This window comes from Amblyraja radiata, chromosome 16 (assembly GCF_010909765.2).
Source record: "Amblyraja radiata isolate CabotCenter1 chromosome 16, sAmbRad1.1.pri, whole genome shotgun sequence".
In the NCBI taxonomy this organism is placed as follows: Eukaryota; Metazoa; Chordata; class Chondrichthyes; order Rajiformes; family Rajidae; genus Amblyraja; species Amblyraja radiata.
Genome location: NC_045971.1, coordinates 4,990,832 through 5,062,920, shown reverse-complemented (window position 1 = coordinate 5,062,920; position 72,089 = coordinate 4,990,832). Strand labels below are relative to the sequence as shown.

At 46.3% G+C, this 72,089-nt stretch overlaps 1 protein-coding gene across 1 annotated transcript; it reads right to left on the bottom strand.

Moving 5' to 3' along the window:
- Positions 1–19,623: 19,623 nt before the first annotated feature.
- On the bottom strand, positions 19,624–70,812 carry ttll6 (tubulin tyrosine ligase like 6). Its single transcript, XM_033034775.1, has 14 exons — positions 70,635–70,812; positions 64,681–64,799; positions 63,504–63,634; positions 60,999–61,155; positions 58,576–58,719; positions 54,782–54,867; positions 50,217–50,442; positions 45,859–46,040; positions 40,507–40,695; positions 37,851–38,028; positions 32,503–34,116; positions 25,248–25,686; positions 20,699–20,945; positions 19,624–19,630 (listed from the first exon to the last, which is right to left on the bottom strand). The coding sequence occupies exons 1-14, from the start codon at positions 70,810–70,812 to the stop codon at positions 19,624–19,626; spliced, it is 3,897 nt and encodes a 1,298-aa protein (XP_032890666.1).
- Between the last annotated feature and the right edge of the window lie 1,277 nt (positions 70,813–72,089).

The following is a 72,089-nucleotide window of genomic DNA, read 5'->3' as shown; positions in this document are numbered from 1 at the left end:
ATTTGTGTGGCGTCCAGAAATCGCTGTGCAAACTATCCGACTGGAGCAACAGCACCCACTGTCAGACAAACGCACATTGTAGAAATGTCAAAGGAAAAGTGGCCATTTTGGAAAACCTCAAGCATTCGGCAGGAGGAGAGAATAGAATCAATTTTGCTTTAGTTGCTATTTCACTGATTGTTATTTTCATTTTGGTCTATTTTTTATTATTGTCACGTATGCCGAAGTACAGTGAAAAGCTTTGTTTTTGCATGCTCTCCAATTACATCAGATAACGCTATACATAAACACAATCAAGCTAAACTCCAGTGCCATAACATAGGGTCTCGACCCGAAACGTCACCCGTTCCTTCTCTCCAGAGATGCTGCCTGTCCCGCTGAGTTATTCCAGCTTTTTGTGTCGGCCCCATGATAGGAGACTCAATTCAAGTGGTTCCGTTTTATTGAAACTCTCTTTGATGGAGATCGCTAACCAGGGGTTTGAACGCTTCGGATGACGGGATGCGCTTCCATAGATATTACATTTATTCAAGTTCATACTATCCACCCGCCTCGTCAGTGCAATCTTTGAGCTGCTTCTCGGCGATGTCGAAGGACTTATAGTTGGGCATGTGATTCCCAATAGCATTCGAGAGAATGGATCATTTCAATTTTAAATGGAAATAAAATAAGTTAAGTCTTGGTAATGAATCCCCGGTGCTTTATTCGCCTCACTGACTACTACATGTGTAATTATTTCAGCCCTTAAATTAAACCGGGTTTACAATATACCAGAGAATCTCGGAAAGGTTTCCCAACTTAGTACATTTCCTGATCTTAACTTCGTGGCATCATTCTTTCTGTACTCGGTTCTAAGATTGTCACAATTGGAAGAGATTGCTAGATGAAATAAAGTTTTATTAAAAAATATATACATTATATGTATTTACTGGGAGGCAACGTTCTGATTTAAAAGGTAGACAAAAGTGCTGGAGAAACTCAGCGGGTGCGGCAGCATCTACGGAGCGAAGGAAATAGGCAACGTTTCGGGACGAAACCCGGAAGGGTTTCGACCCGAAACGTTGCCTATTTCCTATAGAGGAGATTGTTCAACTCTTTGCATGGAGCGAAGGAAATAGGCAACGTTTCGGGCCGAAACCCTTCCTGAGACCGCTGCCTCACCCGTTGAGTTTCTCCAGCACTTTTGTCTGCCTTCGATTTTCCAGCATCTGCAGTTCCTTCCTAAACGCGTTCTGTTTAAAAAAACTTAGAATACAAACATTTGGGAAAGTCTCCTGGAATGAACCTGTTATTGGCTGACATTTCATCTCTGAAGCAGTGTCAACACTGGCCAATAATTGTTACTGCCTGACAAGTAACTGTGGAATAACCCTCGGACTATCTTTGATCGGACTTTAATGGCTGTGTCTTGCACTTAACGCCATTCACGTTATTTCCTTTATCCTGTATCCTTACACTGAGAATGGCTCGATTGTAATCATGTGTTGACTTTCTGCTGTCGGGTTACCACGCAACAAAAGCCTTTCACTGTAGCTCAGTACACGTGACAGTAAACTAAACTAACCAACTAACTGGTATACATGTCTGGAGAAGGGTCTCGACCCGAAACGTCACCCATTCCTTCTCTCCAGAGATGCTGCCTGTCCCGCTGAGTAACTCCAGCATTCTGTGTCAATCATCTCATTGGAAGACCTTAATAAGGACAATGAACACTATTACTTCCGATCCCAGCAATAGATAGCCGTAGTTTAAAAGTACATCGAAAATTCGCAACATATTATTATCATTTTTTTTCCTAAAAATTGTGAACAGCGGCTTCGCTCTGAGAATAATTCTGTTTCTCACTCCATTGATGCCACGACCTGCTCAGTGTCTTTAGCATGTTGTATTCCCATTACAAAAAGGGCCCACTGCTGAATCATGCCGGCGTGAGTTACAACCAAAATTAAGGGTACGGTACAATTCAAGTCCTGCAAATATGTCCCAAGATTCGGGTTCCTGATCTTGAGTGAAAATTTGGTCGTGGTCAATATTCCTGTTTTGTTTCTGAGTTTTTGTAATCAAATATAAAATTTCAGTTGCACCTGACCGCTTCTTATTTTTTGCTGTTCAAATGTATGTCGCAGCGAACCACTCTAAACATCTTAGTTTCTTTTGACCTTTGTATTAAATCTATCAATGGTCTTTCAATTTAATATAGGGTGAAAATGAAAATGGTGACCTGTGAAATATATTAGAATATTATACAGAATATGTAATATATGCAGAATATATTAACATCCTATTAATAAATTATAATAGTATACTTATATGATATTTATGTAAAACATAAGATGACTCTTAAATCAAGATGCACTCAGTTTTGTATATTAAGAATATTTAGCCACTTTAGGCTACAAACAAAAGCATGGTATCCATGTACAATACAAATGTAGGTAATTCTACCAAAAATCCATATTGATCAGCTTCGTCTCATTTCTCTTAATTACACACCACTCTTCCTTGCTTTTCGCCCTGATGTGTTTATTAAACCTCTTCACAGACCAACGTGTTATTTGCCTCAACCCCTTCCCGTGGTAGTAAGTTTCGCTTTCGTATCATTGTCCAGGCCAGTACATTCTTCCACAATGCTCTTTTTTTAATTTATTAACACCAAGCACAAGCGTGTGCTCTGCTTTAGACCTGGCCTCCCTGTGTCCCTGCCTTCAACCTGTCAAATATTTCTGTAACATTAAAGATGGATCAAGCCAACTTCAGTCCGCTCAATCTCAAGGAAAGAGCCCCAAATATTTTCATCCTTTCCCCCATGTGCTAAACGTAGGCAATATCTCCTGTCGTCCTATGTTCGAATCCAAGGGTTTCCAACCTGGGGTACATTTGTTGATTCTGGATTTGTACATATTTTTTTCTCATTGTATTTGGTTCTGGTACACCGGTATCTGTTCATCATTAGTTGTTCATAAATAAGTGAAATAACATTATTTTGTGCTACTAAAGTTGCCTGGGGTAAACGGGCCGAAAAAGGTTGGGAAACCCCTGCTCTAACCTGAACAGAATAAAATTCAGAGACAAATTTGAATGTCTGGGTAACAGGAACCTCTAATCTCCAAGCGGTGTTGATATACCGCAAGCTGGCTTGGTTGAAAATGTGTCACAAGTTCATTGTTGTCGCTGTGTCCAAATGCTGGAACCTCTTCCCCTATAGAGGCATTCTATTTCCAGAAGGCAGCTCGCCAGCACCTTCTCAAGGACAATTAGGGAAGGACAATAAATGATGGTCTAGCCCAGACCCTGGTTAGTCAATGAAGAAAAAATGTATAACCAGCGAGTTGAGTAAATGCATGCATGCTGCCGTCAATCCGAAGTAAGTTGTACACTGTGAATGGCTCGATTGTAACCATATGATCCGCTGACTAGTTACCATGCACCAAACGCCTTTCACTGTATGTCCGGTACTTTATTTGTCAGATGTACCAAGGTGCAGTGAAATTAATTTTTGTACACAGTTCAGTACAAGTGCCACTATACATAACCATTTAGATAGGTATTAGATACACGGAGACAGTATTCAGTACATCGGTACACGTGATAATAGACTAAACACAAACTCAAGTAAGTACCTTTTTTTTCCAAAAAAATCCTTAGAATGGAGGGCCTTATAATACTCAAGTCTAAAAATTATTTAGTAGAGCGGGGAAGAAACATACTAATTATCAATATAAAAATCCTGAGAATCCCCAGGTGCATAATCTTCAGGGTTTTTGTGAAATTAAAATGTGAAAGATTGTTAAGCATATAAAATAGAACTTAGAACATAGAACAGAGAACAGTACAGGGAAAGATCCGCAGGCCCATTACATTTGTGCAAGTACTCGAATGCTCAGTTAAACTAATCTTCTCTACCTACGTGTGGTTCCTACTGATTTCTTCGCCGCAAATCCACTTGCCTGTCTAAATGCCTTTGACATGTTAGGTGTTCTTTTAATTTCGAAATAAGGAACGATAGCCCGGCGATAATTATCATTTCCCACCGACGTTTGGAGTAATATACGTGAAGTTGTAGACAACAGACAAGTTTTGCTAACATCCATCTGTAAACCTTATTTGATGCTTGGGATTTTTTTTTATGGACCAAAATGAAATGCAGTGAGATAAATCGTTTAAAATGAGGAAAGTTTTCTTGAATCATAAAGAGTTTGAAATGTGCACTCTTGATCACTTTCTCTGTGTTCATTCCTCCCTCTTTTGTGTCCAGCCCTCCGATAGCCCCGTATACACAGACAGACAGACAGACAGAGAGACACACGCACACGCACACACACACACACATGTATATATAAACACACACACACGCACGCACGCGCACACACACACACACATACACACACACACACAAACACACACACACACGCACACACACACACACACACACACACACACACACACACACACACACACACACACACACACACACACATATCCCCACACACACACACACACACACGCGCGCGCGCACACACATATCCCCACACGCAAACAAACACACACACACACACACACACACACACACACACACACACACACACACACACACACACACACACGTGCAAATGCCACCTTCGTGGCAAATCCCCGGGAAAGTAGTGCTGTCAAAGGGACCCTCAACCATAAATCGGATCTCAGATCCGTGCGACCAGGAGGTGATTGTTGTGTTGGGTCTTTAAGCGGGATTGTGAAACCTGCCCTCCGTCAATTAGGCGCTTTGGACGAATTACCTGCTTCCTCCATAATGCCCCCCTGAGCAACGAAAACACCTTCAGAATGACAACACTGACGTTTTATACATCACATAACCCATGCAGATAAATATCACGGATGTGCAGGCTCCAGATGACCTTTCAATCAGATAACCCGAACAGGTTTTATGGCATGAGATAGCAGCGCGTTTAACCAGACTCGACATCAAAGCGTCCATCAATGGCGAGGGGAATGGAACAGGCAGTGGAATCCGAGAAATGAGACCACTCGCACCCGCTTACCCCAACAATATCGCGGCGGTCTTTAATTCCAACTCGCTTTCTGATCTGTGACAATTAAATCGATTCACTCCTGGAGTGTAGATGTGGGGGTGGAGAGACATGGCTTCACTTGAAACAGGCAAACCTGCCTCGACAAAAACAAATACATCCCGGGTCACTCAAATCTTGAGGGCGTTTTCTTAGAAATTAAATTTTTTATGCAAGCATCATTTTTTTATCAAACATTCTCTGCCTCAGAAGGCAGTGGAGGCCGATTCTCTGGATGATTTCAAGAGAGAGTTAGATAAAGCATAGAAACATAGACATAGAAAATAGGTGCAGGAGTAGGCCATTCGGCCCTTCGAGCCTGCACCGCCATTCAATATGATCATGGCTGATCATCCAACTCAGTATCCCATCCCTGCCTTCTCTCCATACCCCCTGATCCCTTTAGCCACAAGGGCCACATCTAACTCCTTCTTAAATATAGCCAATGAACTGTGGCCTCAACTGCCTTCTGTGGCAGAGAATTCCACAGATTCACCACTCTCTGTGTAAAAAATGATTTTATCGTAAAAAATGAGCACTTAAAGATAGGGGAGTCAGGGGGATATGGGGAGAAGGCGGGAACGGGGTACTGATTGGGGATGATCAGCCATGATCACAGTGAATGGCGGTGCTGGCTCGAAGGGCCGAATGGCCTACTCCTGCACCTATTGTCTATTTAAAAAACATTCAACAATGGGTGCTCCTTCCTTTTCTCAGTTGTTCTTTCTGTCCTTCACCCCTTCACCCCCCCCCCTCTCTCTCGCTCTGTCTCCCTGTCTCTCCCCCCCCCCCACCTCCACCCCCACCCCCACCCACAATTTCTCTCTGTCTCTGTCTATCTGCCCCTCTCTCTCTCTCTCTACCTCTCTACGCTGTCCCCGCTTTTATCGTCCTTCATCTCATTGGCTTCAATCACTCTAATCTATGTTCAGACACACACTCTCCCTCTCTCCATCTATCTCATCTCTATTAAGGCCGTCTCCAATCTCCCACTAATCCCCATTTACTACCCAGCCACCTTTCAGCCACTCTCTCGTTACCCCTGACCCTCACCTCTCCCAGCCTTAAGTTTAAAGTATGCAATGATAAAAAAAATAATGTTCATATCCCAACCAATTCGTTTTTGTTTGCTAAATGTAATTGTTTAAAGGAGATTCTGCTCTGCTCTCGCTATGTAACTGAGGGACACTCGGGGTGGCGGCCAGAGTCTGGGAAATCGCGTAATAAATCTGCATCTGAGTGACTATATTAAGTACAATCTTTCTCGCGTTCAAAGAACAATCAGGTTAATGCAGTCTATTTTAGAATATTTCCACACGCGCAACCAGTTCCGTCCGCAATAACCACCAAGGAAACTAATGAATCGTAAATGTTTATATTTTCGGTTGTGATGCGCCGTTTATCTGCTGTTTTTTTGCTCGCCGAGATCAGACACGAGGATGCACAAGGAGGGGAATTTACGAGCAACGGAAATGGATGTCAGTGTCGTCGTTACCCCAGCACAGGCGGAGAGCGGGTGGATGTTACTCCGTGAGTGTGTGAAAAGCCGCATCGGCCATGTTTAATGATGTGTGTGTTAGCGATCGATGTGAATGAAGCCATGTTGCCATGCAATGCTCAAAGCCAGTTCTCCCAAGCAACAAGACTAACGAAACCTAGGGGAGTAAGTAACCGGGCGGAGGAGGGGTTTGAGAGTACAGATGGTCGATACATTTCAGTGCCATCGTGATATAAAAACAGCATGGGAGGGGCTAGTTCTTGCCGCATTGGCCACGAGTTCATTTACACAGACCGTGTTCTCTAAACCTTGTGCCATCTTTTCTTACTGCAGACGAATAACTTAATTGGAGATGGATTTGTTGGCAAATGACTTAGTCAGTAGCCCCCGACAGGTCAGAAAACATGTCGACAAGGCGTAGCTTCAGAGTGAAATTCAGTTTCAATGTAATGAGTTCAACAAAGGAAACGGGCAACGTTTCTTTCTACGCTGCTAACGAGTGGCGTTAAGAAGTGTCTCAAACTTTTTAACAGTTGAAGCCATTTTAAGACGTTGGGTAGGTAGGGCTCCCTGCAGTAACTGCGAGTTTTGACTGTACATCACTGGAAGCTCCACAAGTTTAAATCATCATCAGGGCCAGATTCCCAAATACTGTAATTGAGCTGGGAAACAGACCCTTCGGCCCAACTCGTCCATGCCCACCAAGATGTCCCATCCAAGTTAGTCCCATCTGCCCGCGATTGACCCACATCCCTCTAAACCTTCCCTCCACATGTATCTGTCTTTTTAAATGGTCAATCATATCAAATAATTCGACAGAATTACTGGAATAAATCCAACTGTACCTAACTACTTTATATTGATGCTGCCTCGCCCGCTGAGTTTCTCCAGCATATTTGTCTACCTTCGATTTTTCCAGCATCTGCAGTTCCTTCTTCAACACTCTATGTTGTTTGTTTGTTTTTTATGTGTACGTATATATGCGTGTGTGTATATATGTAACATGTTTTATATATATATAAATAAAATATATATAAACACATATATACATATATATAGAGAGAGGTATAGTCGGATATGTACATGTGTGTATATATGTAATATGTTTTATATATATATATATATATATATATATATATATATATATATATATATACATACTTATATATACATGTGATCTGTATATATGTGTTTGTGTAAGTGTATATATATACACACACTGATTTTTGTTTTCTCGTTTATTATATTGTTTACAGTGTACTATGTTTACATATACTGAAGATAGACACAAAAAGCTGGAGTAACTCAGCGGGACAGGCGGCATCTCTGGAGAGAGAGAATGGGTAACGTTTCGGGTCGAGACCCTTCTTCAGACTCATCGGGTCTCGACCCGAAAAGTCACTCAATCCTTCTGACCAGAGATGCTGCCTGTCCCGCTGAGTTACTCCAGCATTCTGTGTCTATCTTCGGTTTAAACCAGCATCTGCAGTTCCTTCCTACACATGTTTACATATTGTGTTGTGCTGCTGGAAGTAAGAATGTCATCGTTCTATCTGGGACATACGACAATAAAACACTCCTGACCCTTGACCCTTCTCTCAGTCATTGACTTCCAAACGCAAAAAAACAAAACATTGAATCCAATTGCACAATCCAATGCAGCAAATGATTTAATTCTAATTTGATTCACAGATTTCGCCCCTCGGGCTTTCGGACTGATTCCTAGCACAAAAGGTTGGACCACTAATCAGCTTGAAATATGGTTTACAGATGCCTTGGAACTGTCCACACAATTATAAATACATAGGAGCCTTGATGCGAACGGTTTCATCTCAATTACATTTGGAGCAATTTGTAGGTTAACTAATATTTATATATGCGTTGACCTTTATTAGATTCTATAATTATTCTTGACTATTATATATTTATTAACTATTTTTATATATTTTTGTAATATAAATCTTTTCGAGTATTGTCTTCAGTGAGCGAAAGCTGAACTTTAATGCAAGGCAGACCTGCGAAATGAACGAGTCTTCATGCTGGTCTGACCAACAAGGTTTAGGTTTATTGTTATTGCCACGTGTAGCGAGGTACAGTGAAAATCTTTGTTGTGTGTGCGAGGCAAACAGATGAGATATACCATATATAGATACAATTAGTTCAAACTCAAGCACTATAGACAGAGCATGGCCAATATTGTAACCTCGTTGCACCCGTGTTGGCCTCTCCTCAGAGACACGGTATCAGCATTGACTTACATAGAAACATGGAAAATAGGCCAACACCGCCATTCAATATGATCATGGCTGATCATCCAAAATCAGTACCCCGATCCTGCTTTCTCCTCCTATCCCTTGATTCGATTAGCCCTAAGAACTATACCTAACTCTCTCTTGAATACACACTTGGAGGGTGGCGGTACAGAGGGGAGGAAGTTTAACTGAACCCACTGTCTCCCAGAGTTCCTGTTCGTCTCCAGCGCATTCCCAGCTTTCAAATAAAATCGACAGACAAAGCTTTCCCATCAAGTCGGGAAAACTTCAACCCGTCCTGCTCTTGTCAGGAGTATGCACTTGTTTTGAAACTGGCTTTTACCGATTTTACAAATTGAATGTATGAAGGTTTTATACAATCAAAAATCTGTTTGCTGGAAAATCGAAGGTACACAAAAAAACTGGAGAAGCTCAGCGGGTGCAGCAGCAGCTACGGAGCGAAGGAAATAGGCAACGTTTCGGGCCGAAACCCTTCTTCAAGACATTGTACCTTCTGTTACAATCTAGCTCTGTAACGAAATGTTATAATGTGTGGTCGACGATTACTGAAAGAATATTTAATTTCAGTTTTCGCATTCCCATTTCACTTGCTTATAATGACCGGGATTTCTTTAAAGATTCTATTCAGGAATGTTGACTTCGGCGAAAAAGAGGAAGTCTCCAGCGAACTGAAGTTTAAATCGCAGTGGTTGATGTTTCGATCCCAAACTGGGAGTTGGAAGTGATGTGTTACTGGCACTGCCTTGAGGTCCGGATTTAAATTATTATAGGAGATATTCAATAAATGCAGCGGGGAAAAAAACATAATTGTGAATACCGTACCCTCGGACTTGCTGTGTAAACAATTCCATTCAGTCATTCGGCCAATTAGCTTATCTCTTTAACGTTGGTATCATCCCACACCCTTGCCTCGGCCGTCTCATTATTGGTTTCACAGGGAAACAAATGATACCACTTCTGTTAACTTGAGTGCCTCAGTAGCGATGGACAAGATTCTGGTGAGTTCAGGCAGACATATGGAGAGAAGAGGCTCAGGGGAAAAGACACACTGACTCCATGTGATGCGTTAACGATACAGAGGGGGCGGTAAGAAAATTGTTTTAATGCAGATCTGAAATTATGTATGATCTGTAATTCACTGCTTGTAAAAAGGATGCTCGATTTAAGGAGCCTCCATCTATTGGACTTGAGTTTGACTTTACTGCATTTATGTATATCTGTCTGGATAGCATGAAAAACAAGGCTTTTCGCTTTTACTCGTGACATTACCCACCCTAAATCTAAACCTAAACCTAAACCTTTCAAATAGGTCAGTGGACGGGCACCTAAAGGTTATTGGCCCACTCGAAGGTACCAATGAATATGTCGACAGCTAACACTGAAAGAATCTTCTGTGCAGTCCTTCTAACTTGACGTAAAAGTAAAAGGCCGCCGCGGAGAAATGTTCCCGACCTAATTATTTCAGGCGCTGAAACGTGTTAGCAGTTTCAATGAAACACCTTTGTGGGCAACGCTCGAACTGCAGTACTTTTCAGCCGGGAAAATGTCGAATAATTTGATTTATATCTGAAAAAAAAGAGAGGAACTAGGAGGGCGGGAAGACCAGAAAGAAAGTACAGACAGTCTTAATTGAGTTGGTTGAGGGGAGCGAGACCAAACATGTCGCATTTCCATTTTCCTTCCTACGAGGCTTTAAGTATTTCGGCATCGGTGTTTTTATTCGGCTGGGTCACGGCCACTGATGTCTTCATTAGAAGATTGAGGGGGGGATCTTATAGAAACTTACAAAATTCTTAAGGGGTTGGACAGACTAGATGCAGGAAGATTGTTCCCGATGTTGGGGAAGTCCAGAACTAGGGGTCACAGTTTAAGTATAAGGGGGAAGTCTTTTAGGACCGAGATGAGAAAAACATTTTTCACACACAGAGAGTGGTGAATCTGTGGAATTCTCTGCCACAGAAGGTAGTTGAGGCCAGTTCATTGGCTATATTTAAGAGGGAGTTAGATGTGGCCCTTGTGGCTAAAGGGATCAGAGGGTATGGAGAGAAGGCAGGTACGGGATACTGAGGTGGATGATCAGCCATGATCATATTGAATGGCGGTGCAGGCTCGAAGGGTCGAATGGCCTCTACTCCTGCACCTATGTTTCAGAAGGACAAACACTTCAGCTGTATGGGAGCACTGCCATCTGCAAACCCCTGTCCCTCTCATGCCTCATTCTGACTTGCCATCATCTCACCAATCCTCCCTCAAAAGAAAGTCTCAATTTTGGAACTCCCTCCTTAACAGTGCTGTGGGAGCACCTTCACTAGAAGGAATGCAGTCGTTCAAGAAGGCGCCCCCTCCCCCCCCCCCCCCCTCCCCCCCTTCCCTCAATCAGAAATCAATAATCAATTCTGGCTTTGCCGCAATGACGGATGGGTGGGTGGATGTGTGGATGAGTTGGGGATTGGATGGATGGGAGAAATAATAAGCACATTTTGTTTAGTCGCCAGGATTGTAATCAAATGTAACAATAATAAAATATAATTGTGGTTTTGCACCAATAATATAAATAATATTAATTGTGGTTTTGCCCTGTGTTGCCAGTCTTTTTCTTTTCACTGACGTGTAATTTATTATAAAATATATATATATACCTTATGTGTCATGTGTGTCTGTGATGCAGCGACAAGTAAGATTTGCACTGTACCTGTACCACACAATGCCTATACATCTGACACAGAAACATAGACAATAGGTGCAGGACTAGGCCATTCGGCCCTTCGAGCCTGCACCGCCATTCAATATGATCATGGCTGATCATCCAACTCAGTATCCTGTACCTGCCTTCTCTCCATACCCCCTGATCCCTTTAGCCACAAGGGCCACATCTAACTCCCTCTTAAATATAGCCAATGAACTGGCCTCAACTACCTTCTGTGGCAGAGAATTCCACAGATTCACCACTCTGTGTGAAATTTTTTTTTCTCATCTTGGTCCTAAAAGACTTCCCCCTTGGAAACAGTTGGACAGGTACATGGATAGGACAGGTTTGGAGGGATATGGACCAAACGCAGGCAGGTGGGACTAGTGTAGCTGGGACATTGTTGGCCGGTGTGGGCAAGTTGGGCTGAAGGGCCTGTTTCATAGAACAACAAACTCAACTCAACTTGACATTTTCTACTGGGGGCCAAACTGTATAATTTCACATTTCATCCTGACAATTTCAATTGGAAAAGCTTTTTGAGTGTTTTAGTTTTTGGTGAAGATAGTGTGGAAGTATTTCAATGTATTAAGTTCAATGTAAGCATCATCGAAGGAATGAACAATACTAAACCTATTTGTGGTATCTATCTGTTAAATGTTGACACCTGTATCAACACTGCAGAAAATTACAATGTTAATTTGACAGTTTTATAGTTGCTAACTCTTTAAATTTTAATTATTGAAATAGAATTTGTGGGAAACATTAACATGTCTACTCCAGTTTTTAGAATATTTATCACTGTGAAATATGCTGAATATGCCAATGATGAAGATGGGATAAAAATGAAAGTTGTATGTGTTATTGGCTAAAAAGGCAGAGTTTCCAGACTGTAGCAGGGGCATGTATAAATAATATACGTTTAATATACTTGTTCACAAGCAATCTCAGAAAAGAGTCTTCAAATTTTTGCTTGGGTTAATGGCCACAAATTTACACCAAACAAAAACACAGAGAAAGCAACCACAATCGCCAACTCTGCAGCAGCGAATATTTGGAATTATAAGATGGTAAAGTGTAAATCAATTAATTCCCCTTTTCCAATTGTCTTGGGTCCAAGTATGTCATGGAACGAGAAATTATTAATTTCTCCTAGTGAGAAATAATAGAGTTTCATCCTAGTGAGCAGACTTAACTCTGACAAACACCAGTCTCTTGTGACCAGTTTGGGTGATGATGGCCAAGGTATAATTATTAGCTTGGAGAAAGCTTCTCCCTGCTTTTCTTCACGATGGTGACCTTTTATACACCACTTGTGAGTATTGACAGGAGATGGGATTAACATCTCACCTGAAAGACTACCTACAACCAGGCAGCACTCCTTCACTAATATCCGTAGGAATGAACTGCAGATCTCGCTTTATACCAAAGATAAATACAAAATGCTGGAGTAAGTCAGTGGGTCAGGCAGTACCTTGGGAGAAAAATAATAGGTGACGTTTCGGGTTGGAACCCTTCTTCAATCGGAACCCCTGAGTTCTTCGGACTGAAGAAGGGTTCGACCTGAAACATCACCTAGTGTCTCTTCTCCACAGATGCTTCCTAACAATAGACAATAGATAATAGGTGCAGGAGTAGGTCATTTGGTCCTTCGAGCCAGCACTGCCATTCAATGTGATCATGGCTGATCATCCCCAATCAGTACCCTGTTCCTGCCTTCTCCTCATATCCCCTGACTCCGCTATTTTTAAGAGCCCTATCTAGCTCTCACTTGAAAGCTCAGTAACCACTGAGTTACTCCAGAATTGCTTCACCGATTCTGTACATTATCTGTACGGTGCGATTTCAACCCTCAACGAGAATGACTAACTGAACTACAACTAACAAAGCTGAAAATGCTGCTATTGTCAATTTAGTCCTTGGAGCTAATGCCTTGCTGAGAGGAATGATCTTCTAGTAGCTGTACATCTATCAATAAAACAGGGCATAATCAATTGTTTAGCACAGATTATTAAACCATCTCTCATTCTGCAATATGCATTTGTATGTGTGCAGTTAATTACATTCCATATATTCATAGTTAAGGTTCATGTTAATATGAATCAATTAATAGGTTAGCATAGAGCATATACATAGCCTTTCTTTCACAAGACATAAGCTGATTACATGTAATGAATAATTTTCATCATCAATCTTAACACTTAAAGAGATAGCCACATGTACTGTATTTACAGGACATTATGATACACCACATTCTCCAAAATTCAGCTCTATCTGCATTCAATAGTTATGTCCAATGTAATGTTTATCTCCACGTTATTTGTTTCTTTCAGATTTATAATCAGTTTGATGTCCAACTTGTGAAATCGCATATCTGGGATCATCGAACCCATTAACACAGCAAATAAACAAAACAATCTGTGCAATGGTTCATGTCAGGGTCTATGCACCACACAAGCCCTTTCACCTCTCTTTGCTGTACCTTAACTGAATACCGCTCCACATGCACTTGTGCATCTATGCTTTAAACATGTCTGTACCATTTGCCACAAGCACTACATATTGCAGTGAGCTTCACATCCTCGCCATTCCCTGGGGGAGCAATGGATCTGTGTTCTTATTGCACTTCCTGTGTGTGCCCAATTAAATAGACTTAGGCTTGGAGAGTACTTGGATACCGGACCACCAGGGAATATCAGGTGCCGTAGACTTGCTGACTGTGAAAACAGATTTGCCAGCTAGCAGACTGAATTCATATCTCAACAAGAATCTCAGTCACATTCCATACAAAAAAAAAAGTATCTTAGTAAAAATATGTGTCGGAAATAATTAGAAACCAGTGCAGCGATTGTTTTATGGAGGAATTTGTCTTTATGAGTATCAGTGTTTTCTAAGAACACTATCCTACCCTTACATCAAGAACCACGATCACCTACATACTGTTTTCCATGATCAGTAATTTAAATTCATGTCCCAATTAAGCAGCCACGAAAGCCCAATTAATCATCAGCTCCATAAATGCAAGTTGTAAATTATTGCCGTACCATAAAGTTCTGTCTCACTTCTTCCCTTATTAAATGGGTGAAATTTATATTTTGCTTGCAGTTAACTTGGCTGATGCCCAGTTTAGACATCCTATTGCAGAAAAAATTATGAAGCTCTTCTTAAGATTGCTTTGTGCAAATCTAAGTAACTGACGTGCTAAGATTTCCATTGGTTCCTCCCCTCAGAGGAACAACCTCAAATGAAAAACGTTTAAAAATCTGTAGTTGTTAGAAATTAGAAATGTTTTAAAAAGTATCTTTCTAAATTCTCAGCCGGTCAGGCAGCATTAATGGAGCGAGAAACAGATTGATAGGTATAGATCAATGACCTTACATCAAAAGTGAATTAATTAATTTCTAGTGAAAGGTTTTCAACCTGAAATGTTAAGCCTGTTTTTTTCTAGCCTGCTGGGACAGCCTAACCTCTAAGAATATCCAGCATTTTCTGCTTTTATTCCAAATTCCATATTAATGACTTGATGTTGTTAACATTGCACCGTATTTCAAAAAAGATTTTTAATACTCTAACCAAATTAGGTGTATGAGCAAAATCATGTCCAAACCTAATTAAAATCTTATACTTAAACAGATGGAAAGAAACAACTCATTTCCGATTCATGGTATGAAGAAAAGAAATTGTAGTGTGAACAGTAAATTAGAATCATGTCCTAATTAAGCAAGCATGAAAGCTTAATTAATCATCAGCTTCATAAATTTAAATTGATATCCTCTTTCATGAAAGAATATTACAATCTTTAAAGTTTTGCCCTAATTTTTTGCCATATTGCATGTATAAGTTTCATACCTATATAAAATGACAAAACATCTCATTTGAATTTTTTTTTTTTTTTAAAGTTATAAAGCTTTGTTATTGTTTCAGATCAATCTTATATGCTGTTATAAAAATGGTAAAAAATACATCCCAAATACAGCAAGATGATGTGAAGGGAGAAGAGGAACGGTACAGTGGTGCAGCGGCAGAGTTGCTGCCTTACCATTGCCAGAGACCCGGGTTCGTTCCTGACTATGGGTGCTGTCTGTGCACATTCTCCCTGTGGGTTTTCTCTGGGTGCTCTGGTTTCCTCCCACACTAAATCGGCCAATTGGCTTCTGTAAATGGTCCCTAAGGTGTGCGGGATAAAAACGAGTGTGCGGATGAACACCGGGTTGGCGTGCACTCGGTGGGCCGAAGGGCCTGTTTCCATGCCTTATCTCGAAGCTAAATGGAATTAAACTAAGAGGTTTACCAGATGAAACCAAGTTAATGCAACTGAAATGTAATATTTATTTTATTGTTGGGTAAAAATTAAAACGGCACTTTTTAAAAACTGGGCCAGGGTGGGGGAGGGAATAAACTAATTACTGGGTGGAGATCGAAGGATGGTCATATATGTAATTGAATCAAAGTTGGGGGGTTTGGCCTCACAATTAGATTAGTCTAGGGACTGTGGGATAGACAGCTGGCCTCTTGAGGGGGGGCACTCCCTGCGTCAGCAGTGTCTTGCTGGGGGGGGGGGGGGGGGGGGCGAGGGGTGGGGGTTGGGGATGTACTTGAGTATCTCATGAAAGAAACCATCAGGGATCATTGTTAGGGAGGCAACCACCTTCACTAAGCCAATGAGCCGGGTAAAGTTAGAGTTATAGAATTATATAGCGTAGAAATGGGCTCTTCGACCCGACCTTCCCATGCCGACCAATATGCCCCATCTCCACTAGTCTTACCTGCCTGCATTTAGCCCATGGTAGACAAAAGTGCTGGAGAAACTCAGCGGGTGCAGCAGCATCTATGGGGCGAAGGAAATGAGCAACGTTTCAGGCCGAAACCCTGAAGGAAATAGGCAACGTTTCGGGACGAAACCCGGAAGGGTTTCGGGCCGAAACGTTGCCTATTTCCTTCGCTCCATAGATGCTGCTGCACCCGCTGAGTTTCTCCAGCACTTTTGTCTACCTTCGATTTTCCAGCATCTGCAGTTCCTTCTTAAATGCATTTATCCCATATCCCTCCAGACCTATCCTATCCATGTACCCATCCAAATGTTTCTTAAATATTGTAATAATAACTGCCTCAACTACCTCCTCTGGCAGCTCGCATTCGTTGTATGTTCGTTGGGCTGAAGGGGCTTTTTCCATGCTCTACCTCCAAACTCTGGATGATCAGCCATGATCATATTGAATGGCGGTGCAGGCTCGAAGGGCCGAATGGCCTACTCCTGCACCTAATTTCTATGTTTCTATGTTTCTAACTCTAAGCTAAACACAATTTCATTTCTGGGGCACAGGTCCAATCACAGGGCTATGGCTTAACAAAGCAAAACACCTTCTGGCTAATGGTCTCAATGTCCATATGCAGGGAAAGTCCAACTGGCAAGTTTCAAGGTGGAAGATAATGTCTCGAGCAATGGACACCCGAGAAAGAAGAGAGAGAGAGAGAGAGAGAGAGAGAGAGAGAGAGAGAGAGGAGAATGAGGGAGAGAAAGAAGAGATAAATAAAGAACAGAAAAAGAGGCCGGGAGATGAAAACTATGGAAAAGAATAACCAAACACGTGACTCTGTAGAGTTCTCCAGAACAAGGGGGTCACAGTTTAAGGATCCAGAACAAGGGGAATGTTCTTTCATATGAAGATAGACTGGATAGACTCGGCTAGTACTCGCTAGAATTTAGAAGATTGAGGGGGAAACTTATAGAAACTTACAAAATTCTTAAGGGGTTGGACAGGCTAGATGCAGGAAGATTGTTCCCGATGTCGGGGAAGTCCAGAACAAGGGGTCATAGTTTATGGATAAGGGGGAAATCTTTTAGGACCGAGATGAGAAAAACATTTTTCACACAGAGAGTGGTGAATCTCTGGAATTCTCTGCCACAGAAGGTAGTTGAGGCCAGTTCATTGGCTATATTTAAGAGGGAGTTAGATGTGGCCCTTGTGGCTAAAGGGACCAGGGGGTATGGAGAGAAGGCAGGTACAGGATACTGAGTTGGATGATCAGCCATGATCATATTGAATGGCAGTGCAGGCTCGAAGGGCCGAATGGCCTCTATTCCTGCACCTGTTTTCTATGTTTCTATGTTTCTCCAGCACCAATGTCTGTCAAGGGCCCTTAATGCTCGCTGATCAGATTCCAGTTTAACTACAAAGAGCCATTTAACTATCGTGGGTGCCACTGTGATATGAACCTTTCAGGACATTTACAATGAGGGACACATAAAGATGTATAGTAAAGATAACACTTCACAGGTAAAGCAGAGATCCACTTCAATGGTCAGCCAGCCGTCCGTCACACTACCTTACTGTCTCGAGCTACTGGAGCTTTTCATCAGTGTTTGATTTTCCCAGACTGAAATTAAACTTGTCGATAGTTTGATGTTGAAAAGGGTTTGTATTGCCACACAGCCACTACCGTAACTTGGACTCAAGCTATGTCTCCTCCACCTGCTTCTTGAACGAGGCTTGGTAATTTAAAATATATATTTTATTCTGTGTTTCATCATCAGTGCACTTCTTTCGGCCCGAAGCTTGAAAGCACTTTCCACCAGGCTGAGGAACAGCTTCTTTCCCTCTGTTATCAGACCTCTGAGCCGTCCTTCCATACGTTAGGGTGGGGACACAATTATCCAACAGAGTTCCGAACATGTGCCGAGCATGATGCGAAGTTACACTGATCTCATCTGCCTCAACATTATCCATATCCCTCTAGTCCATGCAATAGACAATAGACAATAGGTGCAGGAGTAGGCCATTTGGCCCTTCGAGCCATTCAATGTGATCATGGCTGATCATCCCCAATCAGTACCCTGTTCCTGCCTTCTCCCCATATCCCCTGACTCCACTATTTTTAAGAGCCCTATCTAGCTCTCTCTTGAAAGCATCCAGAGAACCTGCCTCCACCGCCCTCTGAGGCAGAGAATTCCACAGACTCACCATTCTTTGTGAGAAAAAGTGTTTCCTCGTCTCCGTTCTAAATGGCTTACTCCTTATTCTTAAACTGTGGCCCCTGGTTCTGGACTCCCCCAACATCGGGAACATGTTTCCTGCCTCTAGCGTGTCCAAACCCTTAACAATCTTATATGTTTCATGCACTTCCACGTGCCTATCTAAAAGCCTCTTAAACTGCACTATCGTATCTGCCTCCACCACTACCCCTGGCAATATGTTCCAGGCCCCCTTCACAATGACAACAACTTGATCCGCACATCTCCATTCAACTTTCCCCCCTCTCGCCTCATAGCTATGCCTTCTAGTGTTGCACCTGGAAAAAGGTTCTGCCTACCCTATCTATGCCTCTCGTAATTTTATATAATTCTATCAAATCTCCCCTGAACCTCTGATGTTCCAGAGAAAACAATCCATGTCTATCCAACCTCTCCCTGTAGCTGAAATCCTCTAATTCAGAGCGTCAGCGGAGTCAGGGGATATGGTGAGAAGGCAGGAATGGGGTACTGAATGTGGATGATCAGCCATGATCAATGGCGGTGCTGGCTCGAAGGGCCGAATGAGCTACTCCTGCACCTATTGTCTATTGTCTATTATCTCTCTGCACCCTCTCCAAAGCCTCCATGTCTTTCCTGTAATGGGGTGACCAAAACTGCACACAATACTCCAAATGTTCTAAGATAGGCTGTTGCCGATGCAAGATCAGATTTCTACAAGCGAGTGAGTGTTTGGGAGAGACTTTGGATAGAATTGATACATGGAGCAGGAGAGAGGAAGAGTGGAATGTCGGAGAATGTAAATGAGTTTGAGTCTTTCCACCTTCCCTCAGCCACCTAAATAAAATAATACTAACACTATATTCTGCGGGGGAGGGCGAAAGAATTGATGCAGCATTGCAGTTTCATAACCATTAAATATATTTAATACGTTTTGTAAAGAGAAATGTTTTCAAAAGTGCTGGGCAAAGGCCTAAAATTTCCACTCGATAAATTAGTATATCATCGAGTGCTTTCTGCATCGAGGAGGTTCACAGTGCGGGCTGGAGAATGAACAGTCACGTCAGTGCTCTGCAGATGTGGAAACACCTGAGGTCATTCCTCTGCAGCTCATTGACAACGTGGACTGCTTATCGCCTGCAAGAGAAAAGGGATAATGTTTCATTGTCGCAATGAGTGGGGGAAATCTATTCTACCGCCCTGAGGTGAAGCTGGAAGGAGGAGAGATAGTTGACAGAGATCTATTGTAATCTTCTTATTAACTCCCGTCGGTCGGAGTACTGCGTATTGAAGTTGGGTCATGTTGCAATTGTATTAGACCGTGATGTGGCCACATTTAGGGTATCGTCTTCAGTTCCGGGCACCATGTTATGGGAAAGATGTTGGAAAGCTGGAAAGGATGCAGAGAAGATTTTCGAGGAAGTTGCCGGGACTCGTGGGTCTGAGCTATAGGGAGAGGTTGAGTCGGCTGGGATTCTATTCCCCTGGAGCGCAGGAGGATGAGGGGTGATCTTAGAAAGGTGTGTAAAACCATGGGAGGAATAGATCGGGTGGACGCACAGAGGCTCTTGTCCAGAGTAGGGTAATCAAGAATTGGAGGACATATGTTTAAGGTGAAGGGGGAAAGATTTGAGGTGTAACCTTTTCACACAAGGGTGGTGGGTGAATGGAACGAGCTGTCTAAGGAGGTAGTTGAAGCAGGGACCATCACAAAGTTTAAGAAGCAATTAGACAGGTACATGGATGGGACGGGTTTAGGGGGATATGGGCCAAACGCAGGCGCGGGACTAGTGTAGATGGACACGGTCGGTCGGTGTGGGCATGTTGAGCCAAGGGATCTGTTTCCACACTGTATGACTCCATCTTAGGGTGAGAGGCAAATGCTGGCAGCTCTTGAGTCCTCTCTCCCAACATTGCCACATTCCTTCAGTGGACAGGTATCTGGGTTAGCATGCGGACAGTGTAGAAAGATAGCAAGGCTTTGTGTGCATATCTGAGGCAGAATGGGATGAGACAATTCCCCACTACCGGAGAGGAGAGATGACTGGGAGAAATTGGGTTAGCAGTTAAATGGAGAGTCAAAGATCTGAACAAAAGGCAAAAGGAATGAATTAAGACGTCGAGCTACCGAGGAGGAAAAGGGTGAAGCTGCCCAGTTCCGGTCATGAGAGCAACTCGATAACATTTCCTGTGTTCACCTTTTACCTGCCAATGTTGTTGTGATCCTTTTGTCTAATCTTGAGTGTTGTCGGATGGACAAGGCGTAGGATGGTGGGAGCTTTGGATGACACCACGCACAGGTTGTGTCGGCTCTTGTCCTCAATCGCCCTCTCGGGGATTGGAAACGTTTCGGTGACTTTGCTTCTCCGGAGCTTGGGCTGGTTCTTGAGACAGGGTTTCATCTCATTGTCCCGTAATCGACCCATGCAGAAGATTCTGTCTGTCATGCAAGCTGAAGATTTTAATCACTCATTAATTCAGTTCCCCCTCAGTCCACAAAGCAGTGATAAAATTTAGCACACATCCGAGTGTTTTATTAATTTCGTACACAAATGATAGCTTTGGAGGGAAGGCCAGCATTTCATTGCCCATCCTTTATTGACAGACTGAAGATGGTACGAGATGGCCATCTTAAACCACCACAGAAAGGGGAAAGCACACCAATGCTTCTACTTCCTTAGAAGGCTTAGGAAGTTCAGCATGTCCCCGACCACCCTCATCAGCTTTGACAGATGCGACATAGAAAGCATTTTATTTGGGATGCATCACAGCATGGTCTGGGGTGGGAGATTGCAACCTTCACGTGTTCCGCCCTGTTTCGACGAATGCAATCAACCCGGCGTGCACAATCAAATAAGATCAAATAGAACAAGTTGTCGTACAACTTTAGGAGAAGAAGAAGAAGAAGAAGAAGAAGAAGAAGAAGAAGAAGAAGAAGAAGAAGAAGAAGAAGAAGAAGAAGAAGAAGAAGAAGAAGAAGAAGAAGAAGAAGAAGAAGAAGAAGAAGAAGAAGAAGAAGAAGAAGAAGAAGAAGAAGAAGAAGAAGAAGAAGAAGAAGAAGAAGAAGAAGAAGAAGAAGAAGAAGAAGAAGAAGATGATGATAGCATGTTTTGGAAACAGCTCCATCTAAGCCCGCAAGAAATTGCAGATGATTGTGGAGACACAGCCCAGACCATCACACCAAGCCAGGTCCATTCCACTGACCCCCATCTACAGCTCAAGCTGCCTCAGCAAGGCCACCAGCACACAATCACGGACAAGTCTCACCCTGGTCACTCTCAAGCAAGAGTAAATGACTGCAATGTCTTAGTGAAACTCAGATGATAAAACCATCACTGATTCCTCCACCTGGAATTTCCATGGAGCTGGTCTGATTGTCCACTGCAATTTAGGCAGAAGTTTGATAAACTAACATGTGTATCCCATGACCAGAGGATGCTCATAAAATAAGGTGACCTCGGAACGAGCGTGGACCTGATGGTATACCCAGTCGTGTTCTAAAAACCTGTGCGGACCAACTGGCGGGAGTTTTTACGGACATTTTTAACCTCTCACTTCTGAGGTCGGAGGTTCCCACCTGCTTTAAAAGGGCATCAATTATACCGGTGCCCAAGAAGAGCAAGGTGACGTGCCCCAATGACTATCGACCAGTGGCACTAACGCCGGTGGTGATGTAGTGCTTTTAGAGGTTGATCATGGCGCAAATCAACTCCTACCTCGACAAGAACCTCGACCCACTGCAGTTCGCTTACCGCCACAACAGATCAACGGTGGATGCGATCTCGCTGGCCCTCCACTCCGCTCTGGACCACTTGGACAACAAAAACTCATATGTCAGGCTGTTATTCATTGATTACAGCTCGGCATTTAATACAATCATCCCCTCCAAGCTGGTCACCAAACTTGCAGAACTGGGTCTCTGCGCATCCCTGTGCAATTGGATCCTCGACTTCCTCATCCACAGAACACAGTCTGTCCATATTGGTGGAAAAGTGTCAGCCTCGATAACAATCAGCACGGGGGTACCTCAAGGCTGCGTGCTCAGCCCCTGCTGTACTCACTCTATACTCATGACTGCGTAGCCGGACATAGTACGAACTCCATCATCAAGTTCGCTGACGACACCACTGTTGTGGGACGTATCACTGATGGGGATGAGTCAGAGTACAGAAGAGAGATCGAACAACTGTCCATATGGTGCCAGCACAATAACCTGGCCCTCAACACCAGCAAAACCAAGGAACTGAGTGTGGACTTTGGAAGGAGTAGGATGGGGACCCACAGTCCCATTTATATCAACGGGTCGATGGTGGAGAGGGTCAAAAGCTTCAAATTCCTGGGCGTGCATATTTCTGAAGATCTCTCCTGGTCCGAGAACACTAATACAATTATAAAGAAAGCACATCAGCGCCTCTACTTCCTGAGAAGATTACGGAGAGTCGGTATGTCAAGGAGGACTCTCTCGAACGTCTACAGGTGCACAGTAGAGGGCATGCTGACCAGTTGCATCGTGGCTTGGTTCGGCAACTTGAGCGCCCAGGAGCGGAAAAGACTGCAAAAAGTAGTAAACACTGCCCAGTCCATCATCGGCTCTGACCTCCCTACCATCGAGGGGATCTATCACAGTCGCTGCCTCAAAAAGGCTGCCAGCATCATCAAGGGCCCACACCATCCTGGCCACACACTCATCTCTCCGCTGCCTTCAGGTAGAAGGTACAGGATCCTGAAATCTGCAACATCCAGGTTCAGGAATAGCTACTTCCCCACAGCCATCAGGCTATTAAACTCAACTCAAACAAAACTCTGACCATTAATAGCCCATTGCACTTTATCTGTTTAATTATGTGTGTAAATATATATATTCATTGGTATATGGACACACTGATCTGTTCTGTTCTGTATTTATTCAAGCCTACTATGTTCTATGTGCTGAAGCAAAGCAAGAATTTCATTGTCCTATCTGGGACACATGACAATAAACTCTCTTGAATCTTCAACCTTGAATCAGACAAAAAGCTAGACTAACTCATCGGGTCAGACAGCATCTCAGTAGAAAAGGAATAGGTGGTGTTTCGGTTTCGAGCACGTTGAAACATTCAATGGGATAAAGAGCAAAGGGGAGTTCAGGGACATGCAGGAGAGTGAATAGGCTGGAAAATAAGGGTAAAACTAATAGTTTGCTCCCATGGGAGGCAGCACAAATCCTTTGGGTCGAATGGCCTGCTTCTGTGTCATTATCAGTGTAACAACTTACCTGACATTGAAGGTGGAGTGAGGCTGTTTTTGTTGTGGGTGCGAAAGGAAGATCTAGAGAGGCTAGTGTCAGATAATGGGGTCAGATAATCAGGGATGAAATACCAAGAAGTTTCTTCAACTAATGGTCTGTTTAGAATCAACGACTCCAGTGACCTGTGGATGCCCTGTCACTGAACCAACAACGTCGAGACCAATGACATTCACTCGGGAAGTATTGGGATATGAGGAGTGATGCAGGAAGATTGTTCCCGGTGTTGGGGAAGTCCAGAACAAGGGGTCACAGTTTAACGATAAGGGGGAAATCTTTTAGGACCGAGATGAGAAAAACATTTTTCACACAGAGAGTGGTGAATCTCTGGAATTGAGAGGCCTGTATCATTGGCTATATTTAAGAGGGAGTTAGATGTGGCCCTTGTGGCTAAAGGGATCAGGGGGTATGGAGAGAAGGCAGGTACAGGATACTGAGTTGGATGATCGGCCATGATCATATTGAATGGCGGTGCAGGCTCGAAGGGCCGAATGGCCGACTCCTGCACCTAATTTCTATGTTTCTATAAGAAAAGAGATGTAGAATATTGCCCATGATATTGAAAGGTGGAGCACACAGAGAGGCCTCGTGTCCAGTCCTGGCCAGTCCTGGCCCTCTTTCTCAGCTGTTAATTGTTTAGTAATTCGCGTTCTTTTCTGAGGTGGACACGTGGACAGTGAAACATCAACAAACACTGGATGTTAAAATGACTCAATTTCTCGAAGATAATCCCACATGCTACTTCGCCACCTGCTTTTTGGTTTGGGGAGTTAAAAATCGCTGATCCTGTCCGGTTGGTGTATTAGATAATCTAATCCACCTTGGAATACGAGGTTTATGAGAATGATCCCAGGAAAGACTGGGTCAACATATGAAGAGCGTATGAAGGCACTGGGCCTGTACTCGCTGGAGTTTGGAAGGATGAGGCGTGGCCTCATTGAAATTTACCGAATAGTGAAAGGCCTGGATAGAGTGAATGTGGAGAGGATGTTTCCATTAGTGGGAGAGTCTGGGACCAGAGGCCATAGCCTCAGAATAAAAAGGGTGCCCTTAGTAGGGAGATGAGAAGGAATTTCTTCAAAGACAGAGAGTGGTGAATCTGTAAAATTCATTGCACACAGATGGCTCTGAAGGCCAAGTCAATGGATATTTTAAAGGTGATTAACAGAATCTTGATTAGTACAGGTGTCGAGGGTCATGGGGCAAAGGCAGGAGAATGGAGTTGAGAGGGAAACATAGATCAGCCACGACTGAATGACTTGATGGGCCGAATGGCCGAATTCTGCTCCTTGAACTTATGAGTCAGAACCAGGGGCTTTCCTGCAACTGGTCAGCAGACCCTGTGCTAAATGGGCAGTTTACGCCGTCAGGGACAATTGATTCTCTTGACCCTTGTCCCACTATTTCAGTGATCGACCCTCTGTTGCTTTTCACCTCAAGAAAAATGTTACAAGCTCGTGTGCCACTTACTTCTTCTCCAGCAGCTGCAGTTTGTCTCGTGCTGATCCGCACTCGAGTTTGAAATCTCCTCCATCGTGTTCTCTGCGGCATTAGTCCGCACAAAGGAATTGATATCATTTGGCGGGCACACCTTGTTGCGATTGCGTCTCAGGGCCATGGACACCTTCCTGATCATCTGTGAGGTGAAGGTAACGTCGAGTGGTGTGTTCAAGGTCTCCTTCGTCACCTTCTGCCCACCTGGAATTAAAGGCAGGACCTCGGAACGATCTTGGGGCTTGACATTGGCCAAGAACTGGAACCTGAGGGAACTCTGGGTCTCAAGCTGCAATCGGCCTGAGCTCCGAACCTGCTCTGTGCTTTTCTGAGACGTGCTGCTTAAGGAGTCCTCTCCCTTGGCCTCCTCCTCATTGATCTCGCTCTGCTTGTCAATCTCTTCATAGATATCTGACTGAGATAAAAAATAAATGCAGATTGAAGTTACGGCCGAGATGAAACAATAGCAATGGGTTTGAAGCGGTTCACTAGCCCACTAGATCAAAATTATTGCACCCCATCCAATAGCATCACTATGGTAACCAAGAAAAGTTCATCACTAAACAGGTTGAAAGTATCTGTCAGTATTGGTGGTGCAGTGGGTGTGGATGCCACCTCACCGTGCCAGAGACCCAGGTTCGATTCTGACCTCAGGTGCTGGCTGTGCGGAGTTTACAAGTTCTCCTTGTTCAGGTTTAGTTTAGTTTGGAGACACAGCGTGGAAACAGGCCCTTCGGCCCACGGACCAGCGATCCCCGCACAGTAACACCATCCTACACGCACTCTGAACAATTTACGCAATTTATGCCAAGCCAATTGAGCTACAAGCCTGTACGTCTTTCGAGTGTGGGGGGAAGCAAAAGATCTCGGAGAAAACCCGCGCGGTTAGGGGGAGAACGTACAAACTCCGTACAGACCGCACCCGTCGTCGGGATCGAACCCGGGTCTCTGGAGCTGCTAGCGCTGTAAGGCAGCAACTCTACCGCTGCGCCACCGTTCCGCTTGTGTTTCCTCCAGGTGCCTTGGTTTCCCAAAGACATTAATTGGCTTCTGTAACTTGCCCCAAGTGGGATAACATACAACTAGTATGAATGGGTGATTGTTGGCCGGCGTGGTCAGAAGGGGTCTGTTTCCGGGCTGTATCTTTCAACGGCCCGACAGTGAATGTATTCCGTCTCCCACCTCAAAAAGACCCCGGCCCACCGGTGCCGGACAAGTGAAGCCCACCCCGGCCAGGAAGAGGGGGAAGCCCCCCCCCCGAGCCGTCCCTGCTCATCCCCCGAAGACCAGGGATGGAGCCGGCGACGACGGTCACGACGGGAGAGGAGAGAGGCCGGTAGGAGTGGGAACCGGGGTCGGGACGACTGCGCCCTCGAGGTCAGCCGCCCCAAGCGGCCCACCCCCGGTGAACAAAGGTGGACGGGCAAGGAGGGGACGTTGGTTGCTGGTCGACAATGGAAAGGCAGACAAAAGTGCTGGAGAAACTCAGCGGGTGCAGCAGCATCTATGGAGCGAAGGAAATAGGCAACGTTTCGGGCCGAAACCCTTCTTCAGACTGATGTAGGGTTAGGGTTAGGAGCAGTACCTCATATTCCGCTTGGGCAGTCTGCACCCTAGCGACATAAACATCGACTTCACCAATTTCCGGTAGCCCTTGCTGTCTCCTCCCCTTCTCAGCTCTCCCTCAGCCCTCGGGCTCCTCCTCCTTTCTCCTTTCTTCTCCCCCACCCCCCCTTCCCCCCACCCCCTACATCAGTCTGAAGAAGGGGTTTTGGCCCGAAACGTTGTCTATTTCCTTCGCTCCATAGATGCTGCTGCACCCGCTGAGTTTCTCCAGCACTTTTGTCTACCTTCGATTTTCCAGCATCTGCAGTTCCTTCTTAAAGACCATGGGAAGGTGATGGCTGGAGGCATTGGGGAACCCTGGGGTTCGCCTTAATCGACCACCGCTCAGAACTAGGCCATAGATTGGACTTGGAAAAAGGCGCCAAGCATGGTGCCTCTTGCCTGCGGGCTCAGTAGACTATTTCAGTACAATTACTAATTGCCGGTGGTATGGTGATACTCTACTGGAATGTTTGTTAGAAACATAGAAACATAGAAAATAGGTGCAGGAGTAGGGCATTCGGCCCTTCGAGCCTGCGGATAGAGTGGATGTGGAGAGGATGCATCCACTAGTGGGAGAGTCTAGGACTAGAGGTCACAGCCTCAGAATTAAAAGACGTTCTTTTAGGAGGGGGATGAGGAGGAATTTCTTCAGTCAGAGGGAGGGGAATCTGTGGAATTCTTTGCCACAGAAGGCTGTGGAGGTCAAATCAGTGAATATATTTAAGGAAGAGATAGATTAGCACGGGTGTCAGAGGATATGGGGAGAAGGCAGGAGAATGGGGTTAGGAGGGAGAGGTAGATGGCAGAGTGGACGATGGGCTGAATGGCCTAAATCTACTTCTATCACTTATGATCTTATGATCCAATTAATATAATCATGGCTGGGCTATGCTGGCCTCAACTCTGCCTCTGTGCCAGCCCCATGACTCTCAATTCCACCTCCTCAATTCCACCTATCTCCACCATAAATATATTGAATTATCTGCCTGCCTTCCACCACCTTCAGGAGCAGTGGATTCCAGACGTTCACTGTGCAATCATGAGAGGAATAGATCAGGGAGACGCACAGAGTCTCTTGCCCAGAGTAGGGGAATCGAGGACCAGAGGACATAGGTTCAAGGTGAAGGGGGAAAAGATTGAATAGGAATCTGAGGGGTAACGTCTTCACACAGAGGGTGGTGGGTGTGTGGAATGAACTGCCAGAGGAAGTAGTTGAGGCTGGGACCATCCCATTGTTTAAGAAACAGTTAGATAGGTACATGGATGGGACAGGTTTGGAGGGATATGGACCAAGCGCAGGCAAGTGGTGAATCTCTGAAATTCTCTGCCACAGAAGATAGTTGAGGCCACAGTTCATTGGCTATATTTAAGAGGGAGTTAGATGTGGCCCTTGTGGCTAAAGGGATCAGGGGGTATGGAGAGAAGGCAGGTACAGGATACTGAGTTGGATGATCAGCCATGATCATATTGAATGGCGGTGCAGGCTCGAAGGGCCGAATGGCACCTAATTTTTATGTTTCTATGTTTCTAAGTGGGACTAGTGTAGCTGGGACATTGTAGGCAGTGTGGGCGAGTTGGACCGAAGGGCCTGTTTCCACCCTGTATCATTCTATGATTATGACTTTATGAGAGAGAAAGTTTCTACCCCAGCCATCTTTAATTCTGAACCAGAACAGAGCTTTCCTGCACCGAAGTGCAGAAGTCAACCAAGGGCTTTCGGTTGCACTTTTGCTGTCACTCGTTTACTGACACGTGCATTTTATTTAAAATCGCCCAGTCATAGGATCATTAAAGTACCGACCAAGAGCAAGTCCATCAAGTTTGGAGATACGGCATGGTTACAGACCCTTCCACACACCGAGTCCATGCCGACCGACGGTTGCCAGACACTAGTTTAGACTTTAGACTGTAGAGATACAGCACGAAAACAGGCCCTTCGGTCCACGCTGACCAGCAATCACCCCGTACACTAGGACTACGCCTACACGAAGGATTAAAAATTTACCAAATCCAATCAACCTGCACGTCTTTGGAGTGTGGGAGGAAACCGGAGCTCCCGGTGGAAACCCACGTGGTCACAAGGGTGAACATGCTAACTCTAAATACAAACAGCACCTGTAGTCTGGATCAACCCAGGGAGCTGAGAGGCAGCAACTCTACCGCTGAGCCACCATGCCCGCTCTTATAGTCTGCATCAGTGTCTTGCATTTTCAAAACTATTGCAATTTTTAAACTGAATTCAAATTCTCCACCTGCCAGTGTGAGATTTGTCCTCCTGTTTTCTACTGCACAGAATTTAATTCAAGCCCCTGGATTTCGAGCGCTGCAATATGCCAACAACTCTTTGTTTGGAAATTCAATTGCAGTACACTTGTTTTCAGGGCAATGCAATTGAAAATACTTTTTTTTTTTTTTAAACACAATAATGGCAATAATGACAAATGTAACTCAATAATGTTGTTACAAGATATTCCACACTCTGGTATTTTTCTCTTTGCACCACCTGATGTACTTGTGTTTGACTTGATTGCACTCATATATGTATGATTTCACTGATCCGCACACAAACAATCTCTGTGTCTCGGTACACAGACAATATTGAACCAATACCAGTTTGTAAGTTTGTGTCACACCAGACACACGTTACATTTTGGCAAGACCAACATGGGGAGGAGTAGGGAGTGAATGGTAGGGAGTGTTGTAGAGCAGAGGGATCTAGGAGTGCAGGTAGATAGTTCATTGAAAGTGGCATCAGAGGTAGAGAGGGTGGTCAAAAAGACTATTGGCACATTGGTCTTCACCTGTCAGAATATTGAGTATGCTGAGGGATAACTTTTTCGCACAAAGTGTGGAAGGTGCATGGAACGAGATGCAGGAGGAGATAATCGAGGCAGGTACTACCACAACGTTTAAGAAACATTTAGACAGGTACAGAGATAGGACAGAGCCCTAGTGAGACTACACCTGGAGTATTGTGTGCAGTTTTGGTCCCCTAATTTGAGGAAGGACATTCTTGCTATTGAGGGAGTGCAGCGTAGGATTACAAGGTTAATTCCAGGGATGGCGGGACTGTCATATGCTGAGAGAATGGAGCGGCTGGGCTTGTACAATCTGTAGTTCAGAAGGATGAGAGGTGATCTCATTGAAACATGTAAGATTGTTAAGGGCTTGGACACACCTCAAGTTCCCGATGTTGGGGGTGTCCAGAACCAGTGGCCACAGTTTAAGAATAAGGAGTAAGCCGTTTAGAACGGAGACGAGGAAACACTTTTTCTCACAGAGAGTGGTGAGTCTGTGGAATTCTCTGCCTCTGAGGGCGGTGGAGGCAGGTTCTCTGGATGCTTTCAAGAGAGAGCTAGATGGGGCTCTTAAAAATAGCGGAGTCAGGGGATATGGGGAGAAGGCAGGAACGGGATACTGATTGGGGATGATCAGCCATGATCACATTGAATGGCGGTGCTGGCTCGAAGGGCCAAATGGCCTACTCCTGCACCAAATGGCCTACTCCTGCACCTATTGTCTATTGTCTATTGACAGGTTTAGAGGGAATGGGCTGAATGCAGGCAGGTTGGACTAGTGTAGATGGGACATGCTGGTCGGTGTGGGCAAGTTGAGCCGGAGGGCCTGTTTCTACGCTCTATGACTCTGTCGCTAGGAGCAATAATCACTAGTCAGTCCAAGGCACTGTTGTTGTTCTTCTCAGTTCAGCACAAACTGGGATGCCTATCAGCGAGTCACTAACCTTGTATCTCTGGACAAGCAGCCTCTGAGCAATAAGCTGAGCCACCCAGGACCCAGAACCACACAGCCCCCTGACCCTGTGACCGCTCAAACTCAGGCACTGAGCAGCTAACCTGCCACGTCACCATTATGCTAGTCCATCCATTGACTTATCTTCTGAACAAACCTTGCCACCAACCTAACATTGCCCATTAATTAAGTTCAGAGACACAGCGTGGAAACAGGCCCTTGCTCCCACCTGTCCATGCCGACCAACGATCACCCCTACACTAGTTCGACCCTGCACACTAGGGACAATTTTACAGAACACGAGAAACCTACAAAAACCCGCGCGTCTTTGCAATGTGAGAGGAAACCGGAGCACCAGGGAAAAACCCACGCGGTCACAGGGAGAACATAGAAACATAGAAACATAGAAAATAGGTGCAGGAGTAGGTCATTCGGCCCTTCGAGCCTGCACCGCCATTCAATGTGATCATGGCTGATCATCCAACTCAGTATCCTGTACCTGCCTTCTCTCCATACCCCCTGATCCCTTTAGCCACAAGGGCCACATCTAACTCCCTCTTAAATATAGCCAATGAACTGGCCTCAACTACCTTCTGCGGCAGAGAATTCCAGAGATTCACCACTCTGGAACGCACAAACTCTGTACAGACAAGGACCAGTAGTCAGGATCCAGCCCTGGACACTGGCACTGTCAGGCAGCGACACTCTACCCGCCGCCGCCCCCCAAATGGTCCCCTCGTGGCTTTCCCCACCATTCATCTTCTGGAGTCAGGAAGTTGGAGGGTATTACTCTCCTGGGTAAAGACACGCGGGTCTGGCTCGCACTTCCCAGATTCATGGTGTCCCAACGCCCCCGCATCACCCAAACATTGCTGGTCTCCTGATCCCCTCGTCCACCATTCAAACACTGTCCAATCTGCCAATCTCCCTCTTGTGCCCCCCCTCCCCCACCCCCCCGCCCCCACCCCACACACATTCCCGGTCTGAGACACAAGCATGCAACCTGGTGGTGTGATGCCAGGTATGTTGGGGAATCCAAAGCTTAACAGCTAATTGAAGACTCTTCACTTTATCTGCCCGGCTCATCCTTTAATGGTCTATGGCAAAGATTTATTAATGGCCCCCAACCCAGCCTAGTTATGGTTGTGTCCCGATGAGCCTCTATGGTGTTCCAGAATCACTAATAAGCTTAACAAGAGGATAGTCAACCGTCACCTTGGATAAAGACCAGAGGGATGAAAATGATGAGGTCATTCTATGAGGAGCTTGCATGGACTCAAGTGGCCACCTTGCCAATTAGATACTAATCTAACGGTACTAGAAATCTATGCTTCTCTCTCTCCTTAAATGTAGATAATTCTGCTAAATATCAGCACCCCCCCCATTCACATTCATAAGCTATATAGGAGCAGAATTAGGCCATTCAGCCCATCAAGTCTACTCCACCATTCAACGATGGCTAATCGATCTTTCCCTTTCAACCCCATTCTCCTGCCTTCTCCTCATAACCCAACACCCATACTAATCAAGAATCCATCAACCTCCGCCTTAAATCAGTCTCAGGCAGAGTGCCTCCTCGGCCTTCTATGGCAATGAATTCCACAGATTCCACACTCTCTGACTAAATCAATTCCTCCTCATCTCTTTTCTAAAGGTACGTCCTTTTATTCTGAGGCTATGGCCTCTGGTCCTAGACTCTCCCACTAGTGGAAACATCCTCTCCACATCCACTCTCTCCAGGCCTTTCACGCTTCGGTAAGTTTCAATGAGGTCCCCCCCACGTTTCTTTGTCCTTTGAAGAATATTTCTTTAAAGATTAGAAAATAAATCCCACAGAATGGAAGAACCTGGTAAAAAGGCTACTCATGCTTACACTGGTCACATTCTCTTTGGGTGAAATAAATGCCGGCTGGGCCCATATCATGGGCTGTACATTGATCTCCATTGGAAATTTGTTTCTAGGTTGAAGTTGCCCTTCGTCCAGTTGGGCCTCATGCTGAGCCTGGGCCTCTGGTTGGGATTGGTCCGCTTGTTGTTCTTGAATTTCCCTTTGGGTCTGGGCCATGGTGTCCAACTGATCCACTGGCTGTGCGTCTAATATTTTATTGTATGCTGCCTGGGATCCTGTGTGTGTCCCCTTCTGTATCTGGGACTCCAGTTGGACCGGGTCTTGGAGCTCCTGCTGATCCAGGCCCTGGGATTCATGATGAACCTGATCTTGGGCTTCACGATGAAAATGGTCATTGGCCTCATGGTCCTGGCCCTCATGCTGATCCAATTCTTGGACCTCGCCATGAAGTCGGGCTTGGGCCTCATGGTGAGGTTGTTGTTCTTTGCCCTCAAGATTAACTTGACCATGGGTCTCGTGCTTGGCCAAGATTTCGACCTGATCGCAAACCTGGTTTTGGGCCTTGTGCAGAAGTTGGTCTTGGGCGCTTGCCTCACCCTGGCCATGGCCCTTCAGATGCGCCTGAATCCAGGCCTGGTCTTGGTTCTGGGCCTCTGACTGAGGATGGTGCAGGGATTGAGGCTCAACTTGGTCTCCAGCCTCCTGGCGAAGATGGTCACAGACCTGAGAATGACCATGGTTCACGGCACTTTTGGCACCGCTCTGGGCCTCATCTCGAAGCTGGTCTTGAATCTGATCGCAGGCTTCAGCATGGATCTCGTCACAGGCTTCTTCTTCATGGGCCTGGCCTCTAGCGCCTACTCGAGTCTGGCCACAACTCTCTGACTCAGCCTGATCCAGGGCCTCCTGAAGAGGTTGGTCGAGGTCCTCCAGTTGCATCTGGCACTGGGGCGGTGACTGGCCACGGCCTCGGGCCTCTGGCTGGCTCTGCTCTTGAAACTCTGCCTGGGGCTGATTACAGGCCTTTGCTTGAGACTGGTCATGGGTGTCTGGCCGGGACTTGTCCGCAGCTTCCCGATGAACCTTGTCTGAGCTCTCTGACAAAATCTGGCCGCTGACGTCTGACAAAGTCTGCCTTCGAACCTCTTCCTCAGCCGAGCTCTGGAGCGTTTGGACAAATGCCTCTGACTGGGATACTGGTAATGTCTCAGCATCCTCCTCTGGTTGTGCTTCAGCCGAGATTTCCACTGGGCCTTCCGGCTGCTCCGGCCTCTGGTCCAGCTCCTTCGGTTCCATCTGGGATCGGCTTTGGATTTCCGGGGAGCATTCGGTGCCGAAGGCTTTTGGTTCAGGATCCTGCTCTTCGACAACTAGCACAGCCGAGGTTGCCACTGGGCCTTCCGGCTGCTCCAGCCTCTGGCCCAGCTCCTTCCGCTCCACCTGGGATCGGCTTTGGATTTCCGGGGAGCATTCGGTGGCGAAGGCTTTGGGTTCGGGATCCTGCTCTTCGGCCACCGGTCCCGAGTCGACATCTGCGCTGCCCGGAGACAGTTCGCTCCTAATCTCCGCGTCCTCTTTCCCCGCTTCGCCCACTTGCTGCTGGCTTGCACTGGAGACTGTTACTGCAACTTGGCTAGTCTAGAAAGAAAAACTTGGCTTTAAACAAATGTCATTTTTAAACATTCAACACACACACACACACACACACACACACACACACAGTCTTGGCAGCCGCTGTCAGCATACTTGTGTGAATGTGCAAAACATGCCTGAAGTTTACAGCATATCATTCATTTTTGCATCAAAGACTCAGAGAGGATGTGGAGGAATCCATTACAATGACACAAGCTCAGTAAGATAATGTATTATAAGATTTATTTCAATAATATTAGGTTATAACATGACCACATATAATGCTGCTCCTGATGCCGGAACAGGTCAGTGAATAGCCAGAACGTGGATGAGGGGACCATTTATGTGGTGAGACTTGAGAAGCACCAGGTTTGTTCTTCTTTGAGACAAGGGATAAAAGCAGATTTATTAGAGGTGATCAAAATGATGGAGGGTTTTTGAAAAAAAGTAAGTTAAGAGAAATTGCTTCTAACGGCAGGAGGGTTTAGGTAACCAGAGGAAGCAGATTCTTAAAACGCCATATATCTGTTTCCACTGGTTACTGATCTTCCAGTTTCTGGATTTCTGCCCAGTATTCTTGTTCAGCCTGAACCTCTGGTTAGGCTGGGCCAGAGTGGAAGTGAAGACGATTCTTTGTAACGTAGTAAGTTGTTGTAATTTGGAAAGCACTCTGTGAAAGAGCAAACAAAAACAGCAGAATCAGTAGGAGTTCTCAAAAGGGAGGTGGATATTTCCTTCAATGTAAAGTTCTGTGGGTGAGTGGGACTATAATGTGGGGGCATGGGTGGTTATTTGTGGACTATTTGTTTAAATGGAGAGAAAGAGAGAGAGAGGGGGGGGAAAGAAAGGGGAGAGACAGAGAGAGAGAGAGAAACAGAGAGGGGGGAGAGGGAGAGTGGGGGAGAGGGGGAGAGGGGAGGAGAAAGGGGGAAGAGAAAGGGGCAGAGAGAGGGTGAGAAAGAGGCAGAGAGAGGGGGAGAAAGTGAAAGGGAGGGAGAGAGGGAGATGGAGAGAGGGAGAGAGGGAGAGAGGGAGAGGAGAAAGGGGGAAGAGAAAGGGGCAGAGAGAGGGTGAGAAAGAGGGAGGGGGAGAAAGAGAAAGGGAGGGGGAGAGGGAGAGAGGGATGAGGGGAGAGAGGGAGAGAGGGAGAGAGGGAGAGAGGGAGAGAGGGAGAGGGAGAGAGGGGAGGAGAAAGGGGGAAGAGTAGGGGCAGAGGGAGGGGGAGAAAGAGAAAGGGAGGGAGAGAGGGAGATAGGGAGGGAGAGAGGGAGAGAGGGGGAAGGCGAGAGGGAGAGAGGGAGAGAGAGAAAAGGGAAAAAAGAGCATGCAAATACAGCAGATCATGAGGAAGGTGAATGGAATGTATCTTGGTGGTCTAGAAATGGAAGTACAACTGCACGAGGCAATGTGAAGTTGCATCTGGAATGCCTCTTTAAGAATGCATCTAGATTGCCTCGTTAGTCTCTTTAAGGAAGAGGGGCTGCAGTTATTCTAGAGAGAGTTCAGAGCGGGGTTCAGCAGGTTGGGGTCTGTAGTGATCAACATTTGGAAAATAAAAACCCTGTGGCAGCAGAAGGAACCTGAGAAGGCTCGACACAGAGCTGTTCGGAGTGGATCATGAAAGGAAGCGGAGGGTGGCGGTGGAAGGGTGGCGAGGTTGGGCAGGCTCGGGGTGATCTAAAAGGAGGTATCTAAAATCAGAAGGAGAATATATAGTCTTTTGCCCAGGGTCGGGAAATCAAAAACTAGAGGACATTGGTTTGATGTGGGATGGGCAAAATTGAATATGAATGTGAGAGGCAACTTTACCACTCAGGGCGGTGGGTATATAGAGCGAGCTTCCAGAGGAGGTATTTAAAAAGCAGGTACTATGACAACATTTAAGACACGAACATGGACAGGAAAGGTTTAGAGGTATCAGGGCCAATTGTGACAAGCTTAGATGGGGCATCTTGGTCGGCATGGGCGAGTTGGGCCGAAGGGCCCGTTTCTGTGCTGTGCGGCGGCATATGACTATGAGTATGATGACTCCGCAAATGGGCAAATCTGGAACCAGGATAAAGGGGTGGCCAAATTAGGGTAGACATATTTGGTGGTACATTTCTTGACTAAGGAATCTTTAAATCCCACCAAAGCAGCTGTGGAATTTAAATTCAGTTCATAATCCGGGACCAACAAACCAGACAACCCTAATGACCCACAAGACATACTGGATTGTCATAAAACACGAATGTTTCTCAATGTCTTCAGGAGAGCAAATATTTGGGTCTGGTCATTTGTATGGTTCTTGAATAGGCATGGAGCAAGACCATTCAAGTGTGTGTTTGTCTGTGTGTATGCTGCATGTGATGCTTCTGCAACAAGTTCTTCATCGTAGGTACACAAAAAATCTGGAGGAACTCAGCGGGTGCAGCAGCATCTATGGAGCAAAGGAAATAGGCAACGTTTCGGGCCGAAACCCAAAGGAAATAGGCAAAGTTTCGGGCCGAAACTTTGCCTATTTCCTTTGGGTTTCGGCCAGAAACGTTGCCTATTTCCTTTGGGTTTTGGCGCGAAACGTTGCCTATTTCCTTCGCTCCATAGATGCTGCTGCACCCGCTGAGTTTCTCCAGCTTTTTTGTGTACCTTCGATTTTCCAGCATCTGCAGTTCCTTCTTAAACATTAAGTTCTTCATCGTACCTGTTCTTGCACGTGGGACAATAAACTCAACTTGACTTGACTACTTCAGAGCCCCCATAAATCATGACTGTTCGGGCCAAAGGATAACCTTTTGCTAACCATTTTTAACTCCCCTTTCCCTTTCCCATTCCCACGCTGACCTTTCTGTCCTGGGCCTCCTCCATTGCCAGAGTGAGGCCACACGCAAACTGGAGGACCATCATCTCATGTTCAGCTTGGTTGGCTTACAACCCAATGGTATGGACATTGAGTTCTCCAATTTTCATAAGCTCATGTCATAATTAGTCTATTTGGCCCATCCAGTCAACTCTGCCATTCATCCATGGCTGATCTATCTTTCCCCCTCTCAACCCGATTCTCCTGCCTTCTCTCCCATAACCTTTGACACCCATACTAATTAGGTACCCGCTAATCTCTCCTTTCAAAATACACAATGTCTTGGCCTCCACGGATTCCACAGGATCACCAACCTCTGGTGAAGGAAATTCCTCCTCATCTCCATTCTAAAAGTACGTCCTAGTGTCTCACCTTTCTTATCTCTGGCCTTCATCCCAATCATCTACCAATCCAAACTCCCCCTTGCTAATGTCAACCTAATATATGCCATACTTCATCCTGCCTCTCCCCTTTTCCAGCTTTCTTCTCCCCCCACCCCACAATCAGTCTGGAGAAGGGTTTTGATGCGAAACGTCACATATCCATGTTCTCCAGAGATCGCTGCCTGACCCAGTGAGTTACTCCAGCACTTTGTGTTTACTTTGAAAGAAGGCCCTGCAAAGGGGCAGGAACTCCTCCCACCTGGCAATGCCGTGCTGCCCTGTGGATAACTACCAGCCAGGGAATAACCTTCCACAAAACAGCCTGACATCCACGAGGCCTCAGAGCGAGCGGCTCTCTGAGTTCAGAAAGAGGCCACAGACGATGTAGAAAACCACCAAGCCACCACCCCCTCACGCAACAGGAGGGCCCTTTAGACGGTGCGGGCATCCAATACAAGTCACCAGTCAGTCCATGTCTTGTCTCAAAACCATTTTGCACATCAACAAAGTGAAATAGTTACAGGAGTGGAGGGAATAAGCATCTGCAGCTCCTCTGGTGACTTTGGTTTCACCAAGATCAACGGAGAGGGATTCTTCTGGATCTGGGACTCTCCCCGCAGGTTCTTTTCGAGGCACTTCCGCCCTTTAAGAAGAAATTCTTTCTGCTCCTGCCTCTGCCGGATCTCCTGGCGCATCTGCCTGGATGGAGAAACAGCAAGTGAGACTTCTGGTACACAAAACCATGCACTGGTTACCAATCCCCCTACCCCCATCTAGAGTGCGGCCTGGTGGCCCAGCGGTAGAGTTACTGCCTCACAGCGACAGAGACCCAGGTTCGATTCTGACCACGGGTGTTGTCTGTATGGAGTTTGCACCTTCTCCCCTTGACCTGCGTGGGTTTTCTCCGGGAGCTCCGGTTTCCTCCCACACTCCAGAGACACAGGTTTGTAGGCTAATTGGCCCTGGGAAAACTGCAAATTGTCCCTGGTGTGTGTGTGTAGGATAGCATTGGTGTGCAGGGATCGCTAGTTGGCATGAACTCGGTGGGCTGAAGGGCCTGTTTGCACGCTGTATCTCCAAACTAAATTAAACTAAACTAACCACCTCAACATTCCCACCCTTTCTGTCCAGGGGGAAATGGGCAATCATTACTGGGCAATGGCTGGCCATGATGGGTGCAATAGCCACCTGTAAGCCCGCACAATGAGAACGGTTGGGCTCTTTAGCATGGGCCCTCAGCCTATCCCTGCATCATCCTGGCACCATGGCACCTTTGGTTGGGAGCATCATGCAAGGGCTCGAACCCCCCCCCCCCCCCCCTTTCCCAACATGAGAGAACTTTGGGGATTACCATGTTGGTCAAGCTGAGCTTGACTAATTTGGGATTGAACATGGAATATTGAGGATATTCCAAGATGACCCAGGATTGAGGGTTTGAGAATATTGAGAATATTGAGGATATTCCAAGATGACCCAGCTCCCAGCATTAGATCTGGAAATATTTATAGCAGTTGAGCCCCACATTGCCTCTCTATAGGAGGTAGACAAATGTGCTGGAGAAACTCAGCGGGTGCAGCGAAGCAGCATCTATGGAGCGAAGGAAATAGGCAATGTTTCGGGCCGAAACCCTTCTTCAGACTGATGTAGGGTGGGACAGAGAGAAGAAAGGAAAAAGGAAGAGGAGGAACCTAAGGGCTGAGGGAGAGCTGAGAAGGAGAGGAGACAACAAGGGCTACCGGAAATTGGAGAATTCAATATTTATGCCGCTAGGGTGCAGACTGCCCAAGCGGAATATGAGGTGCTGCTCCTCCAATTTCCGGTGGTGCTCACTCTGGCCATGGAGGAGGCCCAGGACAGAGAGGTCGGATTCGGCTCTCTCTCAGCCCTCGGGCTCCCCCTCTTCCTTTTTCCTTTCTTCTCCCCTCCACCCCCACCCCACCCTACATCAGTCTGAAGAAGGGTTTCGGCCCGAAACGTTGCCTATTTCCTTCGCTCCATAGATGCTGCTGCACCCGCTGAGTTTCTCCAGCACTTATGTCTACCTTCAATTTTCCCACATCTGCTGTTCCTTCTTGAACACAATTGCTTCTAAATAGAACCAACTCTCTCCTGTAGCTGAAGTGAAATGGTCAACTGGGTCAGAGGGGTGACAGTATTGGAAGTACAAGTGAAAGGGTGATTGGAGGAGGGTAATGGAGAGAGTAAAGACACTGGAGAAAAACTAGTGGCCTTTGAGGGATGGTGCTGGGGGACATAGAAACATAGACAATAGGTGCAGGAGTAGGCCATTCGGCCCTTCGAGCCTGCACCGCCATTCAATATGATCATGGCTAATCATCCAACTCAGTATCCTGTCCCTGCCTTCTCTCCGTACCTCCTGATCCCTTTAGCCACAAGGGCCACATCTTAAATATAGCCAATGAACTAGCCTCAACTACCTTCTGTGACAGAGAATTCCAGAGATTCACCACTCTCTGTGTGAAAAAATGTTTTCCTCATCTCGGTCCTAAAAGATTTCCCCCTTATCCTTAAACTGTGACCCCTTGTTCTGGACTTCCCCAACATCGGGAACAATCTTCCTGCATCTAGCCTGTCCAACCCCTTAAGAATTTTGTAAGTTTCTATAAGATCCCCCCTCAAGCTTCTAAATTCTAGCGAGTACCTTGAAGATATGGATGGTGGTGGGACAGGGAGACGCACAGGGCCCCTTGCCTAGGGTAGGGCAATCGAGTACCAGAGGACATAGGTTTAAGGTGAAGGAGAAAAGATTTAACAGGAATCTGAGGGGTAACTTCTTCACACAAAGGGTGGTGGGTGTATAGAACGAGCTGCCAGCGGAGGTAGTTGCGACAGGTACTATTGCAAGGTTTACAGAAACAATTAGACAGGTACGTGGCTAGGACAGGTATAGAGGGATATGGGCCAAATGCAGGCCGGTGGGACTAGTGTAGATGGGACATGTTAGTTGATGTGGACAAGTTGGGCGAAAGGGCCTGTTTCCACACTGTATGCCTCTGTGACTCTATGAGAGAGTAAGAATGAGAGGTTCCAAAAGAATGTTCGAGGGACCAGGGAACAATAGTTGAGAGACACCAGAGAGAGAGGGTGGAGGGACTGAGGGTGGGCAGTTTACTTGAGAAACAATGGACTCTGCTGACAAGTTGAATGAAAACCTACCTGGCGCATTCTTCCCGAGCCTTGGAGGCCACCGTTTCTTGGAAAAGGGAATGTTTGCATTTCAAGAACTTCTCGTATTTCTCTGATGTTTCATTCGGGTAAATTCTTTTGAAGTTCCCCAGGTTTTCATCTTCATACTTTTCCATCTGCTCCACCCAGGCAGCTTGGTTGCTTCGTATCTCGTCGGCTCTAAGTTTCAAATGAAAAGGAGAGGCGACAATTACTCCCTTTTGTTCCCTAACTAATGCCCCCTGTCCCACTTAGGAAACCTGAACGGAAACCTCTGGAGACTTTGCGCCCCACCCAAGGTTTCCGTGCGGTTCCCGGAGGTTGCAGGTGGCTGCCGGAGGTTGCAGGTAGTGGAAAGCAAGTAGGGAGACTGACAAAAACCTCCGGGAACCTTCGGGAACCGCACGGAAACCTTGGGTGGGGTGCAAAGTCTCCAGAGGTTTCCGTTCAGGTTTCCTAAGTGGGACAGGGGCATTATTTACACTCAGGGAGAATTGGCGTTGCTTTCAAGCAAGCCCACAATTCAGGCTACTCCTCCATCTCTCCCATCCAACCATGATTCGTCTCATCTTTGGAGCTCCATGCCAATAAATTCACGGGGAACCTCAAAGCCCGAACAGTGGCAGAATGCGGAAGTTTAATCCCACTGGGAGCAGTTGTGGTGAACAGGAATACAATTGGTGCCAGAGGGTTGCGACATTTTACATGAAGCTCCACTTAAAATGTGTTAAACAGCCTTGTATGATCATTGAGCATAAAACACAAAGTGCCAGAGCAGGGGTGGGGAACCTTTTCATGTTGGAATGCCGCATCAAGTTAGCTGTAATCTAATAAAGGCCACATCCAAGAAACTTCAACTTCAACTTGAAACATATAAGATAGTTAAGGGCTTGGACACGCTAGTGGCAGGAAACATGTTCCCGATGTTGGGGGAGTCCAGAACCAGGGGCCACAGTTTAAGAATAAGGAGTAAACCATTTCGAACGGAGACAAGGAAACACTTTGTCTCACAGAGAGTGGTGAGTCTGTGGAATTCTCTGGAGGCCGGTTCTCTGGATGCTTTCAAGAGAGAGCTAGATTGGGCTCTTAAAAATAGCGGAGTCAGGGGATGTGGGGAGAAGGCAGGAACGGGGGGTACTGATTGGGGATGATCAGCCATGATCACATTGAATGGCAGTGCTGGATCGAAGGGCCGAATGGCCTACTCCTGCACCTATTGTCTATTGTCTGGATATACTTCAAAATGTACATTATTTTGTTAAAATAGCCCTCATGACTTACTAATGTTTTAATTGTGGCTGTCAGTTGGGGAGGATTATTTAGTCGAATCTTCCTTTACTCTTTGGTATTTTTAATACGTTCATTTTAAGATTAAAATTAAATTAATAAAAGACGAACAAAAACATATTAAAAAAATAAAAGGATTTGTTCTACAAAATTTGGATTCATTCAAAAGGCCGCATTTAATGGCCTAGAAGGCCGCATGCAGCTTTAAGGCTGCAGGTTCCCCACCCCGGTGCTAGAGTATCTCAGTGTCCGGCAGTATCTCTGGAGAAAATATACAGGCAGCATTTTGGGTCGGAACCCTTGTTCAAAGTTTGAAGAAGGGTCCCACCAGCCCAAAACATTGCCTGACCATGTTCTCCAGAGATGCTGTCAGACCCGCCCAGTTACTCCGGCACTTTTGCGTTTTTTTTGGGGGGGGGGGGGGGGGGTGATTTTATGCATAAGTTTCCAGCATCTGTAATTCCTTGTAATTCACTTCAATGATGGATTCTCCTTATTATCTATCCATTCCAGCAACTGGGAAAATCATTTGGATGCAGGACAGATGAAGTCTCCTGACAATCTTCGTTACAGCTCTCGGAACTGCCGATCTTTATTAGGCCCAACGCTACCGGCACAGCTGTGAGCACAAACTCTGGCAAACGGTGGAGTGGGCGGGGGGGGGGGGGGGGGGGGGGGGGAATGACCCAGCTGTGGCTGAAATAACTGCAGTTTGGCCCCCGCTTCCTAGTGTGAGTCTGGCTCAAACGCTTGAGAGCTGTTGAAAAGGGAGAATATGTTTACCCACCTCGAAAACCCTCTTAACCCCTCTAAATCCCTCTAAACCCCTCTAAATCCCTATAAACCCCATTAGATGTGGCCCTTGTGGCTAAAGGGATCAGGGGATAGGGAGAGAAGGCATTTGGATGCACAGGATACTGAGTTGGATGATCAGCCATGATCATATTGAATGGCGGTGCAGGCTCGAAGGGCCGAATGGCCTACTCCTGCACCTAATTCATATGTTTCATATATGGCAAAGATATTCGGACAAGTGCATGTGTACGAAAGTTTAGTTTATCTTGTCACGCGTATCAAGGTACAGTGAAAAGCTTCCCTGTTGCGTTTGCTATCCAGTCAGAAAAAAAGGGCTGTGCATGATTACAATCAAGCTGTTCAATGTGTTTCCGTTTAGCTTACTGTCACGTGTACCAAGCTACAGTGAAATGCTTTTGTCAGGTGGTAACCGGTCAGCGGAAAGACAATACATGATTACAATTGAGCCGTCCACAGTGTACAGATACAGGATAAAGGGAATAATCTGAATAACATTTAGTGCAAGGTAAAATTTCCAATTAAAGATAGTTAAAGGGTCGCTAGTGAGGTAGATGGGAGGTCAGGGCCGCTCTCTAGTTGGTGATAGGATGACTCAGTTGCCTGCCAACAGCTGGGAAGAAACTGTGTTTAAGAAGGAACTGCAGATGCTGGAAAATCGAAGGTGGACAAAAATGCTGGAGAAACTCAGCGGGTGCAGCAGCATCCATGGAGCGAAGGATTCAGGGACAGTTTCTTCCCAGGTACACAAAAATGCTGGAGAAACTCAGCGGGTGCAGCAGCATCTATGGAGCGAAGGAAATAGGCAACGTTTCGGGCCGAAACGTTGCCTATTTCCTTCAGAGTTTCGGCCTGAAACCTTGCCTATTTCCTTCGCTCCACAGATGCTGCTGCACCCGCTGAGTTTCTCCAGCATTTTTGTGTACCCGGGAAGAAACTGCCCCTGAATCTGGAGGTGTGCCTTTTCACACTTCTGTACCTCTTGCCTGATGGGAGAGGGGAGAAGAGGGAGTGTCCGGGGTGAGACTGGTCCTTGATTGTGCGCTAGTGGCCTTGGGTACGTTTCCGTCGAGGGGCCTGTTTCCATGCTGCACGACTCTATGCCTCTATAACAAACTTGAAGAGCTTACAGCAAGGCTGTGTATGAAAGGGAGATCGGGGTCCCTCCCCTGTGTGCTCTGCTTCATTGAAACATGGCTCACCCCTGATTTACTGGAAAGTGCTGTACCACCTGAAGGTCTCTCCATTTATCCCAATCTTCCAAACCAACCTTTATTGTGGACATAGAAACATAGAAACATAGAAATTAGGTGCAGGAGTAGGCCATTCGGCCCTTCGAGCCTGCACCGCCATTCAATGTGATCATGGCTGATCATCCAACTCAGTATCCTGTACCTGCCTTCTCTCCATACCCCCTGATCCCTTTAGCCACAAGGGCCACATCTAACTCCCTCTTAAATATAGTCAATGAACTGTGGCCTCAACTACCTTCTGTGGCAGAGAATTCCACAGATTCACCACTCTCTGTGTGAAAAATGTTTTTCTCATCTCGGTCCTAAAAGATTTCCCCCTTATCCTTAAACTGTGACCCCTTGTTCTGGACATTGGACACTTGCTCTGTAATGGGCCTGTCCCACTTAGACGACTCTTTAGGCAACTGCCAGGGACTGGTGTTAATGGAACTCACCTACGACAGAAACTACGACAACCTACGGCTGCAAAGATTGTCGCCGCTGTCGCCAGAAACATTTTCAACATGTTGGAGATTTTGCGGCAGTCGCCTGTAGTCACCCAAAAAAATCACCTACGTGGGACAGGCCCATAACTGGAACACACTAAGGCAGTAAAACTATATTCTGCACTTTGGTATTTTTCCCTTTGCACTATCTAGAATGTTGCCTGGGTTTCAACAACTAAGTTACAGAGAAAGGTTGAACAAGTTAGGTCTTTATTCTTTGGAGCGCAGAAGGTTAAGGGGGGACTTGATAGAGGTCTTTAAAATGATGAGAGGGATAGACAGAGTTGACGTGGATAAGCTTTTCCCATTGAGAGTTGGGAAGATTCAAACAAGAGGACATGACTTGAGAATTAAGGGACAGAAGTTTAGGGGTAACATGAGGGGGAACTTCTTTACTCAGAGAGTGGTAGCTGTGTGGAATGAGCTTCCAGTGGAAGTGGTGGAGGCAGGTTCGATTTTATCATTTAAAAATAAATTGGATAGGTATATGGATGGGAAAGGAATGGAGGGTTATGGTCTGAGTGCAGGTAGATGGGACTAGGGGAGAATAAGCGTTCGGCACAGACATGAAAGGCCGAGATGGCCTGTTTCTGTGCTGTAATTGTTATATGGTTATATGGTTATATCTGTTGTACTTGTGTCTGGTTTGTTTGTTCTCGTATATAATATGAACTGACTCAATGGAATAGCGCACAATCAAACGTTTTCCACTGTATCTCGGTACATGTGACAATAATAAACCAACACCAAGTCCCAATACTACACTATATGCTATTACATTCTCTTGGAACATAGATTTGGACCACTGCAAGCTCTGTGGTCTATTCTGAAAGGGGTATAAAGGATGTAAGTGCCTTTCAGTATGAAAGGATTCACTATGAAAGGACTCGATTGAATGTGGCAGAATGTCAACCATGCACCCAGCCTCCATCTGTGGATGTGTGGGAAGGAACTGCAGATGCTGGATTATACCGAAGATAGACACAAAGTGTGCTGGCGTAACTCAGTGGGTCAGGCAGCATCTCGGGAGAAAACGTCACCTCTTCCTTTTCTCCAGAGATGACAATAGACAATAGACAATAGGTGCAGGAGCAGGCCATTCGGCCCTTCGAGCCAGTCAATGTGATCATGGCTGATCATCCCCAATCAGTACCCCATTCCTGCCGTCTCCCCATATCCCCTGACTCCGCTATTTTTAATAGTCCTATTTAGCTCTCTCTTGAAAGCATCCAGAGAACCTGCCTCCACCTCCCTCTGAGGCAAAGAATTCCACCAGACTCACCACTCTCTTTGAGAAAAAGTGTTTCCTCGTCTCCGTTCTAAATGGCTTACTCCTTATTCTTAAACTGCCTGACCCGCTGAGTTACTCCAGCACCTTGTGCCCATCCCCATCCTTGCACCGTGACCCCAACGTGCGCAAGTCCAATGAATGACCGACCACAACTTCGTCTGAAGGCTTGAGAGCCTCACTGAACTGGGAGTCTCCGTCACCCAGCGGTAGGTACCTGTCCTCCCTTGACCGGTAGATGTGAAGCAACCGCTCGTTGGTTCTACGTCTCTCTTCCTCCAAGACCTTCCGCCGATCGCAGGCGGCAAGATTAATCATGCAGAGTGTGTCGTAAAGAAGGTTATCCTTCACCTCTTGATCCAGTTTGGAGTCCGTCGTAAAACTGGGTGAATGATTAACCTAAAATATTAATAATCAAGTATGATCAGAGTGCAACGAGAAACTGTACAAGCAAAGAACTGCAGGTGCTGGTTTATACTAGATATAGTAGACACAAAGTGCTGAAGTAACTCGGTGAAACAGGCAGCATCTCTGCAGGAAAAGGATGGGTGACACTTCGGGTCGGGACCCTTCTACAGACTGAGAGATGCTTGGTATACAAAATGAAAACACAGAGTACTGTGGTGAGCTAACGGGTCAGGCAGCATCTCTGGAGGACAAGGATAGGGGACGTTTCAGGCCAGGATTGATTGTAATGAGGGGGGAGGGAGGAAGCTGGAAAAGATGGAATACACCTTGTTTTGATTGCGATGTATTTTTTACCCGGAGGCAAAAGAGATTACACCGCTGCTGAAGACTGGCACAAAACAAAAGAACTGCTGGAAGAACTCAGCAGGACAGGCAGCATCTGTGGAGGAACAGAACAGTCGATGTCTCGGGACAAAACCCTGCAGGTGGATTGGAAGAGCAGAGGGAGTACATAGCCAGTATAGAGAGACGGGGGGTGAGAGCATTCATAGCAAAAGGATTTGAGTATAAGAGCAGGGAGGTTCTACTTCAGTTGTACAGGGTCTTGGTGAGACCACACCTGGAGTATTGCGTACAGTTTTGGTCTCCTAATCTCAGGAAAGACATTCTTGCCATAGAGGGAGAACAGAGAAGGTTCACCAGACTGATTCCTGAGATGGCAGGACTTTCATATGAAGAAAGACTGGATAGACTCGGCTTGTACTCGCTAGAATTTAAGAGATTGAGGGGGGATCTTATAGAAACTTACAAAATTCTTCAGGGGTTGGACAAGCTAGATGCAGGCAGATTGTTCCCGATGTTGGGGAAGTCCAGGACAAGGGGTCACAGCTTAAGGATAGAGTGGAAATCCTTTAAGACCGAGATGAGAAGAACATTTTTCACACAGAGAGTGGTGAATCTCTGGAATTCTCTGCCACAGAAGGTAGTTGAGGCCAGTTCATTGGCTATATTTAAGAGGGAGTTAGATGTGGCCCTTGTGGCTAAAGAGATCAGGGGGTATGGAGAGAAGGCAGGTACAGGATACTGAGTTGGATGATCAGCCATGATCATATTGAATGGCGGTGCAGGCTCGAAGGGCCGAATGGCCTACTCCTGCACCTATTTTCTATGTATCTATGTATCTATGTAACGAGGGGGGAGAAAGCTGGAAAAGATGGAATACACCTTGTTTTGATTGCGATGTATTTTTACCCGGAGGCAAAAGAGATTACACCGCTGCTGGAGACTGGCACAAAACAAAAGAACTGCTGGAAGAACTCAGCAGGACAGGCAGCATCTGTGGAGGAACAGAACAGTCGATGTCTCGGGACAAAACCCTGCAGGTGGATTGGAAGAGCAGAGGGAGTACATAGCCAGTATAGAGAGACGGGGGGGGGGGGGGGGTGAGAGATTGGGCAGGAAGCTTGATGGACCATTTGTGTCTGTGCTTGGACCACAGCTGGGGTGCTGCCTTCCTTCCTGGGCTTGACATTCAAGGAGATTTACTGTAAGGGTCCCAGAAATGATAGAACGTCTGCCTAATGCTGCCAGCTGGGGGAGCTGGCACTGCTCTCCCTAGTGCAAAGAAGGCCAAGAGGAAGATTTAATAAAAAAAGGTTGAAATTCATCCGCACCCACTTCTGGAATGAGGAAACATGACCTAATTTATCACCGTAAGCAAATAGGATCCCTAACGAACCAACTGCTACACTGTAAATTGGCATTGATCCAGCTCGAGGGGCACATGCAAAATCTGGTGCTAAATCAGGACTAGGTGGGACCCCCGAAAGGTTGAATTTAACACAGTCACCATCTCTCTCTTGCTGTGTCAGCCTGTAAAGGCACAGACTGAGTGGCAGCCAGGGTTAAGCGGATCACATTATTGGCCACAGAGAGAGAGAGAGAAAAGGTTCCCCGACCCTCTTGAAACGGATACTGAAGTCCGTATGTCTGAGATGCACGCAAAGAGGGACATCTTGGGTGTCAGCGAGGACAGTGGGAGGAGGGGGTGGGAAAGGCATAGGGTTACAGGCATGTGATTCATCGGGTCCCCAGTTAGAAAAGCAGGCCGGGGGGAGGGGGGGGGGGGTTTGGCTGATGTGTCGGTCGGCACGCTCCCTACGGCAAGTGGCGATGCCACAGTGAAGCACTCAGTGACCAGCCGCTGTCGTGTTCGTGCAAAAACAGTGGCGCAGCAGTCGTGTTGCTGCCTTCACAGCGCCGGGGACCCGGGCTCGATCCTGAAACTAAGCTGGCTGCGCAGAGTTTTGCACGTTCTCCCCGTGACCGCGTGGGTTTTCTCCGGGGTGGTCCGCTTTCCTCCCACGCTCCAAAGACGCGCGGGTTTGTAGGTGAATTGGCTTCTGTAAATTGCCCCTCAGTGTGTAGGATAGTACTAGTTCGCAGGCGGACTCAGCGGGCCAAAGGGCCTGTTTCCATGCTGTATCTCTAAACTTAACTAAACTAATCTTAGCAATTAATAGCCTCAATAAACATGCAAAAAAAACAAACCTCAAAGTCCAAAGAGCAACCAAAGACAATCCACAGTTTATAGCTGAGGTTGATGTTGTGCAGTGGTCAAGGGGTATGTTAGTTGAAGAACTTGTCCATCAACCTGGTGGTCACAGTTTTCAGGTTCCTGTACCTTCTTTCCAATGAGGTGAGGGGGCGGAAAGATTTAATAGGAACCTGAGGGTAACTTTTTTTACACAAAGAGTGGGGTTTATATAGAATGGTGCTACCTGTAGTGTTGCTACCTTACAGCACCAGAGACCCGTGTTCGATTCTGACTATGGGTGCTTGCCTGTACGGAGTTTGTACGCTCTCCCCATGACCCGTGTGTGTTTTCTCCAGGTGCTCTGGTTTCCTCCAACGCTCCAAAGACATACAGGTTTGTAGGTTAATTGGCTTGGTAAAATTGTAAATTGTGCCAAGTGTGTGTAGGATAGTGTTGATGTACAGGGTTTGCTGGTCGGCTCGAACTCAGTGGGCTGAAGGGACTGTTTCTGTGCTGTGTCTCGAAACTAAACTAAACCAAATTAGGTAGTTGAGGCAGGTAGAGTGATACAGTGTGGAAACGGGCCCTTTGGCCCAACTCGCCCACACCGGCCAACATGTCCCAGCTGCACTAGTCCCACCTGCCTGCGCCTGGTCCATATCCCTCCAAACCTGTCCTATCCATGCACCTGTCCAACTGCATCTTAAACGATGGGATAGTCCCAGCCTCAACTACCTCCTCCTGCAACTTGTTCCATACACCCACCACCCTCAGTGTGAAAAAATGACCCCTCGGATTCCTACTAAATCATTTCCCCTTCACCTTGAACCAATGTCCTCTGCTCCTCGATTCCCCTTCTCTGGGCAAGAGACTCTGTGCATCTACCCCATCTATTCCTCTCATGATTTTGTACCCCTCTATAAGATTCCCCCTCATCCTCCTGCGCTCCAAGGAATAGAGACCCAGCCTACTCAACCTCTCCCTATAGCTCACACCCTCTAGTCCTGGCAACATCCTTGTAAATCCTTTCTGAATCATTTCAAGCTTGACAATATCTTTCCTATAACATGGTGCCCAGAACTGAACACAATATTCTAAATGTGGTCTCACCAACGTCTTATACAACTGCAATATGACCTCTCAACTTCTATACTCAATACTCTAACTGATGAAGGCCAATGTTGCAAAAGCCTTTTTGACCACCTTACCTACCTTATCGGCCTTCAAGGAACCATGCAACTGCACTCCTAGATCCCTCTGCTCTACAACACACCCCAGAGGCCTACCATTTACTGTGTAGGTCCTGCCCTTGTTAGATATCCCAAAATGCAACACCTCACACTTCTCTGTATTAAATTCCATCTACCATTCCTCAGCCCACCTGATCCAATCGATCCAGATCCTGCTGTTATCACACCAATCACAATACCTGGTACTATCACAACATTTAAGAAACAGTTAGGCAGGTACATGGATAGGACAGGTTTGGAGGGATATGGACCAAGGTGGGACTAGTGTAGATGGGACATGTTGGTTGGAGTGGACAAGTTGGGCTGCAGGACCTGTTTCCACACTGTGTGACTCTATGACTCTATCTGTTTAATAGTTACGTATTCCAAAGATGTGCCTACCTCCAGCAGCCACGGTTTTAGCGTCTGGTCCAGCAAGATATCGAAGCCAAGGATCTCAAAGCAAGCACTTCCCGACACGTGATTTGGGAAGCAGGTGAGGTAGTTGTGTTTCAGGACTGGATACGCTGCCAGAATGGTTTTGATGATGACATCTTCAATACTGTTCCATAGCCTCTCCAGGTCATAGGCATTGTTCTCCATGTATTGGTTAAAGAAGGAGAGCTTTCTGCAAGAAACATATTGGACGGAATCATAAATCATCATTTATCCATCAGATGGTTAACCAGACTGATTCCTGGGATGGCAGGACTTTCATATGAAGAAAGACAGGATAGACTCGGCTTGTACACGCTGGAATTCAGAAGATTGAGGGGGGATCTTATAGAAACTTACAAAATTCTTAAGGGGTAGGACAGGCTAGATGCAGGAAGATTATTCCCGATGTTGGAGAAGTCCAGAACTAGGGGTCACAATTTATGGATAAGAGGGAAGTCTTTTAGGACCGAGATGAGAAAATCATTTTTTACACAGCGAGTGGTGAATCTGTGGAATTCTCTGCCACAGAAGGTAGTTGAGGCCAGTTCATTGGCTATATTTAAGAGGGAGTTAGATGTGGCCCTTGTGGCTAAAGGGATCAGGGGGTATGGAGAGAAGGCAGGGATGGGATACTGAGTTGGATGATCAGCCATGATCATATTGAATGACGGTGCAGGCTCGAAGGGCCGAATGGCCTAATCCTGCACCTATTTTCTATGTTTCTATGTTTCTATGGCATGGTGGAATAATGTCTTATATGATAAATCTTCTCACGTCATCATTTGTACTATTGTGGGGGAAAAATAGTCCAGAGTGTTTAATTGACCTATGTACCAAAATAGAACAGTAAAAATATTTTTTGCAGCAGCATAGCAGACCTGTAAATACAAAACTCAATAAATATTGTAATAACAAACAAACTAAAATAGAGTGGAGAGAGTGAATGTGAGAGGATGTTACCAAATAGTGGGAGAGTCGAGGACCAGAGGCCACAGCCTCAGAATAAAAGGACGTTCCTTTGGAAAGGAGATGAGGAGGAATTTCTTTAGTCAGAGGGAGGTGAATCTGTGGAATTCATTGCCGCAGAAGGCTGTGGAGGCCAAGACAATGGATATGTTTTAAGGCAGAGATAGATCGATACTTGATTAGTACGGATGTCAGGGGTTATGGGGAGAAGGCAGGAGAATGGGGTTGAGAGGGAAAGATAGATCGGCCATGAATGAATGGCGGAGTAGACTGGATGGGCCGAATGGCCTAATTCTTCTCCTATCCCTTCTGAATTTATGAAAATAAAAGTTCAAGAAATAAAAAGCCGCAATAGAGTACAAAACAAATGCCCAAAATATCTCGGGCAACATAATTTGGTTTAGATGGTGTTTGCAGTGTTCAGTACCCCAATGGTTGTTGAGAAGAAGCATCTCCTGAAGCTATTCCTGAACCTGAATATATTCGGTGTAAACCACCATTCATCTGCAGTTCCTTCCTACACAGCAGAATGATTATAGAGGTGTATAAAATCATGAGAGGAATAGATCGGGTGGATGCGCAGTCTCTTGCCCAGAGTAGGGGGAATTGAGGACCAGAGGACACAGGTTCAAGGTGAAGGGGAAAACAGTTAATAGGAATCTGAGGGGTGACTTTTTCACACAAAGGGGAGGTGGGTGTGAAGGTTTGGTTAATTATTGTCACATGTACCAAATGACATTGAAAAAACTTTGCTATCCAGTATGATCATACTATACATGAACACAAATAGTTAACTCTATTTTGGATTGTAGACTTTAGACTTTAGAAATACAGCATGGAAACAGGCCCTAGGGCCCACCGAGTCCGCGCTGACCAGCGATCGCCCCAGACACTAGCATTATCTGACACACTGGGGAACAATTTACTTTTTTTTTAAACTGAGGCCCGATTAGCCTACAGGCCTGTGCGCCTTTGGAGTGTGGGAGGAAACCGGAGCACCCGGAGAAAACCCAAGCGGTCGCAGGGAGAACGTGCAAACACCCGACAGAGAGCACTTAAAGTCTGGATTAAACCAGGGTCCCTGGCACTGTAAGGCAGCATCCCTACCGCTACTGTGCCACCCCTGCTACTGATTAGTAGTCAATCAGTGGAATCCTGAACCCATGATGGACTTTTCAAAAGTTGGCAAAAGTGCTGGAGAAACTCAGCGGGTGCAGCAGCATCTATGGAGCGAAGGAAGTAGGCAACGTTTCGGGCCGAAACCCTTCTTCAGACTGATGGAGGGTGGGGGGGGCGGGGAGAAGAAAGGAAAAAGGAGGAGGAGGAGCCCGAGGGCTGAGGGATGGGAGGAGACAGCAAGGGCTAACAAAATTGGGAGAATTCAATGTTCATGCCCCCAGGATGCAGACTCCCCCAGCGGAATATGAGGTGCTGTTCCTCCAATTTCCGGTGCTGCTCACTCTGGCCGTGGAGGAGGCCCAGGGCAGAGAGGTCGGATGCGGAATGGGAGGGGGAGTTGAAGTGCTGAGCCACCGGGTCAGGTTGGTTAAAGCGGACCGAGCGGAGGTGTTCGGCGAAACGATCGCCAAGCCTCCGCTTGGTCTCACCGAAAATCAACCTCATTTTATCATTCATGTGTTCAACCTACCACTTTGTATCCTAGCCTATTTTGTACAAGATACAAAGGGACCTTTCAACTAAAGTCCAAAACCTAAAGCCTCATCACACTTTCCTTAATAGAATTTTCACTCCAGTCTGCAAATTTGTATGAGACAATATTATGGTATTGGATTTCCAATCTCTTAACATTGAGTTTGAATGTTTTTTTTGAGCTTCACTCTCTCGAATGGTTGGCTCCATTGTTTTCTCACAATACTGCAGGCTGAGGAATCTTTCAGAAGTTTAAAAGATCCAAAGATTTTTATCTATTTGAGCAGATAAATGGAGACATAAGGAACTGCAGATGCTGGAATCTTGAGCAAAACACAAAGTGCTGCAATAACTCAGCAGGTCAGGCAGCATCTCTGGAGGGGATGGACAGGCAATGTTTCAAGTCGGGACCCTTCTTCGGAATGATTGTAGTTGGGGGGAGAAAGCTGCAAAAAAAGTAGTGGCTGGACAAGGCCTTGCAAGTGATAGGTGGATACAGCTGAAGGGTGCTTTGATCAAACCAGTCTGTGGAATTCTCTACCTCAGAGGGCGGTGGAGGCAGGTTCTCTGGATGCTTTCAAGAGAGAGCTAGATAGGGCTCTTAAAAATAGCGGAGTCAGGGGATATGGGGAGAAGGCAGGAACGGGGTACTGATTGAGGATGATCAGCCATGATCACATTGAATGGCGGTGCTGGCTCGAAGGGCCAAATGGCCTACTCCTGCACCTATTGTCTATTGTCTATAAGAAGGGCCCCAACTGGGAACTTCACCGATCTAGACCCGTTAGGGATGTTACCTGACACACTGAGTGACTCCAGCACCTTGTGAACAGAGGATGGAGTGGTTTTAACTCCAGAAGGTCTTTGTAAACGTAGGTCTACTCTTTCAGCTGAGAAGGAGAACATTGGTGGACAGTGGAACTGAAGTCCAACCAGGCAATGGACATAGAGAAGATGTAGGTCACAGCTGCTGATAACCTCAGAGGGTTCAAAGGTGGGCACCAGGAGACGGTGCCGGTAAACACATTGGGTTCAGGCACCTCTAGGATCCCCCCCCCCCACACTACAGTTCATGGTCCCAGCCATGGCAATGAGGGCTGGGCAAGAGGCCAAGCACCACCCACATGCAGGGTGGGAGGATGGGGATGGATAAGAATTAGAAATTAGATGGGCAACTCACCTCAGCTGGTTATAGACCTCCTCACAGCCAGCTGACCAGCGGCCTGCGAGCGAGTTGGCTGATAGCCGTCTTAGCTTGGGGCATGGTCAGTGACAAGGAGAGACCTAAAGAGGGGAAGAAAATAAAAGTGTCTTAAAAATAGGGGGCGGCTGGGAGAGCTGCTGCCTCACAGTGCCAGAGACCCGGCTTTAAGCCCTGACCTCGGGTGCTGACTGTGTGGAGTTTGCCCGTGACCGCGCGGGGGGGTTTCCCGCCGGGTGCTCCGGTTTCCTCCCACATCCCAAAGACGTGCGGGTTTGTAGCTTAATTAGCCCTCTGCAAAAATTGACCCTATTTGCTGCAGGGAGTGGATGAGAGAGAGAGAGAGAGAGAGAGAGAGAGAGAGAAGTGGGATAACATTGACCTGGTGTGAACGGGGTGATCGATGGTCGCCGTGGACTTTGTGGGCCAAAGGTGGACGCAAAATACTGGAGTAACTCAGCGTCTCGGGCATCATCCCTGGAGAAAAGGTTCCAGGCCGGGAGACCCTTCATCAGACCAGACGTGTAGGGCCAAAGGGCCTGTTTTCATGCTGTATCTTTTGGTAACCAAACTAAAAATAGTCGGAACTAGAGGGAGATATAAGGAGTGACAAGGCCTTGGCTACACTTCATCGTCCACATGTGCCGGCCTGTATATTGTCTTGGTTCATGCTTCACAATGGTAACATTCACTCTGCCACATACAGTCTCACCTCTTGCTGCCTTTGATTTCATCGCGGACAAAGTTCTTGCTGTGCTTGTTGATGGAGTAGTTGGTGAGGTGCATGCAGACGTCCTCCTGCGATCAACACAAGAGGCAAGGCCGTTGGTTCTGTCTGTCAAGCGACATCACCCCTCAATATTCGCGTCAAGCTGTCACCGTCTCAAACGACGGCGACCGGACCCGCGCACACGCCACTTAATGCGCCCCTGTCAGCTTCACTTTGTGCTGCCACGTAGAACAGGTTGACAGGTAGCCAGCCAGGGAATAAAAATGAAGGGAGGGCCGCATTTTTAAAGCAATTCTCACAGCCTTAGCACATCCTAAAGCATTCGATGAGACCCCCCCCATCTTTCTAAACTCTAGCGAGGGCAGACCCCACTGGAGTTTACAAGGATGAGAGGGGTTTCTCATTATAACCCACCGGATAATGAAAGGCCAGACAGAGTGGGTTTGGAGAGGATAGTGGGACAGTATCTGGAGAGGATCAGATTGTACAGGCTCATAATAAAACTATGTATCTTTAGAATGGAGATGAGGAGGAATTTCTTTAGCATGAGGAGGTGAATGTGGCATTCATTGCTGCAGGCCAAGTCATTGAGTATTTTTAAAGCGGAGATTGACTGGTAAGGGTGCTGTGGGTTACAGGGAGAAGAGACAACACAATGAGGTTGAGAGGAAAGGTCATAAGTAATAGGAGCAGAATTAGGCCATTCGGCCCATCAGGGGATATGGTGAGAAAGCAGGAACGGGGTACTGAATGTGGATGATCAGCCATGATCACAGTGAATGGCGATGCTGGCTCGAAGGGCCGAATGGCCTACTCCTGCACCTATTGTCTATTGTTTATTGTCTAAATCCACTCCGCCATTCAATCATGGCTGATCTATCTGTCCCTCCTAACCCCATTCTCCTGCCTTCTCCCCATAACCTCTGACGCCCGTCAGGAAACATAGATCAGCCGTGATCAAAAGAAGGAGAAGATTTAATGGGCCGAATGGCCTTATTCTGCTCCTATGTTTTCTGGTCTTATACTGCAGATGCAACATAGAGTCATAGAATCAGACAGCATGGCAGCAGGCTGTATGGCCCAACACATCCATGCCGACCAATATGCCCCATCTAAGCTAGTCCCAAATTGCTTGTGTTTGGCCCATATCCCTCGAAACCTTTCCTATCATAGGAAACCTTTTCTTGCCATAGAGGGAGTACAGAGAAGGTTCACCAGACTGATTCCTGGGATGGCAGGACTTTCATATGAAGAAAGACTGGACAGACTCGGCTTGTACTCGCTAGAATTTAGAAGATTGAGGGGGGATCTTATAGAAACTTACAAAATTCTTAAGGGGTTGGACAGGCTAGATGCAGGAAGATTGTTCCCGATGTTGGGGAAGTCCAGAACAAGGGGTCACAGTTTAAGGATAAGGGGGAAGTCTTTTAGGACCGAGATGAGAAAAAAAATGTTCACACAGAGAGTGGTGAATATGTGGAATTCTCTGCCACAGAAGGTAGTTGAGGCCACAGTTCATTGGCCATATTTAAGAGGGAGTTAGATGTGGCCCTTGTGGCTAAAGGGATCAGGGGGTATGGAGAGAAGGCAGGTACAGGATACTGAGTTGGATGATCAGCCATGATCATATTGAATGGGCCGAAGGGTCTACTCCTGTACCTATTTTCTATGTTTCTATCCATGTACCTGTCAGATTGTTCCTCTGGAGGTGCAGTCACTGAGGTGAATAAACACAGTAGCCAGTTTACTCAAACAAAAACACCAAAGGTAATGTTAACTGCAATGTTGTTGAGGACATGAAATCCCCTGCTTTTCATTGAATAATTCCATGGGATCTTTTACACACAAGATCTCATCTGAAAGACCGCACCCCCATCAGTGTAGCATTCCCTCAGTGTGACTACTGTCACGTGGTACAGAACTAGGTCAATTGCTTCTTTGAAAGCAATCTATTCAATCCATGACCCCATTCCTTCCCCAGAACCATGTAGGTTGATAAGTGATAGGGGAAGAATGAGGCCATTTGGCCCATCAAGTCTACTCTGCCATTTAATCGTGGCTAATCTAACTTTCCGTCTCAATCCCATTCTCCTGCCTTCTCCCCATAACCCGACCACCCCTTACTAATCAAGAATCTGCCAATCCTCTCCTTAAATATATCCATTGACCTGGCCCTCACAGCCTTCTGCGGCAATGAAATCCACAGGTTCACCCTCCTCTGGCTAAATAAATTCCTCCTCATCTCCTTTCTGAAGGCACGTCCTTTTATTCTGTGGCTATTACCCCTGGTCCGTGACTCTCCCACTAGTTGGGAACCCAGGTGGTAAATTGTATTCCTTCAAGTGCATATCCAAATCTCTTGTTGTTTTTTTTATCATTCCTCTCGCGATAGCATCCTCTTTCAGTAGCAGACTGATCTTGGCAGACACTGTATGCATATGTGTGATTTGGTTTTTAGTTTCAGCTTTAGAGATAAGAGTATGGAAACAAGCCCTTCGGCCCACCGAGTCCACGCCGACCATCGATCATCCATCCACACTAGTTCTATATTACCTTGGTTTATCATCCACTCCCTGCATGTTCAGGGCAATTAGTTTAGTTTAGTTTACTTCATTATTATTGTCACGTGTAACGAGGTACTTTGAAAAGCTTTTTTGTTGCATGCTATCCATTCAACGAGAAGACTATTCATGGTTACAATTTAGTCGTTTAGTTGTATACATTGAATGTACTCGTAATATACCCTTTATAAAGGATAAAAATGGTATATTATTTAGTGCAGGATAAAGTCCAATAAAGCCCGATTAAAGATTCTTCAAAGGTATTGTTCCCGATGTTGGGGAAGTCCAGGACAAGGGGGTCACAGCTTAAGGATAAGGGGGAAATCCTTTAAGACCGAGATGAGAAAAACATTTTTCACACAGAGAGTGGTGAATCTCTGGAACTCTCTGCCACAGAAGATAGTTGATGCCAGTTCATTGGCTATAGTTAAGAGGGAGTTAGAAGTGGCCCTTGTGACTAAAGGGATCAGGGGGTATGGAGAGAAGGCAGGTACGGAATACTGAGTTGGATGATCAGCCATGATCATATCGAATGGCGGTGCAGGCTCGAAGGGCCGAATGGCCTACTCCTGCACCTATTTTCTATGTATCTATGTATTTATGTAAATGTTGCTGTTGAAATAAAGATTTCAGAGAGTGGAGCGATTGTAATGTGTGATATACTGTAGGTCCCCTTCTCTGGGGCCAGCGAGCAAAGAGTCGCCAGCTTTGGCGCCTCAGGTTTGACATTTTACAGAGGCCAATTAAACCTGCAAACCCGGTAAACGTTGGCATGCGGGAGGAAACCGGAGTACCCGGAGGAAACCCACCCGGTCACTTGGAGAACGTGCAAAATTCACACAGACAGCGCTCCCGAGGTCAGGATCGAACCCGTGTCTCCGGCACTGTAAGTCAACGACTCTACCAACTGCGCAACTGTGGCCACGAGTTAGGTTTGAGTTGTTGAGTCAGGTTTACTGTCATGTGCGCAAGAACGGGGAGGTACAGTGCAACGAAAACCTTGCTCGCAGCAGCATCACAGCCACACAGACTCCGACAAACACACATACAAAAAATATATATATATAAATTACAGATGAATCGCACGTTAAATTTCTCAAAGGAAGAAGACTATAAAAAAGAGGAAATCGCTCTTAAAAATGTAGCGTTGCAGAAGATAATACAACTTTTTTTTAGCTGGCCATTTTTTTAAAAATAAGTCAATGTATCACTTACTAAATTTTTTTCAGTAGGTTCAGAATACTTCATGGTAGCAAAACGGATCAAGCCTTCGTCGTAGAAATAAATCCGCAGCGGGTCACAGGAGGTAATTAAGACATAGAGTCTGAGGTCAAACTTGAATCCATCCAAGATAAATGGCTGCACAAGTAGAGGAGGGTTTTAGTGAGTTGCAAGGACCAATGATCACTCATTCTCCTTTGAACAGTGTGGCTGCTGCATCCACATTAGTTCCTTTACACCTTCTCTCACCTCTTGCCGCAGTTCCCCCGTAAAGATCACTTTCCCCCAGTCTGAAGAAGGGTCTCGACCCGAAACGTCGCCTATTTCCTTTGCTCCATAGACGCTGCCTCACCCGCTGAGTTTCTCCAGCTTTTTTGTCTACCTTCCCCCTTGGATCACTCTTTTAGTCTTAAACTGAAGACCCTTCCGCTCACCGAGTCCTCGCCGACCATCGATCACCCGTCCACCCTAGTTTAGTTTAGGGGTACGGAGTGGAGACAGGCCCTTTTGGCCCACCGAGTCCACGCCAACCATCGATCAGCCGTTCGCACTAGTTCTATGTTATCCCACTTTCTCATCCACTCCGCACACACCCGGGGCAATCTTACAGAGGCCCCATTAACCTGCAAACCCCACACTTCTTTTGGATGTGGGAGGAAACCCGAGCACCTAGAATGAACAAAGGAAATTGATACCAGATGATCTTATGCAAGGGTGGCTATTCCTTCACAAAGGACATCGGTGCCAATGTAAATTCCTGGCCCAAGCCTAATGTGCCCTCAACACCCTAATACATTTATTGGATTTGGGGCCACCCCTACAACACCCACCCCCCACTCTCACCCTCAAATCCCTCCATTCACCTGATGTCTAAATTCCTATCATCTTGCATAGAACACAAAGTGCTGGAATAACTCAGAGGGTCAGGCAACGTATTGGGTTGGGACCCTTCTACTATCAGTCTGAAGAAGGGTCCCGCACCAAAACGTCACCTATCCATGTCCTCCAGTGATGGTGCCTGACCCGCTGAGTTACTCCAGCACTTTGTGCCCTGGGCAATGTTCTAGCACCTGCAGTTCCTTGTGTCACCATTGAGTGAGCCTCAGTTACTGAATATCTTGTGTAGGCTGTTCTAAAAGAAATTACAACCATACAAATAAAAAACTTTCCTTCATTTCAGTTGTAAATGACTGACCGAATATGACTTCTAGTTATAGACCCATCACCCAGAAAACAGCCTCTGTATCTATTCTGTCACTCTCTTAACTATCAGATGTTGAGTTTCTCCAGAATTTTTGTCGGCCTTATATTGAGGTACTATCTGCTGCGTGAGAACTTTAATGAGGATAAGTCCACCAGACTCGGACTGTTTTCCTTGGAGTTCACTTCATTTAGGGACCAATGTGCTGTATCCTATCTCCTCTGTCCCCAAAGCAAATACATCCTTACTGAGGTCTGCAGACCACAAGTGGACAAGTTGATCCAGGTCAGATCTCACGATGGCCGTGTGTAATCTCAGCTGGACTTGATATAGAGTCATAGCGTGGAATCAGGCCCTTCACCTCAACTTGCCCATGCAGACCAATATGCCCCATCTACATTAGTCCCACCTGCCTGTGTTTGGCCCATATCCCTCTAAACCTATCCTATCCATGTACCCGTCTAAATGTTTCCTGAACATTGCGATAGTGCCTGCCTCAATTACCTCAGTAGCTCGTTCCATACACCCGCCATCCTATGTGTAAAAAAAGTTTCTCCTCAGGTTACTACTAAATCTCCTCCCCCCCCCCCCCCCCCCCCCCCCCCCCCTCTGGTTCTCAGTTTCCCTGTTCTGGGCAAAAGACTGTGTTCCTCTCATCGTCCTCCCATGATATTGGACACCTCTATAAGATCACCCCTCATTCCCCTGCGCTGCAAGGAATAACACTCTCTAGTTCTCTGCACCCCTCCCCCATCCTTACTATAGCAGGGTGACCAAAACTAAACACAACACTCTAAATGTGGCCTCACCAATGTCTTATATAACTGTAGCATGACCTCCCAACTTCTATACTCATGACCATCCAACTTCTATACTTTTACATTCCATGAGCCCCCCCAACCCCACATCCCTAGGTCCCACCGGATGGGGGAGTGTTGCCAGATAACTATGTTTCAATTAACCATGGACACCCATATTTGATTGCTTCGTGAGATCAGGGAGTAATCTCCCGCAGAGCTTGCTTAGCCGGTTCCAAGTTGATCTCTTTGGGGTTATTTTGGTATCCGTCAGGGGTCGGTGCGGTTTCCCCGCAGATGCACGAGGTCCCGCCGGCAACAATTCACGCAGCAATTATAGGGTTTCATTTTTCATTTGAACCACCTACATTGGCTCGTCAATCCTTCTCTGCGCAAGCTCGCGCTCAGTGGCAAAGTACCTTGGGAATGTAGACCTGGCAGACCATGTCTTCCCCTGGCTTCACATCGCTGGTGTTCCGAGTCAAGAAGATTCCGCGTCCCTGACATTCGGAGTCGGGTTTGCATATGAACGTTTTGGTCTTCCTGCTTCGACAGTAGGCCACAAAGTCATGGTACCTGCAAGCAAGAACCAATCATCAGAGCCAAGGAACCATCATCCAAAGGAAGATTAGTACCACGTGTCAGGGGTTATGGGGTGGAGGCAGGAGATGAGGACCGAGATGAGGAAAACATTTTTCACACAGAGAGTGGTGAAACTCTGGAATTCTCTGCCACAGAAGGTAGTTGAGGCCACAGTTCATTGGCTATATTTAAGAGGGAGTTAGATGTGGCCCTTGTGTCAAAAGGGATCAGGGGGTATGGAGAGAAGGCAGGTACAGGATACTGAGTTGGATGATCAGCCATGATCATATTGAATGGCGGTGCAGGCTCGAAGGGCCGAATGGCCTCCTCCTGCACCTATTTTCTATGGTTCTATGTTTCTATGAATGGGGTTGAGAGGGTAAGATAGATCAGCCACGATTGAATGGCGGAATAGACTTGATGGGCCGAGTGGCCTAATTCTGTAAAAGGAACTTATAAAAGGCCTGCATTCATTTTATGCCTTTCACAACCACATGGTATCCTATAACACTTCAGCCACTGAGATACCCCTGAGGACAGTAACCATTGCAATAAACACAAAATGCCGGAGTAGCTCAGCAGGTCAGGCAGCATTTATGGAAGACCGAAAATGTGCTCATCCATGCCCGCCAGAAATGTCCTTTAGCGTCAAAGAGTCATATAGCACAGAAACAGGCCCTTGGGCCCATCTTTCCCATGCCGTCCCACCTGCCCACATTTGGCCCATATCCATCAAAACCTTTCCTATCCATGAACCTGACCAAAATCCTTTTAAACATTGTTGTAGTACCTCCTCTGGCAGCTCGTTCCATATTCCCACCACCCTCTATGTGAAAACGTTGCCATTCAGGTTCCTATTAATTTCATCCTAAACCTCTGTCCTCTGGGTCTTGGTTCCCTTACTGTGGGTAAAAGACTCTGTGCCCTATCTATTCCCCTCATGATCTTATACACCTCTATAAGATCATCTCTTGCGTTCCAAGGAATAAAGTCCTAGTATGCCCAACCTCTCCCTATAGCTCAGGCCCTCAGGTCCTGGTAGCATCCTCACAAATCTTCTCTGCCCTCTTTCCAGCTTAATAATATTCTTCCGATATCAGCGGGGACCAAAACTAAACACAATACTCCAAATGCGGCCTCACCAACCAACGTCTTGTGCAACTATCACATAACATCTCAAGTTCTATACTCAATACCCTGGGTGATGAAGGACAAAATAAATCCTCCAGTGCTTCTACTCAGCGGCTGTGGAAAGCATCTTGTCCGGAAATATTACCATTCGGTTTGGGAATTTCTCTGCCCAGGACAAGAAGGCTCTGCAGAGAGTAGTGCGTTCGGCCGAACGCACTATGGGAACTTCACTCGCCCCCCTGCAGGAACTATACATCAGGAGGTGCAACTCCAGAGCCAATAAAATCATGGGAGGCCCCTTCCACCCCTGCAACGGACTGTTCCAGCTGCTACGGTCAGGCAAACGCCTCGGTTGCCATGCTGTGAGAACGGAGAGGTTGAGAAGGAGTTTCATCCCAGAGGCCATTCGGACTGTAAACTCCTATCTCACCAGGGACTAACTTTTACTGAACCACTCTACTGCTTTTTATAAAAGTGCTGTTTTTTTCCCTTTTTCCTTCCGCCCACAATATTTAATATGTAAAAGAATATGTGATTCTGTTTGTAGTTAGTTTGTTTGTTTGTCCTTTTGCACAAAGTCCGCGAGCATTGCCACTTTTCATTTCACTGCACATCTCGTATGTGGATGTGACGAATAAACTTGACTTGACTTGACTTGACTCTTCACTACCCTATCTGCTGGTGATGTCATTTCCAAGGAATTATACACCTGCGCTGCGAGGTGCCTTTGCCCTACAACACTCCGCAGAGCACTGCAATTCACTGTGTAGGTCTCGCCCTTGTTAGACTTCCCAAAAAGCAACACCTCACGCTTATCTGCATTAAACTCCAATAAGCATTCCTCAGGCCACTTGCCCAACTGATCAAGATCCTGTTTTCATTTTTGACAACTTTCTTCACTACGTGCGATACCACCCACTTTGGTGTCATCTGCGAACCTACTAATCATGCCTTCCACATTCCAATCCAAATCGTTGCTATAAGCCACAAACAGCAATGGGCCCAGCACCACCGGTCGGTCCCCTGAGGCACGCCACTTGTCACAGGCCTCCAGTCCCCAAAAAACAACCTTCCACCATCACCCTCTGCTTCCATCCATAAAGCCAGTTGTCTATCCAGTCAGCTAGCTCCCCCTGGCTCTCATGCCATCTAACCTTCTACCATGCGCGACCTTATCAAATGCCTTGCAGGAGTCATCCCCTTAAACTTACTCAGATGGTAGACACCAGGTTTTAGGGAAAATGTTGTAATCTTTTGGATATAGCTTTAACATTCTATTTAAGTTCCGGGCCAGCAAATCCTTCCTGCAGATCTCATTCATCCCAGGAAAGTGGTTGATTTTCTGTGCAAGGAAAAGAGTTGTTAATCCACATTGCCCATGTATCCCGTGTGTGGGAAACACACTTCCGTTATTTTATTTCAATGGTTTCTATCCCAAGGGACGTTTGATGTTTCATGGGGAGTGGTTCCACGGCTTGAGGCAATACTTCCCAACTCACCAGACGTGACTCTTACAATAAAAGGGAATTCACCATCGAGATGCGCACCACTCTGTATTACACCCACCCAGCATGCCAGAGTTCCCACAATGTCATTACCAGCAACGGCTCTGACTGCCGCACACCAGGGGAGCTGCGGACAATTTAGTGCCACATGTTGATGCTGAGATTGGGTTATTGAGTACGTTACTGGATGTAAAGCACGTTGGGACGTGGGAGGCTGTGTGGAAGATGGCTGGGTGTGATTTCTTTAAACAAGGGTTGACTATGGGTCAACTGGTGCATTGGCAACTGGTCCAAAACAATTGGAGATCAGGCTTCATGACATGGACTTAGTACACACTGAGACGCTGATTTACACTGTTACATGCTCACATGGATGGTCACAAACACACACACATGTGCACACACATATGTACGTGCATACAGCAGACATGCATGCACGCTAGGAACACATGTACACACTCACATGCGCATGCATGCACACACTCACGCGCGCCCACACACAAGCGTCCACATGCATGCAAGTACATGCACATTTACACACACATAAGCACGCACACATACATGCATGCACACTCGCACACATGCGCGTGCACTCACACACACCAACACCCACACACACACACACACACACACACCCACACACACACACATACACACACACACACACACACACAAACACCCACGCACACACACACACACACACACACACACACACACACACACGCACACTCAAATATATGAAACTGTACTCTTCCAGCTCAAGTGTGCCACCAATTACCGGATAGTTTACCAAAGCCTCAATGTAATGAAAATTAAATGCTGTGTGGGGTTTCACTCTGCTGCAGGCTCTGGGGACATCACCGGGCCTCAATTGGCTTATTACCTGGTAACGCCTTAGCTCCATGGCTTTGTCCAAAGACACCGAGTAGTCACTCCAGCACAGAGTCCATTCCTCATCATCACTGACCTCTTTCAAACCAAATAGCGTGGCTGCACGCCGAACTGTAATGGAAACAGTCAAAGCCCAGCTCAATAAATCACTTTCAGCGGGAGATCAATAATGTAGACAAGGCAACCGTTTTGCCGAACACTCGCACGCTGTCCGCCAAGGCCTACTGGATCTCCTGGTCGCTAACCTTTTTAACTCTCCTTCCAAATCCCAACTCTCACTTTTCTGTCCTGGGCCTCCTCCATTGCCAGAGTGAAGATTTCCTCCTGGGTAGCTTACAGCCCAATGGAATGAACATTGAATTCTCCCCCCACTCCCTCTTTCTTTCCCGTGCCCTGCGCTTCTCACTGCGCACCCATTTCCCCCAAAATCCTGCCCATATGTCTCCTCCTCACCTCCACTTCCACCTACATCCCTTCCTCTGGCTTTCATTCCATTACTCTCCTAACCTGACCCTTTAGTCTCCTCTTGACCTCTAGTCTTTGTCACCTACTCCACCCATCTGCCATTTAACACCCCCCCCCCCCCAACCGTATCCATCAGTCATTCACCAGGCTCTGTCCTGCCCCCCCCCCCCCCCCACCTCTCTTTTCCAGCTCTCTCCCCCCTCACTACAATCGATCTGAAGAAGGGTCCCGACCCGAAATATCATCTGTCCATTCCTTCCACACATGCTGCCTAACCCGTTGAGTTCCTCCAGCATTTTGTGCCTTGATCAATAGATTGCCGCAGTCTAGAGAGGAACGTTGAAGTAAGGTGCGGAGCTGGGAAACTAATAACCGCAATAACTAATGATGTAATTGGCATGGGAGTCCCCCCCGCCCCATAGATTCCCAGGCAATGTTTTAGATGGCTACAGAAACTGTGTCCTTATTTAGAAGGTGTTTCCTGCTTCAACTCTTTAAACCTCCAATAGGTTTGGTGCACACAACTCACTCAACTTCTTTCTTGAATGAGTACGAAATCCGTAGCTATAATGAGAGATGTTGAAGCTCCCCAATCTTTGCAGGCTTCAGAACTGCTACATTTTCAACGAGGAATAAATTGAATCTGACCGTTCCCGTCGAACAGAAGATACAGAAGCTTGAAAGCCAGATTCAGGAACAGCTTCTTCCCTTCTGCGATCAGGCTTCTGAATGGTTCTTTCATAAGTTAGGGTACTGTCTGATCCACCTCTACCCCATTGCGGACATTGGACTTTGCACACCTGGAGTATTGTGTGCAGTTTTGGTCCCCTAATTTGAGGAAGGACATTCTTGCTGTTGAGGGAGTGCAGCGAAGGTTTACAAGGTTAATTCCCAGGGATGGCAGGACTGTCATATGCTGAGAGAATGGAGCAGCTGGGCTTGTGCACTCTGGAGTTTAGAAGGATGAGAGGGCATCTCATTGAAACATATAAGATTGTTAAGGGCTTGGACACACTAGAGGCAAGAAACATGTTCCCGATGTTGGGGGTCCAGAATCAGGGGCCACAGTTTAAGAATAAGGAGTAAGCCATTTAGAACGGAGACGAGGAAACACTTTTTCTCACAGAGCGTGGTGAGTCTGTGGAATTCTCTGCCTCAGAGGGCGGTGGAGGCAGGTTCTCTGGATGCTTTCAAGAGAGAGCTAGATAGGGCTCTTAAAAATAGCGGAGTCAGGGGATCTGGGGAGAAGGCAGGAACGTGGTACTGATTGGGGATGATCAGCCATGATCACATTGAATGGCGGTGCTAGCTCGAAGGGCCGAATGGCCTACTCCTGCACCGATTGTCTATTGTCTATTGTCTATTGTCTGTGGGACTGGTGCACTACAATGCTGGGAACTAAATTCGGCACTCTGTTTTATCCCCTTTGCTCTACCTACTGTGCTTTGAGTTTGTGTTTGCATGTATGTTATCTGATTTGATTGGATGGAATGCAAAGCAAAGCCCTCTTCACTGTACCTCGGGACATGAGACATTAATAAATCTAAACCCATACCTAAACATGTGTGGGGCCAAATGCAGTTGTACATACTCACCACTGGACTGCTTGCAGTTAGAAAGATTAATCCATATTCATCTGAAACAGGAAAGATACAAAGAGACAGACACAGACACAAGGAGCATTGCTTCAACAATTGCAACAATGTGTGCCTCAGTGGTGATATCAACCTTGTCTTCCTGTCAATAAATCAACCATCCACAATGGTAAAGTCATGGGCAGCACACCATCCCTGCATGCCTCCTGGAGTTGGCTAACTATTGTGTTTAAGAAGGAACTGCAGATGCTGGAAAATCGAAGGTACACAAAAATGCTGGAGAAACTCAGCGGGTGCAGCAGCATCTATGGAGCGAAGGAAATAGGCAGCGTTTCAGGCCGAAACCCTGAAGGAAATAGGCAATGTTTCGGGACGAAACCCGGAAGGATTTCGGCCCGAAACGTTGCCTATTTCCTTCGCTCCATAGATGCTGCTGCACCCGCTGAGTTTCTCCAGCATTTTTGAGTACCGTTGGCTAACTATTGCCTGGTATTGAAAGGCAGGAAGCATTTGACAACATCTTTCCATCACCAGAATCGGTATTGGCTTCTATAGTTCCCTGCGTGATGACACGCCTTGTAATTCCTACTTGGAATGCTGCTTCTGGGTTATAAAATTCTAGGTTATAAACATATAAAATTATAAAAAGGACTGGACAAGCTAGATGCAGGAAAAATGTTCCCAATGTTGGGCAAGTCCAGAACCAGGGGGGCCACAGTCTTAGAATAAAGGGGAGGTCATTTAAGACCGAGGTGAGAAAAAACATTTTCACCCAGAGAGTTGTGAGTTTATGGAATTCCCTGCCACAGAGGGCAGTGGAGGCCAAGTCACTGCATGGATTTAAGAGAGAGTTAGATAGGGCTCCAGGGGCTAATAGAGTCAAGGGATATGGGGAGAAGGCAGGCACGGGTTATTGATTGGGGACGATCAGCCATGATCACAATGAATGGGTGGGCAAGAAGGTAGAAGCAGCATTTTGGATGCGGGCCGTTTTCAGCACGTCTCAGCACATTTTCTGCTCGAAGGGCCGAATGGCCTCCTCCTGCGCCAAATTTCTATGATTCTATGTTTCTGTGTTAGAAGCACTACATGGACTGAGAGTTCATTTACTAGTTAATAGTTAAAACAGTTTTCAAGTTCAAATAAGCCTTCATTTAAATAAATGAAGGCTTATTTGAACTTGAAAACTGTTTTAACTATTAACTAGTAAATGAACTCTCAGTCCATGTAGTCATTTATGTCTCTTCCATATCTGCCCCCTTCGACCCTGAGGGTATTGACTCACAAGCAGTCACGGTGGTGCAGCGGTAGAGTTGCTGCCTTACAGCGAATGCTGCGCCGGAGACCCGGGTGTGTTCCTGACTACCGGTGCGGTCTGCACAGAGTATGCCCGTGACCTGCGTGGGTTTTCTCCGAGATAGAAACATAGAAAATAGGTGCATTCGGACCTTCGAGCCTGCACCGCCATTCGATATGATCATGGCTGATCATCCAACTCAGTATCCCATCCCTGCCTTCTCTCCATACCCCCTGATCACTTTAGCCACAAGGGCCACATCTAACTCCCCTCTTAAATATAGCCAATGAACTGGCCTCAACTACCTCCTGTGGCAGAGAATTCCACAGATTCACCACTCTCTGTGTAAAAAATGATTTTCTCATCTCGGTCCTAAAAGACTTCCCTCTTTTCCTTAAACTGTGACCCCTAGTTCTGGACTTCCCCAACATCGGGAATAATCTTCCTGCATCTAGCCTGTCCAACCCCTTAAGAATTTTGTACGTTTCGGATTCCTCCCACACTCCAAAGACGCGCAGGTTTTTTGGTTAATTGCTTGGTAAATGTAAAAATTGTCCCTAGTGGGTGTAGGATAGTGTTAATGTGCGGGGATCGCTGGTCAGCGCGGACCCGGTGGGCCGAAGGGTCTATGTCAGATGGCTTTAAATAACTTCACCTTCCTGATTAAATGCGGTTTCTCCCTATTTCCCCGCCCCCCAAGTCATTTTAATTCTACACTACTGTCTTTGATTAAAAGCAGCATTCCTGAATTTTCCTTCAATCTGCTTTGTCCTTGTTGTGGGTCAATAGTTTTGGAGTGAGTGTTGGAGGAAGCAAAGGGGTTAAAGGCATGGTTTTAATTTGTTATTTTATGTTTCGGTTGGCCGACTAATCAAGGTGCCACAAATCAAGGAGCAACTCACTTCATCGTTGCCAATAATTCTGCCCCTCATTTCCCAAACAAATTCATTGTAGCTGGGACATGTTGGCCGGTGTGGGCAAGTTGGGCCGAAGGGCATGTTTCCACACTGTACCACCTAAATCCTTCTCTCTGTGAATACTTAGTGGTGGTCTGATGCAAGGTACTCCCTCTCTCCAGTGCCCAAAGTGACCACACTGCCAAGTCCACCTGAGGAAGGGCAGCTAGGCACTCCCAGGGTGATATGAGAGGGGTGGAGAAACCTAAGGTAGAGATGTTTAAGGGGCATCAGAAATGGGATGTTTGGAAGACCACCAGCCAGTTTTCTTTGGTGGATCGGTGCTGGAGAAACATAGAAACATAGAAACTAGGTGCAGGAGTAGGCCATTCGGCCCTTCGAGCCTGCACCGCCATTCAATATGATCATGGCTGATCATCCAACTCAGTATCCTGTACCTGCCTTCTCTCCATACCCCCTGATCCCTTTAGCCACAAGGGCCACATCTAACTCCCTCTTAAATATTGCCAATGAACTGGCCTCAACTACTTTCTCTGGCAGAGAATTCCACAGATTCACCACTCTCTGTGTGAATCTTCTTTTCTCATCTCGGTCCTAAAAGACTTCCCCCTTATCCTTAAACTGTGACCCCTTGTTCTGGACTTCCCCAACATCGGGAACAATCTTCCTGCATCTAGCCTGTCCAACCCCTTAAGAATTTTGTACGTTTCTATAAGATCCCCCCTCAATCTTCTAAATTCTAGCGAGTACAAGCCGAGTCTATCCAGTCTTTCTTCATATGAAAGTCCTGACATCCCAAGAATCTGTCTGGTGAACCTTCTCTGTACTCCCTCTATGGCAAGAATGTCCTTCCTCAGATTAGGAGACCAAAACTGTACGCAATACTCCAGGTGTGGTCTGGAAGTTAGCAGATTCAAATTCCTGGTCATTAACATCTGAGATGACCTTTCCTGGGCCCAGCGCATACATGTAATTCATGAAGAAGGCATGTCAGCACCTCAACTTTCTTTGCATGTTAAGGAGATTTAGCACGTCACCAAATACTCTAATAAACATCTTGAGATGTATTGTGGAATTTTATCTGAGTGGTTGCATCATGGCCTGGAAGGGCAATTCCAATGTACAGGAACACAAGAGGCTGCAGGGATTGGTGGGCAGAGCCATCACGGGCACAGCCCACCCTTCCATGAAACCATCTACATGAGGCTTTGCCTCAAGATTGCGACATCTATCATTGATTCCCCACCATCTGAGCTTCTCAGTTCTACTGTCAGGCAGGAGGTAGAAAACCCTGGTCCTAATGAAGGGTCCCAACCCGAAACATCACCCATTCTTTTTCTCCTGAGATGCTGCCTGATCAGTGGCGGACTGGCCAGGGTGTCAGCTTGCCTGATGGCAAGTGGGCCCCTGATGAAGTGGGCCCCCTATATTAAGTGGGCCCCTGATGAAGTGGGCCCCCTTTGTCTCCTGGCAACCAATATTTTTAGACCCAGTCCACCACAGTGCCTGACCCCCAGAGTTACTCCAGCATTCAGTGTGTCTATCTTTAACATTGGATCCAGTTGACAATTATTGACTAGTTACCTTTTTTTCTTCATGATCTTAGCTCGTGCTTTATGGCGATCGCAGGTACTCGAGAGCCCAGTTATGGAAGCATGCTGAGGTGTCTCACATTCCTTCTCCCTGTCATCCTCCTTGTCGCTGGAGTTTGAGGTTCCTGAGATCCCTTTCTGAAGACCATCCTTTGAAGATCCATGGGGCAACCCCCTCAGAGGATCTTTCATTCTGCTAAAAGACAAGAAAAACTTCTCGTGACACTTGTAGTTTCTGAGACGTCGACTGGAATCCATCTTTCGACTTAAGACAGAGATGTGTTCACAGAATTCTTGATGAGCCTCCGTCCAGTTTACTGTTGAACCTCCAGGCTGTTCTCAGGGGCATCCAGCTTGCCCCAGACACACTAACGACCCCCCCCCCCCCCCCCCCCCCCCCCCCCCCTGTTCACATACTTGTACTCAGGGGGCACGGACCAGGGGCCTTGCCAATGTGTCTTTAGAAGAGCATGGGGGAGAGAGGGAAGTGGTTGAGGAAGTGGAGAGATGGTACGACCCAGGGCAAAACAAAAGAACAGACAGCGGGAATGAAAAATGATGAACTAGGAAGAAAAAGGAAACCCAGAAGCAATGGGATTTCTTTCATTTCAATATCAATGGAGAATGGTGGTTTGACCCACCAGAACTTTGACAGTTGAGACGTGGAATGTTAGATTTGAAAGAATGTTTTTGTGCATCTGGAGCTCAGCGTTCCAACCCCCAATGGCTTGGAACCTGTTGCCGGTGCCACCTAATCAGAACAAGGCTGGTGGAATCCTAAGAGGAAGCAAAACTGGTCTCAACCGTTCAGCACAAAGAATCTTGCGTAGACAAGGACGACATGGATAGGTGATATTTCAAGTCAGGGCCGTTGTTCAGTCCCAACCCAAAATGTTGCCTAACCATGTCCTGGAGAGATGCAGCCAGACCTGCGGAGTTACTACTATCTACCTCATTGTAGACCCTCGGACTATCTTTGATCGGACTTTACTGGTTTTTATATTGCACTAAACGTTATTCCCATTATCATGCAACTGAACACGGTGGGTGGTTTTATTGTAATCATGTATTGTCTTCCATAGGTTTAAGGTTAGAGGCAAAAGATTTAATAGGAAGCTGAGGGGCAGCTATTTCACTCAGAGGATGGTGGGTGTATGGATGGAGCTGCCAGAGGAGGTGCTTGACACTGGGGCAATGCAACATTTAAAAGGCAGTTGGACAGGTACATGGATAGGATAGGTTTAGAGGGATACGGGACAAATGTGGCCAAATGCGACTAGCGTAGATGAGGTATCTTGGTCTCGTGGACAAGAAGGGCCTGTTGCGGTGCTGTCCGTCTACTAATAAATGTTTACCAAGCTCATTTTACATGATTAAATTATGTTTATGTATAATAACTGCTAAAATAAATAGAATGGCACATTCTCTGCAATGTGTTAATGGGACAATGGTTTGAGAAACTTTGGCATAGAAGAGTTGCTTTGTGACAAAGCGGCAGTGGGAAAAAAGCTGTGGAGGAGAAAACAAAATAAGAA

What these genes read in the sequence shown, in the direction of transcription:
- ttll6 (XM_033034775.1), bottom strand. Translation starts at nt 70,812, where the DNA reads ATGGATTCCAGTCGACGTCTCAGAAACTACAAGTGTCACGAGAAGTTT. An exon ending in TGCTTATTCCCTCCACTCCT is followed by an intron (nt 34,117 to 37,850) that starts GTAACTATTTCA and finishes TTTTCTTTCTAG; the next exon opens with ACTAGCCAAGTTGCAGTAAC. An exon ending in CCAAAGAGAATGTGACCAGT is followed by an intron (nt 25,687 to 32,502) that starts GTAAGCATGAGT and finishes TTTTTATCTCAG; the next exon opens with TCAGATATCTATGAAGAGAT.